This window comes from Hibiscus syriacus, unplaced genomic scaffold (genome assembly GCF_006381635.1).
Source record: "Hibiscus syriacus cultivar Baekdansim isolate YM2019G1 unplaced genomic scaffold, ASM638163v2 tig00009840_pilon, whole genome shotgun sequence".
In the NCBI taxonomy this organism is placed as follows: domain Eukaryota; kingdom Viridiplantae; phylum Streptophyta; class Magnoliopsida; order Malvales; family Malvaceae; genus Hibiscus; species Hibiscus syriacus.
This window is the reverse complement of record NW_024062202.1, coordinates 284,162-356,250: the sequence shown is the minus strand read 5'-3', so window position 1 is coordinate 356,250 and position 72,089 is coordinate 284,162. Positions and strand designations below refer to the sequence as shown.

The following is a 72,089-nucleotide window of genomic DNA, read 5'->3' as shown; positions in this document are numbered from 1 at the left end:
CCTTAAATTACAATGACCAAATGTGATTATCCCATTGTCCAAAATTCAACTAAAATTGGCTGTCATTTGCACCACTTGCACCAAAATTAAGTGCTGCCAAAATCCCACCGAAAAGTGATTGGCCACTTGTTTAATTTTCAACAATTTCCCACTTAAAGATTTGATTGAAACAATCATATTTTCACATCATTCTTCTACCTTGTACCATCATGTTGCTTAAGTTTCTGACAGGCCACAAGAGGATCGACACCAAGTAAATTTATCAGTGTTTATCGCATTCGTCATGAAATCTGCTATGTTGTCTTTGGTATGGATCTTTTGCATATCTACCGTTCCTTCTTCCACCTTTTCACGAATGAAGTGGTACCGAACTCGTATATGTTTTGTTCTTGAATGAAATGTTGGATTCCTTGCTAAATGCAAGGTGCTTTGACTGACACAAAATAGAGAGACATACTCTTGATTGTGCCCAAGCTCCTCCAATAGCATCTTCAACCAAATTGCTTCTTTACTGGCTTGTGCAGCTGCTACATATTCTACCTCTGTTGTGGATGTAGCCACAACTGACTAAAATTTTGAAACCCAACTTACAGCTCCACCAACAATTTTGAACACATATCCTTTAGTAGATTGCTTTTATCCAAATCCCCTGCATAGTCAAAATCTACATACTCATTGATTAGTAAGTTTGATCCTACGTAACATAATGAAACATTTGAGGTCCCTTTGATGTATCTCAGGGTCCTCTTTACTGTATTCCAATGCTCTTTTCCTGGATTCGCCATGTATCGACTAACCACTCCCACTGCTTGTGCAATGTTTGGTCTTGTGCATATCATAGCGAACATTAAACTTCCCACTGCTGATGTATACGGTACTCGAGACATCTCCATCCTCTCTTCTTCACTGCTAGGACTCATACTGGAGGATAATTTGAAGTTAATAAGAAGAAGGGTAGAAATTGGCTCACAATCTTGCATGTTAAATCATGACAAGATCTTCTTCAAGTAATTCTTTTGTGAAAGCCAAATCTTCTTATTACTTCTGTCTTGGTGAATTTGCATCCCTAGAATCTTGTTTGCTGATCCCAAGTCCTTTATTTCAAATTCCCTAGCCAATTGTTCCTTCAATTCTACAATATGATCTTTGTTGGGTCCTGCAACCAACATGTCATCCACATACAACAGCAATATAACAAAATCGTTATCACTAGACCTCTTAAAATAAGCACAAGGGTCTGCATTAAGTCTGTTGTATCCAAGGTATATAATGAAGGAATCAAATCTATTATACCAACATCTTGGCGCCTGCTTTAGACCATACAGAGATTTATTCAACCTGCAAACCAAGTTCTTCTTTTTGTCTTCTTCAAAACCTTTAGGTTGGAGCATATAAATCTCTTCTTCAAGATTTCCATGAAGAAAAGATATTTTAACATCTAGCTGCTCTAGATGTAAGTTCAATGTAGCACACATTGCCAAGACTACTCGAACTGTTGTTAATCGAACCACGGGAGAAAATATTTCATTGAAATCAATACCTTCTTTTTGAGCATATCCTTTGACCACCAGTCTTGCACGATACCTCTCCACTTGATTATCACCATTTCGCTTGATTTTGAAGACCCATTTGTTACCAATTGGCTTCCTTCCTTGTGGTAGTGGCACAAGGTTCCCTGTATTATTTTTATGAAGGGCTTCAATTTCTTCTTGCATTGCCATCATCCACAGTGAAGCATCTGAGTTGTTTATTGCCTCTTGGTATGTTGATGGCTTACCGTCCTCTGTTAAAAGGCAGTATGCAACATTTCCTTCTATAACATCATCTGAGTTCCAATTGGGACTTCTTCTCACACGATCTGATTGACGAGTTATTGGAGCTTCAGAACTCTCTGGTTCTTGTTCATCATGTGTTGGTTCTGCTTCAGAAGAATCTCCTTGTTCAAGCTCATTTTCCACATGTATCTGTGTAGTCTCTGACTTTTCAACGCTATCATCGTCTTCTTTACTTTGTAGTTTATTTTCTACAAAGATAACATCCCTGCTAATGATCACTTTATGGGCAGTGGGATCCTACAAGTGATACCTCTTTACACCATCAACATACCCCAAGAATTTGCATTTCCTGGATTTTGGATCCAACTTTGAAATTTCTTGGGAGTTGTACATCACGTACACTATACTTCCAAATACATAGAGGTTTGAATAATCAGCTGGTTTACCAGTCCATATCTCCATCGGTGTCTTCAGCTCTATTGCAGTTGATGGAGCTCGATTCACCAAATAACAGGAGATATTGACTGCTTCTACCCATAATGATTTTTCTAGGCCTGCATCCCTCAACATTTCTTTTGTTCTTTCTAACAAGGTTCTGTTCATCCGCTCTGTCACTCCATTTTGTTGAGGAGTGTTTACCACTGTGAACTGTCTTTTGATGCCTTCATTCATGCAGAAGTCATCAAATTTTTTGCTTGTGTATTCTCCTCCATTATCTGTTCTGAAACACTTGATCTTATTTCCAGAATCAAGTTCCACCCGCGCTTTGAAGTTTTTGAAAGTTGAAAACACGTCTGACTTCTTCTTAATAGGGTACACCCAACATCTCCTGGAGTAGTCATCAATAAATGAGACAAAGTATTTTGCTCCACCTAGGGATGTAAATGGTGCTTGCCATACGTCAGAGTGAACCAATTCTAGAACAATTTTGGCTCTAGAATTTGATGTGTTGAATTTCAACCGGTGCTGCTTACTTGTTATGCAATGCTCACACAAAGTAAGTGATACATTTGTTAAGTCTGGAAGTAGCTTTTGCTCCACAAGGACTTTCATTCTTTGTTCTGACATGTGTCAAAGTTTTTGATGTCATAGCATTGCCGAATCTTAACTACATGAGGCAACAGAGGCTTCTGCTTCTACCAAAGTCTCTCCCTTTAGCATGTACAAGTTTGCAGGTATCTTTTCGCCTTTCAGTACCACAAGCACTCCACAGAACACCTTCATGATTCCTTTATGTGTTTCAATATTGCTCGCATTATTATCCAACAATCCGTAGGATAATAAATTTTTCTTCAGGCCTTTCACGTGCCGCACATCTCAAACAACTTTAATTGTTCTATCATATCTTCAATTTGATGGTTCCCACACCAACGATCTCTAAGGCATGATCATTGTAACTATACACAGATCCTCCTCAGACAGGTTTATAATGATGGAACCATTCTTTTCTTGAGGTCATGTGATATGTTGCTCCTGAATCAATGAGCCATATATCTGTATATCTCTTTCTACCTTCCACGGTGGTTGACGCTTCACAGCATAGAGCATCTCCATATATGAAGTGTTTGTGATATTGCCTTGTGGATTGAAATTTTTATTTAGACTCCAACAATCATTCTTCAAGTGACCCTTCTTTCCACAGTTATAAAACTTTAAATTCTTCTTGCTTCTCGACTTCGATCTACCATGTTTGTGACTGTTGCTTTGGCCACGTTTCATTGATCTCCCTCTCATCGTTGTCAACGCTTCTTCTTGTTGCAGATTTACTTGCCTATCTTCCTTGTTCTTACACCAATTTTCTTCTTATAGAACAACAATTGTAATGTCATCGAAGACTAGACTGGTGACATTACTATTTATCAAGTTGCAGATCTTACTTGCCTATCTTCCTTCTTCTTATTGTACATCTTAAAGATGTAAGCTAAGAAAATAAAGTGTTCTGTGTGTTTAAGTGCTTCGTCACTGAAGTAGATTCTGGCATACGGAGAGTGTACAATTTCCTCTTAAGGAAAATTTTATTGTGCAGGCCTCGTACAGTTTGGTGAGATTATCTTATATCTCCTTAGCTATCTTCTTCTCTTCGATACTTGACAATACTTCATCTGCTAATGCTAGATGAAAGTTTGCCATAGCATTCCCATCCATTTGTTGTCATATGTGAAATCCACCAGCCTTTCACTGATAGCTGCTAGACAACCGTTTTTCCTCAGGATAGCCTTCATCTTCAATTTCCACAATGAGAAATTTCTCCCATTGAATTTTTCAATATCAAATTTCGTGCCATAGATTCTTTTACGGATAACTCCCACTATTTCACTATCGTGAATAGTTCTCTGGAACCTTCAAAGAATGGGTAATACCTTCTTACTTTCTTATGTTGGAGGATCCACCTTTTGGTGGTAACCCCAAAAATAATAAACAGATATTACACACTCAAATCTAGCTCGGATACCAATTGTTGCGGAAGACGGCTATCGGATAGAGTAAAATCACAACTGATAATTTGAGAAAATAAAAATGAAGTTAAAGAAGACACAACATTTACGTGGAAAACCCCTAAATAATATAAGGTAAAAACCACGAGCAACGGTAGAAGAATTTCACTATGAGAAAATAGGAATTAAAACTTCTCTCGATCTACCAAGGAGAAAACAATGATAATTCTCTCTTGATAAAAAGGAGAAAGCAACTATCAAGAAACTCTCTAAATTCTCTAGTATTTGAGGAAAGCTAGAAAGCTTTGGGATGGTTTTGAAGCTAAATGAGCTAGGGTATTTATAGTTGAATCTTGAGGACTAATTTGTAAATACCCTAAATTACAATGACCAAATGTGATTATCACATTATCCAAAATTCAACTAAAATTGGTTGTCATTTGCACCACTTGCATCGAAATTAAGTGCTGTCAAAATTCCACCGAAAAGTGGTTGGCCACTTGTTTAATTTTCAACAATCTCCCACTTGAAGATTTGATTGAAACAATCATATCTTCACATCATTCTTTCTACCTTGTACCATCATGTTGCTTACGTTTCTGACAGGCCACAAGAGGATCGACACCAAGTAAATTTATCAGTGTTGATCGTATTCGTCATGAAATCTGCTATGTTGTCTTTGGTATGGATATTCTGTATATCTACCGTTCCTTCTTCCACTTTTTCACGAATAAATGGGTACTCAACTCGTATATGTTTTGTTCTTGAATGAAATGTTGGATTCCTTACTAAATGCAAGGCGCTTTGACTATCACAAAACAGAGAGACATACTCTTGATTGTGCCCAAGCTCCTCCAATAGCATCTTCAACCAAATTGCTTCCTTACTGGCTTGTGTAGCAGCTACATATTCTGCCTCTGTTTTGGATGTATCCACAACTGACTGCAATTTTAAAACCCAACTTACAGCTCCACCAGCAATTTTGAACACATATCATGTGGTAGATTTGCTTTTATCCAAATCCCATGCATAGTCAGAATCTACATACTCATTGATTAGTAAGTTTGATCCTCCTTAACATAATGCAATATTTGAGGTCCCTTTGATGTATCTCAGGATCCTCTTTATTGTATTCCAATGCTATTTGCCTGGATTCGCCATGTATCGACTAACCACTCCCACAGCTTGTGCAATGTCTGGTCTTATGCATATTATAGCGAACATTAAACTTCCGCTGTCGATGCATACGGTACTCAAGACATCTCCATCCTCTCTTCTTCACTGCTAGGACTCATACTGGAGGATAATTTGAAGTTAATAGGAAGAGGGGTAGAAATTGGCTTACAATCTTGCATGTTGAATCGTGACAAGATCTTCTTCAAGTAATTCTTTTGTGAAAGCCAAATTATCTTATTACTTCTGTCTCGGTGAATTTGTATCCCTAGAACTGATCCCAAGTCCTTCATTTCAAATTCCCTAGCCAGTTGTGCCTTCAATTCTTCAATATGATATTTGTTGGGTCTTGCAACAAACATGTCATCCACATACAACAACAATATAACAAAATCGTTATCACTAGACCTCTTGAAATAAGCACAAGGGTCTGCATTAAGTCTGTTGTATCCAAGGTACATAATGAAGGAATCAAATCTCTTATACCAACATCTTGGCGCCTACTTTAGACCGTATAGATTTATTCAACCTGCAAACCAAGTTCTTCTTTTTGTCTTCTTCAAAACCTTCAGGCTGGAGTATATAAATCTCTTCTTCAAGATTTCCATGAAGAAAAGCTGTTTTAACATCTAGCTGCTCTAGATGTAAGTTCAATGTAGCACACTTTGCCAAGACTACTCGAACTGTTGTTAATCGAACCACAGGAGAAAATATTTCATTGAAATCAATACATTCTTTTTGAGCATATCCTTTGACCATCAGTCTTGCACGATACCTCTCCACTTGATCGTCACCATTTCGCTTGATTTTTAAGAGCCATTTGTAACCAATTGGCTTCTTTCTTGTGGTAGTAGCACAAGGTCCCATGTATTATTTTTATGAAGGGCTTCAATTTCTTCTTGAATCGCCATCATCCACAGTGAAGCATATGAACTGTTTATTACCTTCTGATATGTTGATGGCTCACCCTCCTCTGTTAAAAGGTAGTATACAACATTTCCTTCTATAACATCATCTGAGTGCCAATTGTGACGTCTTCTCACACGATCTGATTGACGGGTTATTGGAGCTTCAGAACTCTCTGGTTCTTGTTCATCATGTGTTGGTTCTGCTTCAGAAGAATCTCCTTGTTCAAACTCATTTTCCACATGTATCTGTGTAGTCTCTAACTTTTCAGCACCATCATCATCTTCTTTACTTTGTAGTTTATTTTCTACAAAGATAACATCCCTGCTAATGATCACTTTACGGGCAGTGGGATCCCACAAGCGATACCCCTTTACACCATCAACATACCCCAAGAATTTGCATTTCCTGGATTTTGGATCCAACTTTGAAATTTCTTGGGATTTGTACGTCACGTACACTATACTTCCAAATACATGGAGATTTAAATAATCAGCTGGTTTACCAGTCCAAATCTCCATCAGTGTCTTCAGCTCTATCCTAGTTAATGGAGCTCGATTCACCAAATAACAGGCGGTATTGACTGCTTCTACCCATAATGATTTTTCTAGGCCTGCATCCCTCAACATTGTTCTTGTTCTTTCTAACAAGGTTTTGTTCATCCGCTCTGCCACTCCATTTTGTTGAGGAGTGTTTGCCACTGTAAACTGTCTTTTGATGCCTTCCTTCCTGTAAAAGTCATCAAATTCTTCGCTTGTGTATTCTCCTCTATTATATGTTCTGAAACACTTGATCTTATTTCCATAATCAAGTTCCACCAGTGTTGCGTGTGTGTGAGTACTATAAAATATATGCAAATAATGTGCAAGTATACACAATCGCTCAAGTAATATAATGATGAGTGAGTATCGTCTCCACAGGGATTGGGTGAAATTACAAAAGTCTGGCCAAAGCTAAGTATTAATCTATCTATGTATAGTTAGTCTTTATATATACAAATGTCATGGAAAATGAAAATATTAGAAGGTGTATGCAAATGAATGGTTTGATGGTGTAGCAGATGGAAATGCAGTGGCAAGATAAGATGTTTAGTGTTAAAAATGGTGAAATGTCGAGGCAATGAAAAATGGTAAATAACAGTAAAGAAATAGCAAATAAAATGAAAAGAATATAATCCTCACGTGTCAAGCTTCCAATGGAATGAATGATAGGGATTGATTTAAGGATGCTAAACTTATCTCTCAGGCATATTTAAGCTATCTAATCTTTACTTGCTCGACAGGGCTTTCCTAAAATGTTCTCAAAGAACCTAACAGAATAGGATGCCAAGGCATCTGCTCTCACTCAACGATGTTAGCCAGCCTACCCTATTGATAAAGACACCCTTTTTAGTCGTTGAAATCCTATCCTAGTCTCTCCCGATATCTAAGGTATTAGATTATAATATTCCTAGGCCGGTTCAAAGCCCCTTGAAAATACTATAACCCATTGCTTATGAGGATCTTGTCTTGTAATTCTCTCGAATACTTACAAGTATTTTTAGCTTAGGTTTCTCCCGAATACCTAAACTTCATCTAAGAGACGGACATTTACATGCCTCTAAGAAGCCTAGATGGTGAAGCATTCATAAGCAAAGCAAATAAAGAACCAAAATAAACTTAAATATACCATTAAAATAAAGTCTAAACATCCATTAAACCAACCACCACCAAATAAGTTAGTTCATGGTGGGGTTCGAAATTTCCAAACACAAAGTCATGCAAATATTTATTCCAACAACCCACAAATAAATAGAAAAATAGTAGCAAAAAGGACAGTAAGAAGAAACCTTTGATGCACCACCGGAGGTCTCCTCGGCCACTACGAACCACCTTAGCTCGCTAGCTCCTCTCGGCACTAGCTCGCCACTCCTTGGAGCTTAATCAATGGAGGAACCCAAGGAAGAAGAAGGGAAAATAAAAATGGAATTTTTCTGCTCTATGCGTGCGCATCTTCACGTGTTCCTCCTCCTCTCCCTTGAGGTGTAATATATAATAAAAATATCTAGGGGTAATGATGAGGTTGTTGGGTGCAAAATACCCTCATACCCCTGGAATCACATGTAGTACGTGAATCTTATCCTCCAGGTGGCAGTGGTCCCATAGCAGCTCTGGAAGGCGGTTACAACAATCATTTCACGTGCAGAGCCAGTTGTCCTCGTACAACTATATTTTTTTGTCGTTTTCTGCGCCAGAAATGCCAAGGCATTTCAATTTGCTTCAGCAACGTGTGATGCCGCGACATTACTCCCATATAGTCCTTTTTGCTTGCTATTCCCTGCACACCACAGACAAACTGCACATTTCCTTCAAGCAGCATCATTAAGAAATAAAATAACACTACCACCACAAATGCAACTATATGCAACTACATGATCCTAAAATGCCTAAATGAGCTTTTAAACAAACAATAACTTAAGTGAAAAAGGCCTTAAAAGTAGGCTTTTTAGGAAGTTAACACACCCCAAACTTAAGCTATTACTTGTCCTCAAGCAATAGATAACAGTTACATAAGCAAAATGTCATGGAAATGTTCAATAATAAGACAGTATGACAAAATTGGATTTCAACCCTCAGAAAAATAGACTTCAACATGCTAGACTTATTAAGAATTCAAGTACTTTTCCCTAGGTTAAGATCCTTTTGTGGTAATGTGTGTGCGTCTTTATATCCAATCTATACTTAGCAAACTTAGACAATTTCTACTCAAGTCCCCTAGTTTTTCTCAAGGCATTTACTTATTCATTAAGCACATTTTCTTTACTCCCTTTTTTTAACTGTTGTTACGAAGGGAGTCAGCTCATCACACCTATTCTCCCACACTCTAGGTGAAAGGGAGCATACCTTCCACCCCCGAGCTAGTTAAGTAGTGTCATCCCGTGACTACTTTCATTCACTCATAAGCACATGGTTTTCATTTATTAAAGAGAGTTCCAAGCAATTCCATGGCACAGAGGAGTGTCCCTCTACAGCTACGCCTAAGCATTTATTCACAGTTTCATATATAAGGGAGTTGTTTTCTATTTTTCTTTTAAGCACAATACCATATTTCAATGCCAAAACTAACTAGAGTTTCTTCATAAGAATTTTCCAAATTTTCTAAGTATAGAGAACATACAAATCGTGTAAAAGTTTTTCACAAAGCATCGAGCCTTAGAGTAAGTTCTATCATTCTCAACAGTCATTTACATTCAGATTCTAGCCTAACAAGATCATCATCATCGGGTATCCTCAAAACATTCTATCTAACTATCCTACCATTTACTGATGTCATGGAATAATACTACGCTAATTCTATCATGCATATGCCCTAGCAAGAACACTACCTCCCCCAAACTTAAGGGAAGCATTGTCCTCAATGCTTAAAGAGAACTAAATATAAACTAAATGACATGCATTGAAATGCAAACTAAATAAAAATGAATGCAAGTGAGGTACCTCAATATTTACGTGGTGGTGTTGCCTTGGAGGTGCTAGCAGCTCCTCGCCTAGTGCACTTGCGAAGGGGTGTTGGACTGGATTCTGAGGAAGTAGAGTAATAATGCGCAATATTCTTACGTCCAGCCATGGTCTTGGTGCGTCGACCACTACGTGGTGTAGGAATGGGACTGGGTGTTTCTTCGACAGGGACAGTGGACGGATATTCAGGGGTGTCAGAATGGTGCTGATCAGGAGTTGGGTCATCAACTGGAGGATCTTCTTCATCTTGTTCGGGCTCTGGAGATGCCTCGGTATTGAATGTCGGCAGAATTTCTTCTGGGAAGCCAGGGAAATTCCGTTGACCGTGGGGAATAATTTCTTAAAACATCGATTCCACTACAGCATCTCTATGTTTCACATACCCAAAGAAATTGTGGATATCATTGTGTAAAGCATGTAGATGAGTCTGAGTCTGTATCACAGCTTCCTCGAGAGCAAGTAACTTTGCCTCGGTATTAGTTCCTGCAGATTGCTCATGAACAGGGTCTTTAGATTTGGGATTTTCAATTCCTAACATCAATGGTAGTCTGGCCCTAGTAATGCCCGATAATCCAGGTAAAATTTCATCAAAAGCATTTTCCTCGACTTTTTTCTTACGACACAAAGCAGTAATTAAGTTAGGAAACACCAAGCACTTGCCTTTTTACGCAAACAGTCGTTAACTTACTGAACAATAATGCGACCAACATCAATATGACGGGATACAATTATCGAAATAAGAGCAGTAAGCGTGAAAGTGATACCATCGTATTGTGAGAAGTAAACATGAGTTTGTGCTTAAGGAAGTGATTCCATAACTTAGCGCGCGGCTGAAGACGCTCTCTGTTGACCGAGTATCTACTTGTTTGGCGCCCATTCCACTCAGTGTTTTCGAAGCATAAGTCCTCAAGGATTTCATCGTAGGTGGTGCTATCGGCTTCATCCTCGAATTGGGCATGTCGGTCCACCACATCCTGCAAATGATAATATCGATTAATCGTAATGGGTGTAAAACGAATTTGTTTACCTCACACGAAAATGGCATGTAGGTTTGGCTTGGAAATATTTGCATAAAATTTCTTAACCAACGAGGCATTAATTGAACCCGGATGGTGTGCGAACTTCTTCCACTTGAGTGGCATAACAATGTCCATTACTTCGGGTCCCAAGCCACCATCGATCTCCTTGGTAAAAATAAAACCTAACTCAAAGAAGAGTTTTTAGTTCTTGAAGTTTTGGAACCGAGCCTTAGCCTCCTCGTTCTCAAACTGTTGGAACTTGGAACTTTCGGGTGCAGTCGGTCTTGTGCGTACCATTTTCAACAGTTGTAAAGTAAGAAAAATGGAAAAGGAAATAGCTTTCAAAAGCAATGTAGAGTTTCGGCTATGGAGAGAAGAGTGAAGAATATGAAGAATATGAGAGATAAAAAGTAAAAGTTAAAAATGAAATAGAAAAGTTAAGGAAGAAAGAGAAAAGAAAAAGTTAAAAGTTTAAGAGGGAAAAGGGGTGATAGGATGGTTAAGAGAGAAATTAGTGGGTGGGGGTTATGCGTGTATGGGGAAGGAAAAACTGCCGAAAGAAATGATGATGATGGGACAAAACTGTAGAGAGAGAAAAGAAATGTAAGAAATAAAATAAATTAAAAAGAAACAAAATCAAAGAATATCTCTCCTATTAATGCCTTGTCATTTCCTCCATTTGGGTAACCGCTCCCTGCACGTTTGTAGTAATGTGGTCCCTACGAATCATATCAAAAATTAATTACAAAATAAAATAAAATAAAATGAAAGAAAAGCTTAAATTTTGAATTTTATTTATGCACAGACACAAATTCAATGTCGTGGCATCGAATTTTGGTTCTCCTCTTAGCACGCTTCAGCATCGTGTAGACATAACCCGTCCTTGTTGTGCGGTAGTGGAACACCATTGTAGGCTTTCAGATGCTGGACGTTGACCTTGAAGATTGTCCCATTGTCTATTCTCTTGATGTCAACAGCTCTATGAGGGTAAACATAATGCACCTCAAATGGCCCTGACCATCGAGATTTGAGCTTCCCAGGAAAGAGTTTAAGTCTAGAGTTATAGAATAAGACTTGTTGCCCAACATGAAAATGTCGTGGCATCAGTTTCTGGTCATGCCACTTCTTGGATTTCTCCTTGTAGATCCGATCATTCTCATATGCTTGTGCTATAAACTCTTCCATTTCATTAAGTTCTAGTAATCTTTGTTCCCCAGCTAGTTGAGCATCAAAATTCAATCGCTTGATGGCCCAATATGCCTTATGCTCGAGTTCAACCGAGAGATGACAAGCTTTACCATACACTAGCTTGATTGGTGACATTCCCAAAGGAATTTTGAACATTTTTCTGTATGCCCAAAGTGCTTCATCCAACTTTGGCGCCAATCCTTACGCCTTGGGTTCACCACTTTCTCTAAAATCTACTTGATCTCTCGATTGGATAACTCTGATTGGCCATTTGTCTACGGATGATATGTCGTGGCAATCTTGTGTCGAACTCCATATCTCTTCAATGCCTTGGCAATCAACTTGTTATCAAATTGGGTTCCTTCGTCACTAATAATAGCACGAGGTACTCCAAACCGAGTGAAGATACTTGTGAAAAAACTTGAGTACGGTCTTAGAGTTATTCTTGATGTCGCTATTGCTTCCACCCACTTTGACACATAATCCACAGCAAGCAAGATATATAATTTTCCTTCAGAAGATGGGAATGGTTCCATAAAATCGATGCCCCACACATCAAACAACTCTATCTCCAAGATATTTTGTAGCGGCATCTCATGTCATCTGGAGATGTTTCCAGTCGTTGGCATCGATTACAAGCTTTGTAAAATGATTGGGCATCTTTAAACAGAGTTGGCCAGTAAAAGCCTGATTGCAGGACCTTAGCAGCAATCCTTTCTCCACCAAAATGACCTCTACTTGGGGCCAAATGACAATGGTACAAAATGTTGCGCTGTTCCTCTTCAGGTACACATCGTCTAATGATCTGATCGACACAATGCTTGAACAAATATGGCTCATCCCAAAAATAGTGCCTTGCATCGTGCTTGAACTTCTTTTTAGCCTGACTATCTAAATCAAAATGCAGAATTCCACTAACAAGAAAATTAACAAGGTCAGCGTACCACGGAATTGCCGCGACATATAAAAGTTTCTCATCAGGAAATTCCTCTTGGATATCTATAGTGTCATGGCATTCAGAATTGTTCTCTAGCCTAGATAAGTGATCAGTAACTTTATTTTCAGTTGCTTTTCTATCTACCACCTCTAAGTCAAATTCTTGCAAAAGTAAGATCCACCTAATAAGTCTAGGCTTGGAATCCTTTTTGTTCACTAAGTATTTTATAGCAGAATGATCAGTGTGAACAATAACTCTTGTGCCTATTAGGTAAGGTCTAAATTTATCAAAAGCAAATACCACAACAAGTAATTCTTTCTCAGTGGTGGTGTAGTTCAATTATGCTTCATTTAAAGTGTGACTAGAGTAATAAATAACATGAAAAATTTTACCTCGGCGTTGCCCCAAAACAGCTCCTACGGCATAGTCGCTTGCATCACACATCAGCTCAAATGGTGATGTCCAATCGGGAGGAACTACAATGGGTGTCGAGATCAATTGTTGTTTCAGCTCAGTAAATGCGCCGAGGCATAACTCGTCAAACACAAAGGGTTGTTTTATTGAAGCAATGTGCACAAGGGCTTAGAAATCTTGGAGAAGTCTTTGATAAACCTTCTATAGAATCCAGCATGTCCAAGAAAACTTTTTATTCCCTTGACCGAAGTTGGTGGTGGCAACTTTTCAATCACTTTAATCTTTGCCTTGTCCACCTTAATACCCTTATATGAAATTTGGTGGCTAATACAATGCCTTCAGTCACCATGAAATGACATTTCTCCCAATTTAAGACAAACTCAGCCTCTTCGCATCTTTTGAGAACTTTTGCTAGATTGTCGAGGCATCGTTCAAAATCGTCCCTACAAACAGAAAAGTTGTCCATGAAGATCTCCAGAAAATCCTCAACCATGTCTAAAAATATAGCTTGCATACAGCGTTGAAATGTTACCGGGGCATTACAGAGCCCAAAAGGCATCCTCCTAAAGGAAAAAGTGCCATAGGGACAAGTGAATGTAGTCTTTTCTTGGTCCTCTGGTGCGATGGCAATTTGATTGTACCCGAGTACCCATCCAAAAAGCAATAGAATGCTTTGCCGGCCAACCGATCCAACATTTGGTCGATGAAAGGTAGAGGAAAATGGTCATTCTTTGTAGCTTTGTTGAGCTTTCTATAGTCCATGCATATCCTCCATCCGGTAACAGTGCGAGTGGGTAATAGCTCATTATTCTAATTAGTAACCACAGTCGTGCCTCCTTTCTTTGGAACATACTGGATAGGGCTCACCCATGAGCTATTAGAGATAGGGTAAATCACTCCAGCATCAAGCCATTTCAGAATTTCTTTCATCACCACTTGCTTCATAACAGGGTTGAGTCTTCGTTGTGGTTCAATTGAATTGTCGTGGCAATCTTCAAGCAGAATCTTATGTATGCAGATCGTGGGACTAATGCCTTTCAAGTCGGCCATAGTCCAACCAATTGCTTTTTTATGCTGCATCAAAACACTTAACAAACTTTGCTCTTGATTAGCAGTAAGGTTAGCGGAAATAATCATCGGTAAAGTCTCATCGCTCCTTAAGTAAACATATTTAAGATGCCCTAGCAAAGTCTTAAGCTCTAAAGTTGGTGCATGCAATAATGAAGGCTTAGAGGAATAAATTCATCAAAATTCAGAGGATCAAAATTCATACCTGATCTAACTTGTAGTAAGCTAGATTGCTCCTCCAAAATTGGAAAGTCGTCGGACTCCACTAAGCTTTCATTATCCACCAAATATTCCTTTTCTGCTAGCTGAATGAAATTGTTATGGCAAAGATGTTCAGTTTCTTCTTCAATCACTGAGTTCAATTCAGAAATGCCTTGGCATTATTCATTGTCATCAACATATTTGAGCATTCGAAACACATTGACAGTCACACACTGATCAGCCACTCTCATGGTGAGTTAACCTTTTTCACAGTCTATCAATATACGTCCAGTGGCTAGGAAAGGTCTTCCCAGAATAATCGGTGCCTTGGCATCAACTTCGCAGTCCAGAATTAAGAACTCGACTCTCCCTTCAGGTTTAACATGAGATCTATCGGCAAGTTGTAAAATAACCGAGGTGGGTCTTGTATCTCCTATGCCAAGCTTCAAGAATATCGATTTCGGCATTAAGTTGACACTTAAGCCAAGATCACATAGTGTCTTTCCAAAAAAATTAGCTCCAATAGAACAAGGAATTATGAAGCTGCCCGGATCATTTTGTTTTGGCGGCAACTTACTCAATGAAGAACAAAATTCTGTTATCGTGACAACAGTCTCTACTTTCCTCTTCTTGGTACAGATTTCCTTTAGAAATTTGGCATACATCGGCATCTGTTCAATAGCTTCCAAGAAAGGTGCATTGATATGGAGCTGATCAAGAATGTCCACGAGCTTCTTGAACTAAACTTCATCATTATGCTTCTTCAATCTTTGCGGGAAGGGTGGTGGAGGTCTCGCTTCCTTAACTGCAGTAGTAGGAATTGCTTTTGCCTTGGCATCAGAATCTGGTGCCTTAGTAAAATCCTCCTCCTTGTCATTCTCAGAAATACTATCATCATGTAATTCAGCTTCACCATTGTCATTAGTGGGATTAGATTCATCATGTTGTGCCCCACTAGCTTTAACTTGTTGATTGATTTGTGTTCCACTCCTAAGAGTTAACACATTGCAATGCTCCTTTCCATGCCATTTAGTAACTTCAGTATCACTTGGCAATCGTCCTTGCTGACGCTCTTACAATGCCGTAGCAATCTGACCAACTTGACCTTCCAAAGCTCTCAAAGACGAGCTATGGCTTTGAAGTAAGGCGTATTGACTATGAAGTAAAGCTCCTTGATTCTTAATTGAAGTAGAATGGTCTTGCAGTATTTTCTTCGTAGTAGATATGAATTCTTGAATTGTAGCTTCCAAGGAACTCATACTTGCTGACATTGAAGCTCCTTTGTTAGTATTATGCCATGGCATAGAATTCTGGTAACTTTGAGGCTTATTGTGATTCTGCTATCGAGTAGAGTGATTAGCATTGTGGGCTCCTTGATTTCCCCATGAGAAATTGGGGTACTGACGCCATCCAGCATTATAAGTGTTAGAGTAAGGATTGTTGCTGCCTCGATTGTAATTGCCTACAAAGTTGATGGACTCGTGAATGCTCGGGCATTCACTCTCATGATGATTGCCTTGGCATAACAGACATGCCAAGCTAGTTTCTTTCACTTCCTTTACCTCAGTAGAGCGTTGTAAGTTTTTCAGCATATTGGTGATAGTTGAGAGTTGAGCAGACACCGAATCCTTGGTATCTAACTCAAATGCACCAGGTGCTCTCCTCTCACTCCCAAGTCTTGAGGAAGGAGACTGATAATCATTGTTATCAATTCTATCCAAGATAGCAAACGCCTCAGTAGGTGATTTATCCAGCAATTTCCCATTTGTCGAGTCATCATGTAACATCATCGTGGGTGCATTGACTCCATTATAAAACATGACTACTTGAGTCCAATCGTGAAAACCATGATTTGAACACTTTCGAAGCAAACTCTTGTAACGGTCCCAACACTCATACATGGATTCGTCGTCTCCCTGGCGAAAAGATGATATTTCATTCCTTAGCTGCGTATTCATGTTTGGTGGGTTATACCTCAATAAGAAGCTCTTGCAAAGATCAGTCCATGATTCCATCGAACCGGCCGGTACACCATTCAACCAAGCCCTTGCTCGGTTACGCAATGAATACATGAACAACTTTAACTTCAGAAAATCCTCATGTACTCCCTCTTGGCGAAAAGAATCACAAACTTCCAGAAAATTTCGAATGTGCTGCCTGGCATCTTCATTTGGCATACCCCCAAACTGCCCAATAGAATTCTACATGTTGAACATGGCTGGTTTCAGCTCGAAATGTGCAGCTTGAATTTTGGGTGCCACAATCCCAGGATTCAGATCATCCAGCATCAGATTTAAGTGATCACGAATAACACGCGGCCTAACAGTAGGATCAACATTGTCTAATGTCGCGACATTCTGTTTTCCGTCATCATGACCAATACCTTGGTTTCCAATCTGATACATGTTTCCTCTAGCGCGTTGTGCTCGTCTGTTTTGTCTAAAGAGTCTTTCAATTTCAGGTTCTATTGGTTCTAAAGGCTCTTCAGAATTTCTTCTAGGCATACACTAAATAAACCTGAAAAATAAAATAAAAATATAAAGTAAACAATACAAAAAAATACAAAACAAAATAAAATGCTCTGGCAAAACTAAATAACTTCAGGCTGCCAATCCCCGGCAACGGCGCCAAAAACTTGTTGCATGTGTGTGAGTACTATAAAATATACGCAAATAATGTGCAAGTATACACAATCGCTCAAGTAATATAATGATGAGTGAGTATCGTCTCCACAGGATTGGGTGAAATTACAAAAGTCTGACCAAAGTTAAGTATTAATCTATCTATGTATAGTTAGTCTTTATATATACAAATGTCACGGCAAATGAAAATATAAGAAGGTGAATGCAGATGAATGGTCTGATGGTGTAGCAGATGGAAATGCAGTGGCAAGATAAGATGTTTAGTGTTAAAAATGGTGAAATGTCGAGGCAATGAAAAATGGTAAATAACAGTAAACAAACAGCAAATAAAATGAAAAGAATATAATCCTCACGTGACAAGCTTCCAATGGAATGAATGATAGTGATTGATTTAAGGATGCTAAACTTATCTCTCAGACATATTTAAGCTATCTAATCTTTACTTGCTCGACAGGGCTTTCCTAAAATGTTCTCATAGGAACCTAACAGAATAAGATGCCAAGGCATCTGCTCTCACTCAACGATGTTAGCCAACCTACCCTATTGATAAATACACCCTTTTTAGTCGTTGAAATCCTATCCTAGTCTCTCCCGAGATCTAAGGGATTAGATTATAATATTCCTAGGCCGGTTCAAAGCCCCTTGAAAATACTATAACCCATTACTTATGAGGATCTTGTCTTGCGATTCTCTCGAATACTTACAAGTATTTTTAGCTTAGGTTTCTCCCGAATACCTAAACTTCATCTAAGAGACGGACATTTCCATGCCTCTTACAAGCCTAGATAGTGAAGCATTCATAAGAAAAGCAAATAAAGAACCAAAATAAACTTAAATATACCATTAAAATAAAGTCTAAATATCCATTAAACCAACCACCACCAAATAAGTTAGTTTATGGTGGGGTTCGAAATTTCCAAACACAAAGTCATGCAAATATTTATTCTAACAACCCACAAATAAATAGAAAAATAGTAGCAAAAGGGTAGTAAGAAGAAACCTTCACGCGTCACCGGAGGTCTCCTCGGCCACCACGAACCACCTTAGCTCGCTAGCTCCTCTCGGCACCTAGCTCGCCACTCCTTGAAGCTTAATCAATGGAGGAAAACCCAAGGAAGAAGAAGGGAAAATAAAAATGGAATTTTTCTACTCTATGCGTGTTCCTCTTCACGTGTTCCTCCTCCTCTCCCTTGAACTGTAATATATATAATAAAAATATCTAGGGGTAATGATGAGGTTGTTGGGTGCAAAAAACCCCTCATACCTCTAGAATCACATGTAGTGCGTGAATCTTATCCTCCAGGTGGTAGTGGTCCCATAGCAGCTCTGGAAGGCGGTTACAATAATCATTTCACGTGCAGAGCCAGCTGTCCTCGTACAGCTGTATCTTTTTGTTGTTTTCTGTGCCAGAAATGCCAAGGTATTTCAATTTGCTTCAGCAACGTGTGATGATGCGGCATTACTTCCCATCTAGTCCTTTTTGCTTGCTATTCCCTGCACACCACAGACAAACACATTTCCTTCATGCAGCATCATTAAGAAATAAATAACACTACCACCATAAATGCAACTATATGCAACTACATAATCCTAAAATGCCTAAAATGAGCTTTTAAACAAACAATAACTTAAGTGAAAAAGGCCTTAAAAGTAGTATTTTTAGGAAGTTAACAACCAGCGCTTTGAAGTTTTTGAAAGTTGAAAACACGTCTGACTTCTTCTTAATAGGGTACACCCAACATCTCCTGGAGTAGTCATCAATAAATGAGACAAAGTATTTTGCTCCACCTAGGGATGTAAATGGTGCTTGCCATACGTCAGAGTGAACCAATTCTAGAACACTTTTGGCTCTAAAATTTGATGTGTTGAATTTCAACCGGTGCTGCTTACTTGTTATGCAATGCTCACACAAAGTAAGTGATACATTTGTTAAGCCTGGAAGTAGCTTTTGCTCCACAAGGACTTTCATTTCTTTTTCTGACATGTGTCAAAGTTTCTGATGCCATAGCATTGTCGAATATGAACTACATGATGCAACAGAGGCTTCTGCTTCTACCAAAGTCTCTCCCTTCAGCATGTACAAGTTTGCAGGTATCTTTTCGCCTTTCAGCACCACAAGCGCTCCACGAAACACCTTCATGATTCCATTATGTGTTTCAATCTTGCTCGCATTATTATCCAATAATCCATAGGATAATAAATTTTTCTTCAAGCCTTTCACGTGTTGCACATCTCGAATAAATTTAATTGTTCCATCATACATCTTCAATTTGATGGTTCCCACACCAACGATCTCTGACGCATGATCATTGCAACTATACACAGATCCTCCTAAGACAAGTTCATAATGATGGAACCATTCTCTTCTTGAGGTCATGTGATATGTTGCTCCCGAATCAATGAGCCATATATTTGCATATCTCTTTCTACCTTCCACGGTGGTTGACGCTTCACAGCATAGAGCATCTCCATCATCTGAAGAGTTTGCGGTATTGCCTTGTTGATTGGAATTTTTATTTAGACTCTAACAATCCTTCTACAAGTGACCCTTCTTTCCACAGTTGTAACACTTTAAATTCTTCTTGCTTCTTGACTTCGATCTACCATGTTTGTGACTGCTGCTTTGGCCACGTTCCGTTGATCTCCCTCTCATCGTTGTCAACGCTTCTGTTTGTTGCATATTTACTTGTCTGTCTTCCTTGCTTTTACGCCGATTTTCTTCTGGTAGAACAGCAGCTGTAACGTCATCAAAGACTAGACTAGTGACATTTATGTTTGTCAAGTTGATGATGAGTTGATCAGATGAATCCAGTAGACTTTGAAGTAGAAGTTCAACACATTATTGTTCTCCTATTGTACATCTTAAAGATGTAAGCTGAGAAAATAAAGTGTTCAGTGTGTTTAAGAGCTTCGACACTGAAGTAGATTCTGGCATACGGAGAGTGTACAATTTCCTCTTAATGAAAATTTTATTGTGCAGCGATGTAGCCTCGTACAATTTGATGAGATGATCCCATATCTCCTTAGCTGTCTTCTTCTCCTCGATGCTTGACAATATTTCATCTGCTAATGCTAGATGAAAGTTTTTCATAGCATTCCCATCCATTTCGATCCATTTGTTGTCATCTGTGAAATCCATTGGCCTTTCACTAATAGCTGCTAGACAACCGTCTTTCCTCATGATAGCCTTCATCTTCAATTTCCACAATGAGAAATTTCTCCCATTGAATTTTTTAATATCAAATTTCATTGCCATAGCTTTTTTTTACGGATAGATCCCACTATTTCACTATCGTGAATAGTTCTCTGGAACCTTCAAAGAATTGATAATACCTTCTTATTTTCTTATGTTGGAGGATCCACCTTTTGGTGGCAACCACAAAGACAATAAACATATATTACACCCTCAAATCTGGCTCAGAAACCAATTGTTCTGGAAGACGGCTATCGGATAGAGTAAAATCACAACTGATAATTTGAGAAAATAAAAATGAAGATAAAGAAGACACAAAATTCACGTGTGAAACCCCTAAATAATATAGGGTAAAAACCACGGGCAACAATAGAAGAATTTCACTATGAGAAAATAGGGATTACAACTTCTCTCGATCTACCAAGGAGAAAACAATGATAATTCTCTCTTGATAAAAAGGAGAAAACAACTCTCAAGAAACTCTCTAAATTCTCTAGTATTGGAAGAAAGCTAGAATACTTTGGAATGGTTTTGAAGCTAAATGAGCTAGGGTATTTATAGTTGAAGCTTAAAGACTAATTTTTAAATATCCTAAATTACAATGACCAAATGTGATTATCCCATTATCCAAAATTCAACTAAAATTGTTGTCATTTGCACCACTTGCACCGAAATTAAGTGCTGCCAAAATCCCACCGAAAAGTGGTTGGCCACTTGTTTAATTTTCAACAATCTCTCACTTGAAGATTTGATTGAAACAATCATATCTTCACATCATTCTTTCTATCTTGTACCATCATGTTGCTTACGTTTCTGACAAGCCACAAGAGGATCGACACCAAGTAAATTTATCAGTGTTGATCGCATTCGTCATGAAATCTGCTATGTTGTCTTTGGTATGGATCTTCTGCATATCTATCGTTCCTTCTTCCACCTTTTCACGAATGAAGTGGTACTGAACTCGTATATGTTTGTTTTTTAATGAAATGTTAGATTCCTTGCTAAATGCAAGGCGCTTTGACTGTCACAAAACAGAGAGACATACTCTTGATTGTGCCCAAGCTCCTCCAATAGCATCTTCAACCAAATTGCTTCTTTACTGGCTTGTGTAGCTTCTACATATTTTGCCTCTGTTGTGGATGTAGCCACAATTGACTGTAATTTTGAAACCCAACTTACAGCTCCACTAGAAATTTTGAACACATATCCTGTAGTATATTTGCTTTTATCCAAATCCCCTGCATAGTCAGAATCTACATACTCATTGATTAGTATGTTTGATCCTCCGTAAGATAATGCAACATTTTAGGTCCCTTTGATGTATCTCAGGATCCTCTTTACTGTATTCCAATGCTCTTTGTCTGGATTCACCATGTATCGACTAACCACTCCCACTACTTGTGCAATGTCTGGTCTTGTGCATATCATAGCGAACATTAAACTTCCCACTGCCGATACATACGGTACTCGAGACATCTCCATCCTCTCTTCTTCACTGTTAGGAGTCATACTGGAGGATAATTTGAAGTTAATAGGAAGAGGGGTAGAAATTGGCTTACAATCTTGCATGTTGAATCGTGACAAGATCTTCTTCAAGTAATTATTTTGTGAAAGCCAAATCTTCTTATTACTTCTATCTCAGTGAATTTGCATCCCTAGAATCTTGTTTGCTGATCCCAAGTCCTTCATTTCAAATTCCCTAGCCAGTTGTGCCTTCAATTCTTCAATATGATCTTTGTTGGTTCCTGTAACCAACATGTCATCCACATACAACAGCAATATAACAAAATCGTTATCACCAGACCTCTTGAAATAAGCACAAGGTCTTTATTAAGTGTGTTGTATCCAAGGTACATAATGAAGGAATCAAATCTCTTATACCAACATATTTCCGCCTGCTTTAGACCGTACAGAGATTTATTCAACCTGCAAACCAAGTTCTTCTTTTTGCCTTCTTCAAAACCTTCAGGCTGGAGCATATAAATCTCTTCTTCAAGATTTTCATGAAGAAAAGCTGTTTTAATATCTAGCTTCTCTAGATGTAAGTTCAATGTAGCACACATTGCCAAGACTACTCGAATTGTTGTTAATCAAACCACAAGAAAAAAATATTTCATTAAAATCAATACCTTCTTTTTGAGCATATCCTTTGACCACCAGTCTTGCACGATACCTCTCCACTTGATCGTCACCATTTTGCTTGGTTTTGAAGACCCATTTGTTACGAATTGCCTTCCTTCCTTGTGGTAGTGGCACAAGGTCTCTTGTATTATTTTTATGAAGGGCTTCAATTTCTTCTTGCATCGCTATCATCCACAATGAAGCATCTGAGCTGTTTATTGCCTCCTGGTATATTGATGGCTCACCGTCCTTTGTTAAAAGGCAGTATGCAATATTTCCTTCTATAACATAATCTGAGTGCCAATTGGGACGTCTTCTCACACAATCTGATTGACGAGTTGTTGGAGCTTCATAACTCTCTGGTTCTTGTTCATCACGTGTTGGTTCTATTTCAGAAGAATCTCCTTGTTCAAGCTCATTTTCCACATGTTTCTGTGTAGTCTCAGACTTTTCAGCGCTATCATCATCTTCTTTTCTTTGTAGTTTATTTTCTACAAAGATAACATCCCTGCTAATGATCACTTTGCGGGCAGCGGGATCCCACAAGCGATACCCCTTTACACCATCAGCATACCCCAAGAATTTGATATGTTGAATTTCAACCGGTGCTGCTTACTTGTTATGCAATGCCCACACAAAGTAAGTGATACATTTGTTAAGCTTGTAAGTAGCTTTTGCTCCACAAGGACTTTCATTCCTTGTTCTGACATGTGTCAAAGTTTCTGATGCCATAACATTACCGACTCTGAACTACATGAGGCAACAAAGGCTTCTGCTTCTACCAAAGTCTCTCCCTTTAGCATATATAAGTTTGCAGGTATCTTTTTGCCTTCCAGCACCACAAGCGCTCCACGAAACACCTTCTTGATTACTTTCTGTGTTTCAATCTTGCTTGCATTATTATCCAACAATCCGTAGGATAATAAATTTTTCTTCAGGCCTTTCACGTGCAGCACAACTCGAACAACTTTAATTGTTCCATCATATATCTTCAATTTGATGGTTCCCACACCAACAATCTCTAAATCATGATCATTGCAACTATACACAGATCCTCCTGAGACAGGTTCATATTGATAAAACCATTCTCTTCTTGAGGTCATGTGATATGTTGCTCCTAAATCAATGAGCCATATATCTGCAAATCTCTTTCTACCTTCCACGGTGGTTTACGCTTCACAGCATAGAGCATCTCCATCATCTGAAGTGTTTGCGGTATTGCCTTGTGGATTGGAATTTTTATTTAGACTCCAACAATCCTTCTTCAAGTGACACTTCTTTCCATAGTTGTAACCCTTTAAATTCTTCTTGCATCTCGACTTCGATATACCATGTTTATGACTGTTGCTTTGGCCACGTTCCGTTGATCTCCCTCTCATCGTTGTCAACGCTTCTGCTTATTGCAGATTACTTGTCTATATTCCTTGTTCTTACGCCGATTTTCTTCTTGTAGAATAGCAGCTATAACGTCATCGAAGACTAGACTGGTGAAATTACTGTTTTCAAGTTGATGATGAGTTGATCAGATGAATATGGTAGACTTTGAAGTAGAAGTTCAGCACGTTATTGTTCTCCTATTGTACATCTTAAAGATGTAAGCTGAGAAAATAAAGTTTTCAGTATGTTTAAGTACTCCGTCACTGAAGTAGATTCTGGCATACAGAGAGTGTACAATTTCCTCTTAAGGAAAATTTTATTGTGCAGCGATGTGGCCTCGTAAAGTTTGGTGAGATGATCTCATAACTCCTTAGCTTTCTTCTTCTCCTCGATACTTGACAATACTTCATCTGCTAATGATAGATGAAAGTTTTCCATAGCATTCCCATCCATTTTGATCCATTTGTTGTCATATGTGAAATCCACTGGCCTTTCACTGATAGCTGCTAGACAACCGTCTTTCCTCATGATAGCCTTCATCTTCAATTTCCACAATGAGAAATTTCTCCCATTGAATTTTTCAATATCAAATTTCATTGCCATAGCTTCTTTTATAGATAACTCCCACTATTTCACTATCGTGAATAGTTCTCTGGAACCTTCAAAGAATGGGTAATACCTTCTTACTTTCTTATGTTGGAGGATCACCATTTGGTGGCAACCACAAAGACAATAAACAGATATTACACACTCAAATCTGGCTCGGATACCAATTGTTGCGGAAGACGGCTATCAGATGGAGAAAAATCACAACTGATAATTTGATAAAATAAAAATGAAGATAAAGAAGACACAAAATTCACGTGTGAAACCCCTAAATAATATAGGGTAAAAACCACGGGCAACAATAGAAGAATTTCACTATGAGAAAATAGGGATTACAACTTCTCTCGATCTACCAAGGAGAAAACAATGATAATTCTCTCTTGATAAAAAGGAGAAAACAACTCTCAAGAAACTCTCTAAATTCTCTAGTATTGGAAGAAAGCTAGAATACTTTGGAATGGTTTTGAAGCTAAATGAGCTAGGGTATTTATAGTTGAAGCTTAAAGACTAATTTTTAAATATCCTAAATTACAATGACCAAATGTGATTATCCCATTATCCAAAATTCAACTAAAATTGTTGTCATTTGCACCACTTGCACCGAAATTAAGTGCTGCCAAAATCCCACCGAAAAGTGGTTGGCCACTTGTTTAATTTTCAACAATCTCTCACTTGAAGATTTGATTGAAACAATCATATCTTCACATCATTCTTTCTATCTTGTACCATCATGTTGCTTACGTTTCTGACAAGCCACAAGAGGATCGACACCAAGTAAATTTATCAGTGTTGATCGCATTCGTCGTGAAATCTGCTATGTTGTCTTTGGTATGGATCTTTTGCATATCTATCGTTCCTTCTTCCACCTTTTCACGAATGAAGTGGTACTGAACTCGCATGTGTTTTGTTCTTGAATAAAATGTTGGATTCCTTGCTAAATGCAAGGCGCTTTGACTGTCACAAAACAGAGAAACATACTCTTGATTGTGCCCAAGCTCCTCCAATAGCATCTTCAACCAAATTGCTTCTTTATTGGCTTGTGTAGCTACTACATATTCTGCCTCTGTTGTCGGTGTAGCCACAACTGACTGCAATTTTAAAACCCAACTTATAACTCCACCAGCAATTTTGAACACATATCCTGTAGTAGATTTGCTTTTATCCAAATCTCCTGTATAGTCAGAATCTACATACTCATTGATTAGTAAGTTTGATCCTCCGTAACATAATGCAATATTTGAGGTCCCTTTGATGTATCTCAGGATCCTCTTTACTGTATTCCAATGCTCTTTGCCTAGATTCACCATGTATCGACTAACCACTCCTACTACTTGTGCAATGTCTGGTCTTGTGCATATCATAGTGAACATTAAACTTCCCATTGCCGATGCATACGGTACTCGAGATATCTCTATCCTCTCTTCTTCACTGTTAGGACTCATACTGGAGGATAATTTGAAGTTAATAGGAAGAAGGGTAGAAATTGGCTTACAATCTTGCATGTTGAATCGTGACAATATCTTCTTCAAGTAATTTTTTTGTGAAAGTCAAATCTTCTTATTACTTCTGTCTCGGTGAATTTGCATCCCTAGAATCTTGTTTGCTGATCCCATGTCCTTCATTTCAAATTCCCTAGCCAATTGTGCCTTCAATTCTTCAATATGATCTTTGTTGGGTCCTGCAACCAACTTGTCATCCACATACAACAACAATATAACAAAATCGTTATCCCTAGACCTCTTGAAATAAGCACAAGGGTATGTATTAAGTCTGTTGTATCCAAGGTACATAATGAAGGAATCAAATCTCTTATACCAACATCTTGGCGCCTGCTTTAGACCGTACAGAGATTTATTCAACCTGCAAACCAAGTTCTTCTTTTTGTCTTCTTCAAAACCTTTATGCTGGAGCATATAAATCTCTTCTTGAAGATTTCTATGAAGAAAAGTTGTTTTAACATCTAGCTGCTCTAAATGTAAGTTCAATGTAGCACACATTGCCAAGACTACTCGAACTGTTGTTAATCGAACCATTCGAGAAAATATTTCTTTGAAATCAATACATTCTTTTTGAGCATATCCTTTGACCACCAGTCTTGCACGATACCTCTCCACTTGATCGTCACCATTTCGCTTGATTTTGAAGACCCATTTCTTACCAATTTGCTTCCTTCCTTGTGGTAGTGGCACAAGGTCTCATGTATTATTTTTATGAAGGGCTTCAATTTCTTCTTGCATCACCATCATCCACAGTGAAGCATTTGAGTTGTTAATTTCCTCCTGGTATGTTGATTGCTCACCGTCCTCTGTTAAAAGGCAGTATGAAACATTTCCTTCTATAACATAATCTGAGTGCCAATTGGGACGTATTCTTACACGATTTGATTGACGAGTTGTTGGAGTTTCATAACTCTCTAGTTCTTGTTCATCGTGTGTTGGTTCTGCTTCAAAAGAATCTCCTTGTTCAAGCTTATTTTCCACATGTATCTATGTAGTCTCTAATTTTTCAGCGCTATCATCCTCTTCTTTTCTTTGTAGTTTATTTTCTACAAAGATAACATCCATGCTAATGATCACTTTGTGGGCAGTGGGATCCCACAAGCGATACCCCTTTATACTATCAGCATACCCCAAGAATTTGCATTTCCTGGATTTTGGATCCAACTTTGAAATTTCTTGGGAGCTGTACATCACGTACACTATACTTCCAAATATATGGAGGTTTGAATAATCAGCTGGTTTACCAGTCCGCATCTCCATCGGTGTCTTCAACTCTATTACAGTTGATGGAGCTCGATTCACCAAATAACAGGTTGTATTGACTGCTTTTGTCCAAAATGATTTTTCTCGGTCTGCATCCCTCAATATTGCTCTTTTTCTTTCTAACAAGGTTCTGTTCATCCCCTCTACCACTCCATTTTGTTGAGGAGTGTTTGCCACTGTGAACTGTGTTTTGATGCATTTCTTCCTGCAAAAGTCATCAAATTCTTCGCTTATTTATTCTCCTCCATTATCTATTCTGAAACACTTGATCTTATTTCCATAATTAAGTTCCACTCGCGCTTTGAAGTTTTTGAAAGTTGAAAACATGTCTGACTTCTTCTTAATAGGGTACACCCAACATCTCCTGGAGTAGTCATCAATAAATGAGACAAAGTATTTTGCTCCACCTAGGGATGTAAATGGTCCTTGCCATACGTCAGAGTGAACCAATTCTAGAACACTTTTGGCTCTAGAATTTGATGTGTTGAATTTCAACCGGTTTTGCTTACTTGTTATGCAATGCTCACACAAAGTAAGTGATACATTTGTTAAGCCTGGAAATAGCTTTTTCTCCACAAGGACTTTCATTCCTTGTTCTGACATGTGTCAAAGTTTCTGATGCCATAACATTGTCGAATATGAACTACATGAGGCAACAGAGGCTTCTTCTTCTACCAAAGTCTCTCCCTTCAGCATGTATAAGTTTGCAGGTATCTTTTCACCTTTCAGCACCACAAGCGCTCTACGGAACAACTTCATGATTCCTTTCTGTGTTTCAATCTTACTCTCATTATTATCCAATAATCCGTTGGATAATAAATTTTTCTTCAGGCCTTTCACCTGCCGCACATCTCAAACAACTTTAATTGTTCCATCATACATCTTCAATTTGATGGTTCCCACACCAACGATCTCTAAGGTATGATCATTGCAACTATACATAGATACTCTTGAGACAGGTTCATAATGATGGAACCATTCTCTTCTTGAGGTCATATGATATGTTGCTCCTGAATCAATAAGCCATATATCTGCATATCTCTTTCTACCTTCCATGGTGGTTGACGCTTCACAGCATAGAGCATCTCCATCATCTGAAGTGTTTACGGTATTGCCTTGTGGATTGGAATTTTTATTTAGACTCCAATAATCCTTCTTCAAGTGACCCTTATTTCCACAGTTGTAACACTTTAAATTCTTCTTACTTCTCGACTTCGATCTACCATATTTGTGAGTGATGCTTTAGCCACGTTCCGTTGATCTCCCTCTCATCGTTGTCAATGCTTCTACTTGTTGCAGATTTACTTGTCTGTCTTCCTTGTTCTTACGCTGATTTTCTTCTTGTAGAACAGCAGCTGCAATGTCATCGAAGACTAGACTAGTAACATTACTATTTATCAAGTTGATGATGAGTTGTTCAGACGAATCCGGTAGACTTTGAAGTAGAATTTCAGCACGTTATTGCTCTCCTATTGTACATCTTAAAGATGTAAGCTGAGAAAATAAAGTGTTCAGTGTGTTTAAGTGCTCCGTCACTGAAGTAGATTCTGGCATATGGAGAGTGTACAATTTCCTCTTAAGGAAAATTTTATTGTGCAGCGAAGTGGCCTCGTACAGTTTGGTGAGATGATCACATATCTCCTTAGCTGTCTTCTTCTACTCGATGCTTGACAATACTTCATCTGCTAATGCTAGATGAAAGTTTGCCATAGCGTTCCCATCCATTTGGATCCTTTTGTTGTCATCTGTGAAATCCACCGGCCTTTCACTGATAGTTGCTAGACAACCATCTTTCCTCAGGATAGCCTTCATCTTCAATTTCCACAATTAGAAATTTCTCCCATTGAATTTTTCAATATCAAATTTCGTTGTCATAGCTTCTTTTACGGATAGCTCCCACTATTTCACTATCGTGAATAGTTCTCTGGAACCTTCAAAGAATGAGTAATACCTTCTTACTTTCTTATGTTGGGGGATCCACCTTTTGGTGGCAACCACAAAGACAATAAACAAATATTACACACTCAAATCTGGCTCGGATACCAATTGTTGCAGAAGACGGCTATCGGATAGAGCAAAATCACAACTGATAATTTGAGAAAATAAAAATGAAGATAAAGAATACAAAAAATTTACGTGGAAAACCCCTAAATAATATAGGGTAAAAACCACGGGCAACGGTAGAAGAATTTCACTATGAGAAAATTTGAATTACAACTTTTGTCGATCTACCAAGGAGAAAACAGTGATAATTCTCTCTTGATAAAAATAAGAAAATAACTCTCAAGAAACTCTCTAAATTCTCTAGTATTGGAAGAAAGCTAGAATGTTTTGGGATGGTTTTGAAGCTAAATGAGCTAGGGTATCTATAGTTGAAGCTTAAGGACTAATTTGTAAATACCCTAAATTACAATGACCAAATGTGTTTATCTCATTGCCCAAAATTCAACTAAAATTGGTTGTTGTTTGAACCACTTACATCGAAATTAAGTGCTGCCAAAATCCCACCGAAAAGTGGTTGGCCACTTGTTTAATTTTCAACATTTTGTCCACCAACCAACTCCTAAAACCATGTCACTCCCCCTATTTGTAAAATGCTGAAACCATGTTCGAACAAATGACCTTGCATGCACCACTTCTAATTGTTAACTCATATTGTGCTTTGCAATCTCTTCCCATTAGCCACTGTAATCACCAAAGGGGTAGTTTGAACCACCTCGGCCCCATATTTTTCCCAATAAGGTAACATCTGGAGAATCCTCTGAATGTAACATATGGTCTCTGTCAAACTAGCCTCCAAAGAAGAAAAACGTTCTTCTTATTTAACTTGTTGAGCTTTCCATCAGCTTGGAATAGTCTCTTCAGTAGGTTCAACCCTCGGTTCTTGTGAGTCGCTTGATCTGGTTTCAACCATCTTTAGTGTTTTCTTTGGTTTATCCAGCTTAGAAAGAAAAAATTGTAATTTTGGGATCAATCAATCGAGCTCTAATTACCAATTGTTATGCTTATGATAGACAGGGGATTTAGAATAGAAGAAATGGTGAAAGGAATTCAGAAAATTTGCATTGATTTTTCATAGATAGTACATTCTTAGATTTCTGGCATTTTTCCTGAAAATCATCTTTTTAATTTAATATTCCCGATCAGGCACCAGTCAGCCTATATTTCCGGATCTAACACCCTTTGCAGTAAGGCGCGCCCCCTGCAGCGCACTATAAGCTGATTTGGTGCCACGTGGGGTAAGGCGTACCCCCTGCGGCATGCCTTATGCTGACATGGATACACGTGTGTTTGGCGCGGGGCAGGGGTTGCGCTATTCAATTATCTCAATTATCAAACATGCATAATGCAAGGCGCGGTGCAAGGACCGCGCCTTGCATTATTTTCCTAAACTTCTCAGCTTTAAGGAATCCTCTCTCGGCTATAGATAGTCGTCTCCCGTAAACTCTCTCACCAACAATCCTTTGAATCAGTAAATAACATCTGACAATCATCTTATATTTGATTCAGAAGTTTGCTAGATCTTTCGTTATAAGGTAATTTTGTTATAATATTTATTTTATAGTTATATATGATTATTTGAAAAAAAATATTATATTAATTGTTTTCAATTAATTTCTGTGTTTGTAGAATCAGAAAGTGGGAGCATACGTCGAAATATTTTTGCGGTGCAGGTAATAATATAAAATTATATTATTTAAATTATTTACGTTTATGTGTAAAAAATTTATTCTGTTATATTTTTGGTCATATATTATTTATTTAATCGAGTTTGTTTCAGTTGTTTTTTTTCATATATAATATTGTTGCACTTTTAAACTTTAAGAATAACGCGACTTTCAACTATTGTTTATTATGATGGAGAAATTTGAGAAGATGAAACCGGTGTTATTTTCGTATCAAATGAGCGTGTTAAAATATCATTCAAGAGAAACATAACTCTTGAGGAGCTGATAACGAAGATTTCGATGAAGGTTCATGTTGGAAGTAGTAGAAGAATGTCATCGTTGCAGTACAGATTTCCAACATCATTATTGCCATTAATTTATACAGCGTTCGAACTATCGAACAATGATGATGTTGAAATGATGGTTGCTTCTCAAAGTAATTATTCATATGGCGATATTGAGATGTATGCAAAGTTTGTTTAAGTGCGTGTTGTTCGGGGTCAGCCATTAAGCTCACACTATGGGCTGGCTGAACAAGTTGATCAAGTTGACAGCCCGACTACAGTAATGTGTAATGATTTTAATGCCATAATGGAAAATCCATATCATGGTGCCGACACATCAACTTCAATGGGGAGAAATTCATCCGCAACTCCTTACGATATGTACCGAGGTGGGTCCACGAACAATCCGTAGGGCAACATCGCGTCCAGTTCGAGAGGAAGGCATTCATCTACAAATTTCTTTGACTTTAATATGGAGATACCATCGACGCAGCAATCTGTGTAGTTTCTATTTGACGCGGTGACTTCAAGCTCTAGGGGGAGGCATTCGACTGTGAGCTTTTTTGATCTCAATCTAAATATGCCTTATAGTTTAAGGGGAAGGTGTGCCAGTAGTAGGTTCTTCGACCTAAATGTGGAGAGCATAGAGGAACCATCATCTCCACCAGAAAAACCGCTTCATTCACCCAGAATCACCGCAATTCAACTCTGATGGTGATGATGATGTAGATGAAGTTCCAGCAAATGCGGCACAAACTTACCCTCCAGCACACATGTATGAAGCTAATTATGATGCAATGTACGGGCCAGAATTTACGGATATGTCTCATCTCAGTGACTATGGATATTACTCATCAATAAATAATGGTGAGTTATCTTTAGGAATGGAGTTTTCAAGCAAGGAAGAAGCGATGATGGCTATCAAAAATTACAATATCCTTAATTCTGTTCAGTCTAGAGTCGACCGCTCCACGACCGAAAATATGTATGCTATTGTGCCTGACGTAAAAACTGATGCAATTGGATGGTTCGCGTATTAAAGAGGAAGAGGAAAAACAACAGATGGGAACTAACAGTATACAATAGTCCTCACACATGTTGTGCTGGAGGGGTCAACCAAGGTCATCCCAACTTGGACTCTGAAGTGATATGCCAAGCCATCATGCCCATGGTAAAAGCAAGCTCTCATTTAGCTGTTGTAGTGTTGATTTCAGCTATACAATCGCAGTATGGGTACAATGTCTCATATAAAAAAGCTTGGTTGGCAAAACAAAATGCCATTGTCAAACTTCATGGCGAATGGGATGCATCTTACAACGAACTTCCAGGTAGGTTTAGGCTGGTGCAGACGTTGAATCCTGGGACAATTGTGGACTTCAAAACCTCTTATGCATACCATAATAATCGAGTTTTACACGATCGATGCCAATTCTACCGGGTTTTTTGGACTTACCCACAGTGCGTTAATGCTGTCAAATACTGCAAGCCTGTGGTCCAGATCGACGGGACTTTCTTGTATGGAAAATACAAGCAAGTTTTATTATTGGCAGTTGTCCAAGATGAAAATCACAACATTCTTCCAGTTGCTTTTGCTCTTATCGAAGGAGAATATACAGATTCTTGGGCTTTTTTCCTCCGAAACTTACGTGCACATGTTATCACAAGGGAGAAAATCTGTGTCATTTACCTGTAGTGGCTTTGGTAAAAACTACATATTTTTGTTTGGGGGCACTATTTATGAAGCTCGGGGGACAAGCTGAAACCTGGATACAAGGCGGTCATGTCTATCACCCTAGATTAGTTGCAGATATACAGAAAAAAATTGTTGCATCAAATGGAATATCTGTAACAAGCTTCTTTAGAAGGTAAGAAATGTTTCGTGTCACAAAGTTGCCGCAACCTCTTCAAGGGATTGAAGTTGTGTCGTTAAGAGTAAATCTAAGGGACAGAACGTGCGACAGCGGGTTTTTTCAAGCTCTGAAGTATCCATGCTCTCATATGATAACAGCTTGCTCGCATACATGTCAAGACTATAATTGTTTTATGGATCCCGCATACTTACTATCTGAAGTTTTTAAGGTATATGAATTTGAGTTTCCCCCTATAGGTAATGACAAAGACCCTGATGAGGTTCAAGATTGGCTTTCGATTATACCAAATCTGAGTTTATTGAGGGAGCATGGTTGCCCAAAATCCAATTGAATTCATTGCGATATGGATATTCGAGAAAGATCTAGACAAGATAGAAGATGTGGGCATTGTAGAAACCTAGGACACACTAGAAAAACATGTCCACTTCTGTTGTCATCAAGTAACAATTGATGAGGAAATGATGTAGTTGTTTATCAAATAATAATTCGTGTACTTTACTTTGCATTTACTTCAAGTTAATGTTATTCGATAACCGCTGATGAAGATTAAAAAACGATACAATTATACGAGATTAGACGTTGGCGTTATATTAACGAATAATTGATATTAATGATACAATAAGTATTAAATGATAACCAAATTACAATAACTTGTATTAAATGATAAATTAACAAAGTAAGTATTAAATGATAAATAATAAAAAATTACAATAAAAAAGTCCAATAAATAACTACAATAAAAAAGTACTAAATACAAGTATAAAAAAACAAAATATATCGATGCCTGTGACGCGAATGTGTTCCACAGAGCGGTGGCTGTCGATCTCGAGGAGGATTTCTTCATATCACTGGTTGTGACTCCTCGCTGTCATCACCATCATCGTCGTCATCGTCATCGTCCTGAGCAGTTACATTTTGTTGTGAGGATCTGATGACGATGAAGCACCTCCATAGAATAAAGACCCTCGAGGTGTATGACTGACTATCCGACCGGCCTGCGAAAACTGGGAAAACCCATAAAACCCAGACATCGTTGAGTGTGAAAACTGTACAGGAGGTGTTTGTGTTGCGGCCATGGGTGATGAGGTTGAACCCGCCAAAATGTGAGCATATGAACCCCAAGTCGGATATGCAAACATAGACCCATAATAGCCTCCAGGAGGGGTCATATAACTCTGTGACGGCGGCGGCGGCGGGGTCATAAAACTAGGTGATGGCGGCGGTGGCGGCATCTGGTAATGGAAAGGCGGTGGCAGCATCATATATGGTTATGGTATGTAAGTGGTGGATACGATGGCTGCTGTGAAGGTCCTGCTGGTGCAGCTGAGGATGAACCGGAAGCACCTGCTCTCCGTTGACGAGTCAAGGGACGATGGTGCTGTGTCGGTGAACGTCTCTGTCGATGTCGCGGAAAGGACTGCCCTCATGAATCCTCGGGAAGTATAAATAGTTTCCCGTTACTATTAAACCACTCGTAATAACCATCAGCAACCATTAAGAGGTCAAGTAAAATGGGCTCTCTACGGGGAAGACGCCGATATCGATCCTCCCACAACACGACCCACGTATGATGCCTCGCCAGCCAATCTGTATCTGTCTTACCACGTCTATCTGTGCTATGCAACTCGTCCATATTGCGAGGTGCTTCCGGAATTGGTTGAAAACAACCAAATTACTGGAGCACGCGATCAGTGGAGTGCCACTAGACGGTCGCATAACATATCAAAGGGACTATCGCCATCCAAACATCTGATGGGCCCCTCAACTCAGGTGGGATCACTGCCCTCACATCATCAGTAGAATATGACACCCGTTCAAACTAAAACAAATATATATAATTTTTATCAAAATAATAATCTAATTATATAACTATAATCTAAAATCTATTTTTAAACATTAAAATTCATACTTGTGTGCCAGCCTTCTGATCGATTAACACTCTATTTTTTTCTAAATCATCAGGTACCTCCTGATGATTTTTCCTATCAGTAAACCACCTATTCAAGAAAAATAATTTCTTATTCACTGTATAAAATTATTAATATACAAAATCAGTTTTATAATTACCTTAGGAGTAGCGGAAATACGAATGGGTTCTTGACAACGGGACATAAAAAGGGAAATCGATACCATGCCCAATACTGCATCAGCAGGAGACATCCGCCGATAGCATTACGCCTGTAGTCAATGGCTTGACACATCTCCCTGTCTACGGATACTACCTCATGCTTCAAGAAAAGCTTAAGCACACCTCTGTTTTAAAACAGAATCTGATATAGAAGTACCTGACAATTCAGATAATAGAAGATCCGATTTCTTCAAATTAAATTTCTTCAGCGCTTGATCTCTTCTTCTTTTTTCAGCTTTTGAAAGGACTTTACCTTAAATGTCCAGCATAGAACCAAATTTCTTCAACTTCAATTTTTGGTAAAAGACCGATATGACAATACCAACGTCTCCTCAGAATCACGCCCAACAGAGACTTAGATAAAGTCCCCTCATCCGCTTTTAGGATGACATTAACTCTACATTCGGGCTATCGACAAAACCCATGTTAAACGACCTAACCAAAGGCGAACAAGGGCCGTCAAAAACATTTTCCTCGTGCCCATTTTCCAATGCCCCAAACAAACCCTTATGCGGAATGTTAAGAACTTCCACTGCAGGAAAAACATTCACCTCATGCGTAACATCCAATGCCGCAAATTGATCCGCATACAAAATATTAGAATCCTCCACAAGGTTTGAATTTTGACCAGCTCCTGCATGCGTCACCTTTCTAGAGCACTCATCATTATGGGACAAAGTCATTTCTAAATTAAAAACATCAATTCCAGCTCTAGACTCCACTAAAGGGTCCACTTTCATCGATAAAATTGCCTCCACCTCATGAGCAAAACCAGCTGCCCCACGACAAACTGCCTCATGCGCAGTATTAAAATCCTCCACTGCATCGAATACATTCACCTCGTGCCCAACATTCAAAGTCGTAACTGAACCCTCATTCAAATTAATAAAATCATCCACTACGAATGAAAAGTCGCTCCTCTGATAAGAATCTGATAGTGCCACCTTGTTCGAGTATTCAACATTATGGGACAACGCTTTTTTAACCCTTTTTTAGAAGTATTTGTTATATTTAGGGTTCATGATGAAAAATATATAAACGAGGACAAAACTGTGTTTGCATGTTGGTTATATGGGTAATTCTTTATTGGGCTAAAGGTCGTGTGATTGTGATTGCGATGTAAGTTTAATGTTGTCTGAAGAATGGAGAGTAAGGCGAGAGGTTCTGTTGGGAAAGAATGTGTTACGATTATCATCTTCAACATCCTAGAATTCCTTCATCATCACAGCCTTAGGCTTTTTTTGATAAATATGGTGAGGTGGTTGATTCCTTCATCCATAATAAAAGAAGTAAGGGTGGAAGCAGGTTTGGTTTTGTTCTCTTTATCAGATTGGAGGATGATCGGAATGCTATCCTTTGTGTTGATAGATCTATGATTCAAGGCAACAAATTTAGAGTTTTTATGGCAAGATATCATCCTCGCGAAGCTTTCTGGAGGAAAAAATGTTCTGTTACAAATCCAGTTGTGGCCAAGAGTAGAGTGGAGGTTGCTAAAGTGGCTCCCATTGTTGGAGTTATTGATGAGGATAAGTTTTGTACTCTGAAAGATAGTTTGGTAGGATGGTGCAGGAATTTTTTTAAATTGAAGGAGTTGGCTGATAAAATGCATAAAGCAGACATTTTGTGTTCGAGAATTATGAGATTAAGTGGATTAGCTATTCTAATCATTTTTGAAGATGAAGATAGTATGAATTTTACGCTCAACAATCAGATCGAGGTGTTGCAAACCTGTTTTGTCAAAGTGAAAGTGCGGTCGGAAAATTTGAGGTGCTGCAGTAGACGGGCATGGTTATCGTGTAAAGGGATCCCACCGATTGTGTGGAGTCCTTAAACTTTCAGAAACATTGCTAGAAAATGGGGTGAGCTCATTTCCATATAGGAAGAAACTTTAAATCATGGCTCGTTTGATAGGCCTTTGTTTCAGGTCATTACGAATCGTCAAGTTCGAGTGGAGGAATCTGTTGATTTGTAAGTCGGAAATAGGATTTTTACAGTCTTTATTTCAGAGTTTGAACCCTCTTTCAACCCAGATTCCATCTGGGAAGATTTAATGTTGTTGGAAGAGGCAGTAGCTTACCCTGTTACTATGATAGGTGAGCTTGAGGATGCCTCGCCAGATAAATCTCCTGAGTTGGAGATATGTGCAGGAGTAAGTTCCCTTGTTAATCTTGACTCCACGCATTTTGAAGATGTTCATCAAGAGATCATAGAGCTCAAGGATAGTGTGTGTGCTGGTGTTGGTCTGTGGCTTTCAGTAGCTGAGATAGCAATGGTAGAGTCTCGTTTCACAGAGGTAGGGGCTGAGGACTCAGATCACCAGACAGCTCGTCATGGGGCAGTTGCGTACGTTACAATGTGCCAAGGAGTGTCATCTCTAATGCGGTGGAGGTTATTTTTTTGAAGAATATGGTTTCTTTAGTGGAGTCTAGAGCTGGAATAGAGGGTTTTAATTTAGAAATGACGGTGTCCCATAATGTTGAATACTCGAACAAGGTGGCGCTGTCAGATTCTTGTCAGAGGAGCGGCTTTTCATTTGTAGTGGATGATTTTATTAATTTAAATGAGGGTTCAGTTGCGACTTTGAATGTTGGGCACGAGGTGAATGTCTTCGATGCAGTGGAGGATTTTAATATTGTGCATGAGGCAGTTTGTCGTGGGGCAGCTGGTTTTGCTCATGAGGTGGAGGTAATTTTATCGATGAAAGTGGACCCTTTAGTGGAGTCTAGAGCTAGAATTGATGTTTTTAATTTAGAAACGGCTTTGTCCCATAATGATGAGTGCTCTAGCAAGGTGACGCATGCAGGAGCTGGTCAAAATTCAAACCTTGTGGAGGATTCTAATATTTTGTATGCGGATCCATTTACGGCATTGGATGTTACGCATGAGGTGAATGTTTTTGCTGCAGTGGAGGTTCTTAACATTCCGCATAAGGGTTTGTTTGGGGCATTGGAAGATGGGCATGAGGAAAATGTTTTTGACAGCCCTTGTTCGCCTTTGGTTAGGTCGTTTAACATGGGTTTTGTCGATAGCCTGAATATAGAGTTAATGTCATCCCGAAAAGCAGATGAGGGGACTTTATCTAAGTCTTCTGTTGGGTGTGATTCTGAGGAGACGTTGGTATTGTCGTATCGGTCTTTTACCAAAAATTTGAAGTTGAAGAAATTTGGTTCTATACTGGACATTCAAGGTAAAGTCCTTTCAAAAGCTGAAAAAAGAAGAAGAGGTCAAGCGCTGAAGAAATTTAATTTGAAGAAATCGGATCTTCTATTATCTAAATTGTCAGGTACTTCTATTTCAGATTCTGTTTTAAAACAGATGTGTGCTGAAGCTTTTCTTGAAGTGCAGGAGGTAGTATCCGTAGACAGGCAACTTGGATTTTTGGTTGGTAGTCCTGATTATGTGGTTCTATAGAAGCTTCTGATTGGACCTTGGTGTTGTATTTTTGGCTCAGAGGTGTTTTGGTGGTTTTATCTTTTAGAAGGGTAGGGTGTTTTTCTTGTGGACTTATGTGATTGTTGTTTTGTGGTCAGTTTTGTTTTGCTTGTGGTCATGAGGCTTCTGGGGTGAGCTGGCTGTTTTTTATATTTGAATTCTGGAATTGGAGCCTTGGTCGTTCTTGTTGTGGCCAGTGTAGCCCTCTTGTTGTCCATGAGTGCATGTGGATTGTTGTTTGCTACTTGTTGTTTTGTGTCCGCCAAGGCTGGTTTCTGTCTTCGTTTTGTAGCTGTTTTCTTAACAACTGGCTAGACGTATATTTGAGGTCTCCTGGTTCTCAGGCCGTGTTGTTTCTCAGGAGCTAGTTTTTGGCTTCATTTTCTTTCCGCCTCATGGTTTACTCTTTTTCCTCCAAATAGGTTAAGAGAGGTTTTTCAATAAGGTCCATGGGGTGGTGTACCTTGTATCCTAATCAATACAAAGTACACATCTTTCAAAAAAAAAGTTTAATGTTATCTCGACAATGGTGGCATATTTTATTTTATGGTGGTCATGTTTGGGGATTGAAACATTACAAGTAGTGTGGTGCGTCATGCGCGTGCGTCATTTGATGGTTAGTATTGTCCTTCAGTTTCCATTTGAAAAGGAAAGTATCAATCTTCATCAAGCCCAACCTTCTTCCTATGTTAAACCATTGTTTTAGTAACAAACTGGGGAAGCATAAAGCACGAGAGAATCATTACTTTACATCCATTTTTAATTGATACAATCCCATTGGAGGAATGAGAATACCTGCATTCAAATACGTATGAGACAACGATAATTGGATTGGGTGTAACCATGCTAACGTGTCTTTTTTTTTTTTGATCCAGTTGCTGCTAATGTATCTTGTTCAGTTTATCCAACCAAGTTGTTTATATGTATTGAAAGAGTGTACATGTATTTTAGAGAGAAGTGATATGAGAAACAGATAGATACTTTGATAAAAAAAATGACAAACCAAAACGTTACAGATACAAGGGCGGTGGAAAAGAGGAGCTTAGGTTGATAATGGAGGATCAACAGATTTATATCAATGCATAGAATGATAGAAACTCCATTTTTTTTTTTTTGAGATGAGAATGATAGGAACAACTTGGACGTAATGTGCGGGGGTATTCATGGAAAGGGGTTGAAGCCGCTTCGTACCATTTGATATAGCAGGCAGAACAAAGGTTGGGGCAGCTTATCCTTACACCACTCATACCAGTCCCACACATCACACTTGTTTGGCTCCAAGTTTAGTGGAACTTGATCGGGATCCGCTAACATTGTACGCAGAAAAATGGTGACGTAATGGGCAGGTTTGGGTTCGTCCAGGAACATGTTATTGGTCACTGGTATGTACTCTACTTTCCCCATTTCTAGACCCGTCTCCTCCTTCACCTCTCTGGCTCCTCACTCTTCGAAGCTCTCCCCTGCACCACTTAATTAGCTAATTAATGCAAGAGAAACAAAAGTAATTGATTTAACTAGTAAAGTTGAGAGAGAGAGAGAGAGAGAAAGACCAAACTCCAGGTGGCCGCCAGGGAGAGCGAAGGTAGAAGTACCGATTGAGGAGTGCCGCCGCCCCAACAGGACCGATTTCCCTTCAGCACGAAAACTACCACCCCTACTCGAGGCACCGGCTTTGCTTCCCTTCCATCTCCATCTCCATCTCCATCTCCATCTCCAATGCCGATTGTCCGCGACTTCAGAGTCCAGTCTAGCTAGCACATAAAGGGAAGCTTGGGGGCAACGCAATTGGGTATGATAAAATAAAGGTTAGGGTAAGGAAATTGGGCCGATGCTGGGTTGGTCTTAAACTTAATTTGACGTTCCTATATTAATTGAAAAAAAATTAAACGTGTAAAATAAGAAAGAGAATAAAGTTCAATGAGTAAACGTTTAATTTATCTTTTTAATCATGTCCTATGTGGCATGTTTTATTATTAAAATAAGCCACATGAGCTCCTCGTTACTGAGTAAATAATCGAGTGACTAAAAAAGTTCAATGTCTAAAATTCAATAAGCAATTGAAAAAATTGAGAGTACGGTGAGTGAAATAGAAGAAAATAAAGTTCAATGAGTAAGAGTTTAATTTACCCAAACTTTTTTTTAATTTAAACTTCATGTCTGCTACCCAAATCTGTGTAAAGGATTTCAAAGAGGACAACAGAATTGGAGGGGGAATAAAAGATGGATCGTCATCTATAAACATCCATTGTCACATTTTATGCCTTTCATAGCATCTGACAATGACAGATGATGAATTTTGAATGTCTAAAATGGGCTGACATTATGAGCCAATTTCAACATGAATTCGGGTACAAGGCGTCTTCTTGGAGGAGCCACGGCATCTTTTGCAAGGGCTTCTTCATCTCCACCATGTATGATGGCAACAACATCTTCAAACATCTCATCTCTGCCACCTCTCATGGGATCCTGATATTTTTAATTACATACGCACACGTTTTACAAATCAAACAGACACTTTAAAAGCATCGTCACTTCTTCCATTACCTGAAGAAATAAATCCGTGTGTGTCTTTCCATCATACAAAACGGATTCTGCTTTCCCTCCATTTCTTCCAAGTGTATCTGCAAAACTTGTACTGCAAGTAAGAAAAACATGTATAAGAAGAAGAAAAACACCTTGGGACATTTCAATCATCTATGGCCTACCCATGTAACAATTATTACAAACTAAAATTATCTTAAAGGCTATAATATATTAATATGCGGACTAAATACCCTATACGCAAATTAAGTTTACATATCCGCGTCACAACAATAATGGAAATTCAGTGCAAATGTACAATGGAATGCTGAAGAATATACAATGACTGTCAAGGGCCTTATCTATTGTATGCACATATAATTAAAATCGAAAAAGAATGAACCAACATTTAGAATTTTCAACTGACAAAACAGATTTATACCTGGCATCCGCAGGAATAGAAAAATCTGCAGTACCATGAAAAAGAATGATAGGAGGAAGAAGACAAACAGCAGGCTTAACGTCTGGGTCCTGTACCAATACTTCAGGAGAGAATTGATGCAAAGAATCCTCCCCTTCCATTATGCTGTATGAAAATGCAGACACAATTGTTCAACAGAGGAAAACAAACACATAATAGATCCAAACATGCTTTTCCTGGAAATTGAATACCTTAGAAAGATTGAACGATATAAACCTCGACTGTGAAAGTGATCGATAAGGTTAAAAAGATTGTACCTGGCGGGGAATGTTAGAGTAACTGAGCATTAACGAATAAGCACAAAAAGAGAATTGCTTTAGTATATAATAATTTACTAACCTGTTTTGCATATAATAAACATTAAAAACTTATCTCAGATGTTCCTTCCAAACAACTAATTGCACTAAATGAAGGGGAAATGGGAAGGAAAAAAAAACTTGAAGCAATTAACAAGGAACCCAAAGATAGACGTGAGCAACACCGAGTGCCACAAATTCATGCCAAGTGACCCTATTTTTCTGTAAAACATAAGCATCAAACCAAGTTAAGGTTCTTGAGCCAAGGACAGTGGCAAAGCAGAAACTTGGTTTGATGCTTATGTTTACATAAACACAATCAGTGTGCTTTACCTTGATTAAATTTGAAACCAAAAAATCGTTCCATTATTATTATTATTATGAAAGCTATATTCAAAATTAATTTAAAATTTCAGGACCAGATTAATGGTAACAAAAAATGGAAAAAATTAACTGTATTGTTTTAGTGTCCATGTCCACTTCATGCAGGCAATAAAGTTCCGCGATTATAAAATTTTAATACTTACCCTCCAGACAAACCAAAATAAGCTTTTATCTGGGACACACTCCAAGAAGTACTGCCTTCGCTAGCTTCTTTGATTGCCTGGTTTATAAGTGTGCAAGCAGCAATATGTGCACCAGCTGATTGTCCCATAAGATAAATCCTGAAAAGATAACCATGAATATAATATTAAATATAATGATCCAAATTAATAAAATAAAAAAAAGTTAACATTACTGATCATCTACCTGCTGGGATCACCTCCATATTCAGCAATATTATTGCAAACGAATGAGATGCCCTGAGAAGCATCTTCCACCATGGCACTTATTGTGCCCTGTGGAAAATTTCTGCATACAGATTCCAACTATGAGAAATAGGGAACTTGAAGCATAATTTTAAAACAGCGATCAATTGGGTTTTTGAATAACAAGGAACTGATCCTTATAAATATCAAGATTTACACCACGTAAAGTGGTTATGTTGTAACTAACCAAACAATAAGAATTTACACATTATTCCAAAATATTATTTATTGAGCGGTGCAAAATTTTGCACTTGGAACCATTAATCAAAATACAGCTTAGCGACTTTGTAGGGAAAAATATTGAGAATAAATTTAATATATATGAAAAACATGGCTGATCAAGAAAAATTACATTTGAAATTCGAGAATAGAAGAAATATAAAAAAGAGGATGAATGGCGACAGTAAAATTGATAAAACCAAAGGTAACACATTTTAAAGTTCGATGTGAGACCAACAGAAGGCAAGATAATATGTACTAAACATGAGTCTAGCTGATGATAAAAGATGAGAACATGTTAAATTTTGAGATCATCAAATCACGAAGGCTTCTATATGCAATTCTTAAGATGCTTGAATGGCCAGCTAATAACAACAATCAGTTTACAGTAACAAACATATGGTAAGAAGGATGATCAGAAGGAGAAAAAAAATCAAGAATATTGGTCATGTCTTGATCCAGAAAAATAGGGTCATCTCTTCAACAAAAAGTTTTTGCCTTCAAAGTAAATATTTTACCTGTAGTCTATGCATGCCACTATGATGTCTCTTTCTGATAACTGTTGACCTAAAAGAGAGCCCCATGCTTTATAACTGCATTAAAAAAAACAGAGAGATATATGAAACAATTAAAGGATATATTAGCAAGCATAAAGCAAATAAGGAGCCAAAGAGGTATAATGACAGAAAGAGTAGCCATGGGCCCATGACAGTGATCAGAACTTAATTTGGCAACTGTAAGAGAAAACGAGAAGTGATCACTATCTTTATCTTATAGATCATACTTCCCCTTCGGATTATATGGGTTACTTTTCATTCCACAACAAAACTGGGTCTTTTATCTTCCAAGTAACTTAAAGCAGATAAGAGTTTTGAATTAAGTGGCAATGATACTTTAATCGAAGGGAAGGAAGTGTGGTTTTCGTTCATTGAAGACATCTTATCGAAATGATTTTTTGGTGATTTTGAATCATGTTGGTATTTTGTGCAGTTCCCTCCACAGGCGGATGTTTTTGGTTTAATGGTTTCAGGTGTTGTTTTCTTGTATGTTATATCATTAACTGTTGGGATGTTTTCCTTTTGATGGAGGTTTTTTTAGGTATAGGGTGGTTGCCTCTAGATTTTGTGGTCGAGAAGGCGAGAATTTTAGGTGATTATGTTTCTTGTCAGGGCATTTATCCTCGTTTGAGGGTATTTCGTGGTATCGTATGTAATGGGTGTTTTATTCAATGAAATATGAGGTACTATTTTCTTCCTTCCAATGTTCGTTAACATACTTCTTAGTATGTGAACGAATACGAAGGGAGTTTTTAATGAGACCTCCAACTTCTATCAAAAAAAAAAGGAGAGCCATATGCCATTACAATTGAGAATTTCTACTACATGACCATGTACATGACGTCAACACAAAACAAATTGCTTACCCAATAATCCAAGCCCCACCAGTTATAAAAGCTACCACTGGTTTCGTACCATGGCTGCTTTTAGGCAAATAAAGATCAAGCCTGCAAACAAAATTTGACTTATACATGCCCGAAAGTTCCAGTACAATTGCAAGGATATACAAAGTAAATTACTTGGGAGCACAAAAGAAATAGACAGACTACCAACTTTACCTATTTCTAGGATTTTCACCATATATTATGCTCCTACGGACCTGTCTGGAGAAAAAGTAGTAATAAGCAACTGCAAAAGAAAAGTAAGTTCGTTATACTATTTCAGATCCATCAGGTTAAATATAAACTGATGACAGAGAGAAAGTGTCACAAATTAAAATTCTGTTTGGTTGTGTGACTTTAACTCTTTGCCTTTTGCTTCCAAGAAGATTGGTATAAAGAAAATCATAATTGAGCAAAATGACTACAATCTAACATGAGTCTTCTATACAAATCTAAATTAATGCACTTTTATTCAAATAAATCACGTTTTGGTTTAAATTCCTACTAGATGCAAATATCGAGTAGTAAAACCAACAACCAGAAACGAATTCAGTAATAAATAAATATATGGAAAATATTTGTATAACCTTGAATAAAACCTGGCATAAGTAACAATGCATAACAACCAAGAGCAAGAAATTTTGTGATCCATCTATAGCCTACCCTGAAAAACAGTAAAAGATTAGAACGCATCTCATAAAAAGGTTTAACATAAAAGTGATATTAGCATCTCAGCCGACAGTAGTTTTAAAAAAGAAAAAATCTCCAAGTCCTTGTGTGACATAAAAATGATAAAGGCACAATGATCTTGAAGTTCGAAGCCTTGTGTGCGGGCATTGATACTTCTACTCTCCTCTCTTGACCAACACCAAAAGTTGGGTTTGTTAAATAATTGTATCTCATTAAAAAATTCTTTTATATTCTTCTTGCATTCATCAAGAATTTTCTTGAATTACAATGCATGAAACTCTGTTCCTACATCTTCACTACTCTGCCAACTAATTCATTTTCTGATCATGCCGAAAAATTTACCTTCAATTTCAGCTTAACCATCTTACTTCACTTTTGTGCTACCTATAGGACAAAGATTCTTCTAGGTCTCCTTGAGATGTAAGTGCTACATATCTTCTTGAAAACTTTGAACGGGTCTTAATGATACTAGAAGTAAAGCTTACTCAATAATCGTTATCAGATTTTCAAATGTAATAGAATATGATACCTGGATTTGACCATTAGTGTCGAATATGGGCTTTTCTCTGAGAATATTTTTCATTTATTTGGAGTATCGTACTCCATATTCATGTCTGGAATGTGTTTGAACCTATACAAGTTCTTTAAGAAATGAAGAACTGGCGTGTAGGGAGCTTTACATAAATGGTCATCAATCAATATCATAAAATGAGCACCGGCAGGGGTTGAGAGTCTTTGAACAAATATTTACCTTGTATTCACCCATTTATCAAAATAAATAAATAAAAAGATATGCAGCACATTCCAACCCCAGTAATTCGGTAAAGGAAACCTATTCTGCTTTCTAATAAATAGAAAACATAGCAAGGAGCCACTAAAACCAAATATCTGGTCCTTCTTTTCCTGTTTCTATCATTCTACGCTAGTACAAAGATTTTGGCAGCATCCGATCAAAATAAAAGTTGTTATGAAACGCTGAATCTGGATCCCAGGAATAGTACTTAAGCATTTTACAAAGCAGAAAGAATCAGAACACCTCAAACAAAAGCTCATGACACTCAATCTATGAGAAAGATTTAACATATTAAAACAAGAATTTCAAAACCACTAGCAAAACAAATAAACATATAAAGCATCACAATTGGCAGGAAATGAATCATACCGGAGGTAGCCGAGAAGCTTCACACATAATCGAGAAAGGAGAAAGGTCTCGGAAGCATCATGGCCCACTTCCCGGCTTATAGATTGGCGGGGAGACTGATCGGATAACAAAGCGAGGGAACTATCGCTGGGAATTAGGCGAGATCTCTGCTGGTGGTTGTTAGCAAAAGAAACAATAGAGTCGTTGCTTGTTGAATTGTAACTGGAAGCTCTACGTAGGAGAGGAGTAATGGCCTTTTCAGGGTCGAATTGGGAGGAGATGAGGAGGGTTGTCGATGGGACATCATGGATCTTAGCTTTGACCACCGGTGCGGAGGAGGAAGGGTGGTTTGATATGGGCAGGATTGGAGATGGCATAGTTTTGGAAAAGCCAGAGATTAGGTTTTGGTAGTAAATGTTAGTTTATGTAAGGTGGATTGGGAAGCCGTAACTTGTGTTTTGAATTCAACAAGTACCCGGCCTGGGTTGTGGGCGGGGCGGAAGAAAAGTTACGACGGATAAATGAGAAAGGGAGACCGTTTAATGGAAATCAGAGCCAAATGCCCATTGGCTCCATACCACCACTTCCTGTTTGCCACATGGACACCTCTGCTTGGTGGTACAACCTAGAAACTATATCAGGTTTCTTTGTTTCTTTCTTTCCTTTTAATCTCATTTTCGTGGATATTTGGACGATTCATAGTAATAGATGATTTGCTCCTTTCTAACATAATCTATAAAAAAAATTATTTCTTTTACGTAAAAAATACAAAATAGTTAATATAATAGTGATTTTAAGTTCACATGTAAATTTTACCAAAAAATGGTAATTTTCTTGCTACCAGCATTCTTTATAAATAATTATTATAAAGATTAACTTAGTCAAAGATTTTATTATATAGATTAACTTTATTTTTAAGTATAGGTTAATTTGTACTACTATAGAGTGGCCCGAATATTTTAGGAACACCTGAAGTGATTAAGGAGTTTGTAGTGTTTTTCAATATTCCTGAATCTTGGCAAGTGTAGCCATTTTTTCTCGTCAATGTGCCTTGAACAAAATATAGCAACCTTCATGTCGTTACATCTTTTTTTTGATGAACGAACAAGTTTTCGATGAAGACCTCGAATTTACGATTTATTTGGAAAAATTAAAATTTTTTTGTTTATTTTGATTAAATTGATTTGGGAGTCGCTATCGACCTTTGGGCTAAGTAGTTCGAATACCTAAAACGTCATTTAAAACAATTTTAAGAAAAAAATCATTTTTAAGACAAAAAACTTATTTGCACTTGTCAAAGATTCCTTTTAGGTTTGTGAGTCGATTACGCGTGGGAAAATATAAGTATCCCACAGCGCACAAAATTGGTACCTAGTTGCATATACATTGTCGATGAAGTAAAATTAGGAAATCGAATATAAAGTTAGAATATGATCCATTTATCAAACATTGATTAATTTGCTTCGAATTATTATTAGGGAACATTTCTTAATTTGAGAAGAAATCACGAGATTTGCACATCCTCCAATGGAAAAGCTATCTCATCTATTTCTCCCTTATACGAGAAATGTTCCCCTTCTCAACGTTGTCAAAAGGTACAAATCGAATTTAAATTGAATATCGGTAATTTTATAAAATAACTTACTCTTTGAAAAAACATGCATTGCATCATTTGAATAAAAATGGATTAATTATCATTTTTATAAAAATAAACTCGACTTATTTCAAGTTCACTTTGCAATCGAATGTCGTATCGAATCACACTACTTCGATCAAGCAGTGTTTTTTTACATCCATTCTACGATAGAGTTTTCGTGAAAATAGTCGAGCAAGAGACGTTGAAAATGTTGGCAAATAAAAATGAATATTTTGTAAATTTTTCAAAAATACTAGTTCTAAAAAGGATAAAATATGCACATTAATATATAAGGGTCAAAATATATCAAATAAACATATGCAAAAATAGTAAGTCAAAATTAAACGAAAGAAAATTGTTAAACATGGATTAGATCGAATACAAATATAAATGCGCAATCGAACATCAAATAAATAGAATAATCAAATAAAAAATTATCTTAAGACTAAATCAACAGGAAATAAAAAACATGTTCAAATTGAAGAAGATAAATAAATATCTACAACTAACAAAGGACCAAAATATAAGTCAACCAAAAATTGAAGCATGAATCATAAATATTAATAAATACAATAATGAACTAATTAGGGCCAAAATTGAAAGAAATAAAATACTAAACTCAAAATAAGAAACTTGAAAATATACGAGTAAATGTTGTAAAGTACTATTAAATATAAAGACATTTTAAATAAATATATACATATGGTGCATACACATAAAATACATAAGAATATGAGACACACACATATATTAAAATACAAGACCAAAATGCAACAAAAAAAATAGTATCAAATCATAAATAAACAGTGACTAAAATGCATAAATTTAAAGTATCACATTAACTTAATAAATAAATAAAGATAACAGAATTAATTAGTGACTAAGATGAAATAAAAAAAAATAGTGACTAATTGCTAATAAATCATAACCCGAAATGATGATCAAATTAAACATAAAATGCAATAAGATGTCAAAATCATAATAACTAAACAACACAGGCACCTAATGACTAAAATATAAAAACACGGCAAAGTTCAGATGACCTAAATGGTGATTTGACCCTGAAAACTAGTGACCAAAATGGAAATATACGCTTAAATATGGGGGACCTATGGAGAATTAATCCAAAAACCTAAGTACTAACCTAATATATGTCATCTAAACCTAAACTAAAAAAAACCAAACTCCTCTGCTCCCTCACTCACATGCGGTCGCTCACCCAAAGAAGACCAATGGGTCTTCAACGGTCGGCCATCGGCCACCACATTTCGACAGTGGCTCACTCACGCTCTAACTGGTGACCCGGCTCCATCGAGGCCCTATTCGCTAAGGTAAATGTTCTCTTCCCTTCCCTCCTTTTATTTCAAAAAAAGAATCCTAAGAAAGAGAGAAAGTTGCCGAAAAATAGAAGATGAAGAGATACCTTTGAATTTTTTTTATTTGCTTTCCTTGTTGTTACCAAAATGTTCTCTTATTTTCCAAGAGAAGAAAAAAAATTGGGGGAAGGGCGAGAGAAAAATCAGGGACCCTTTTTTACACTGATTTTTTGGGTTTTTATAACCCAATTTTACATATCTCTCAATTAATAAAAAAAAGTTGTTCAATTGTTGTTGCGTGGAGTGTTGGATTTGGTGCTACAGTTGAGCTTGTGGTGGCAGGGGGAGCTCGGGATGGTGTTGCAGCAAGCATATATGTGGGGTAAAAAATTGGTGATTACAGTTGCCTCTCTTTGCTCATTGTTGTGAAACAGGAATAGAGCAAAGACATAAAACACCAATTTTTTTGGACTGTCAACAAGTCTCAAGCTCAAAATTCTTCTTATTATGAACTCTTCACTCCTATTTAAATGCAAATATTGAGGTTGAGCAAGCTCTTCTTTATGAACATCTTCTCACTCCTCAAACAAGTTTTTCTCTATCTTCGATTGGTCCCTCTTTCTTCGAATAGTCATTGTTTGTTGATGACATTCTTTTTGGAGGTAATTTTGATGTTGAAAATGACACTGCTCATTCACGTTGAAGATATTTGGCCGTTTTCAAGTAAATTGTTCGCTGAAGACGACTTTGTTCCTTCTCGTTGAGAAAGTCGGGTCAATCTGGAGATAATTTGGCATTGAAGACGACATTGTTCATCCATGTTGAAGAGTTTTGGCTGCTTTCAGGTGATGTTATTCCTTCTTATTGAGGAAGCCGAGTCAATCTGGAGATAATCTGGTGTTGAAGACGCCACTGCTCATCCACGTCGAAGAGTTCTGGCTGCTTTCAGATTATGTTGTTCCTTCTTGTTGAGAAAGTCGATTGAATCTGGAGATAATCTGGTGTTGAAGACGACACTGCTTATCTATGTTGAAGAGTGTTGAAACATTTTGATATTTCGATATAACAAATTAAGTTAAATGGATTTTAAGATTTTCCAAATGATTTTCTAAGTATATTCGATATAACTATTCGAATATCAAAACATTACTCCAAATATTTCAAAAATCATTTTTAATCCTTACTTAAGTGTAAAATTAAGTTTTAATCATAAAACAATTTCAAAATAATTTTACAAAGTATTTCGAACCAATTCAAAGCCAAAAATTTCAGATTGCTCAGAGGGAACCGATTCCCCCTCATAGGAGGAACTGATTCCCCCCTAAATGGTTTTGGCCCCGAGATTTCCAGAATGCTCGGAGGGAACCGATTCCCCCATAGGAGGAACCGATTCCCCCCTAAACAGTTTTGCTCCGAGAATTCCAGTATGCTCGGAGGGAACCGATCCCCCCCAAGGGGGTACCGATTCCCCCCTTGTACAACGGTCGAAATATTTGAATTTTACACTTAGGAACCGATTCCCTTCAAGAGGGAACCGATTCCCCCCACGCTCCAAGCTGTTTTATTAAATGTTTTCACACTAAAACGGCTATAATATCTTCTCTAATCATCCCCAACGTTCAGAAGTGATTCAAGGTGTATTTAAGCAAGCTTAGAAGCCATTGATCAAAAACAAGAAACATCAAGCAACTAGAATCAAGAGAGAATCAAAGAGAAAGCATCAAACCTCAAGTTTGAGCATTTCAAGCCTATTTTCATTCAATATTCATTTTGCTTTCAAGAACACTTATTGTACTCAATTGTATTTATTCTTGAGTGTTCTTTCTTTGTTCTAGAATTGTGCAAACATCTTACCTTGTGAGGTTTTCTTGTAAGTTTGCAAATTTGTAATCTTCTCTTTGAGAAAAGAGTGTTATCAATAATTGGGGTATATTCTTGAGGGAGTTGTAAGGTTATCTCTTTGGCCTCAAAAGAAAGAACAAATTAGTGAATTTGTTGGAAAATCCTTAGTGTGGATAGCTAAGGTAGTGGACGTAGACTTTGATTGAGAAAGTCGAACCACTCTAAATCGTTGTGCAAATCTTTTCAATTTTCTGCAAAAGCTTCCACTGAAATTTTTAATTGCCAATTCACCCCCTCTTGGCCGATTTCGTCAATCGATTAACTCAACAATTGGCATCAGAGCTTGACTCATTTGAAGGTTTAACCATCTCTTGAGTAGATCCGGGAAGAGTTATATCGATTATCAAAGTCATCAATGGCCTCCGCTTCAAACTTCGACTCCGGTCTCGATTCGATGCCCGTCAACAAGCCTCCTTTCTTCAATGGGGCTATCTATGCCTATTGGAAGAATAGAATGATGTACTTCATTCAAGCAAGTGACATGGGAGCATGGAATATAGTAGTAGAAGGATACATCAAGCCTATCACTCATCCAAGATTGTGGAGTGAAGGAGAGACAAAAATGTTCCAGCTCAACTCCAAAGCCATCCATATTATTTTTTGTGCTCTTGGACCAGATGAATACGGAAGAGTTTCATCGTGTACAACCGCCAAAGAAATATGGGACAAGATTCAAGTCACACATGAAGGTACCGATGAGGTAAAGAAATCAAAAATTAGTATTCTAACACATAGCTATAAAAATTTCAGGATGAAACCAAATGAAGACATCAAAGCTATGACGGATAGATTTTCAACGATTGTCAATGGTCTCAAATCATATAGAGAGATCATCTCAAATGAAAAGCTTGTGAGGAAGTTAGTCTACTCCCTCCCAAAATCATGGCAATCAAAGAAGACGGCAATCATCGAGTCTAAGGACCTATCGTCCTTAACTCTTGAAGAACTTATCGGTTCACTCCTCACTCATGAGATGATGCTTGAAGATGAGGTGGACCTTGATAAAGTTGAAGAGACACCAAAGGAGAAGGAGAAAAAGAAAAACATTGGAGTTGCTCTCAAATCCACAAAAGATGATAGTGATTCTAATGATGATGATGATGACGAGGAAATGGCATTGTTTGCCAAACGGTTCAGAAAAATGATGAGACCTTATCGAGGAAGAAAATTCAAACGAAATAAAGGCCTCAAAGATGAACCAAAAGAGAAGGACCCGATCATTTGCTATGAATGCAAAAAGCCAGGGCATGTCAAATATGATTGCCCACAATTGAAGAAGAAGGGTCAATCAAAGAATAAGCACAAGGCTCATGTGGCTACATGGAGCGATGAAGAAGGTTCCGATGAAGAAGAACAAGAAGTAGCAAACTTGTGCTTAATGACATTCGGGGAAGATTCTAAGGTAACCTCTAACTCATCTGATTTTGATGATTTATCTTATGATGAGCTATTAGAGGAATATAATGGGTTGGCTTCGGATTGTGAGAAATTATTTTTAAAATATAAAAATGATGTTTCAAAGTTGAAAAATGAAAATAAACTCATATCCAAAACCAACAATGATCTTGAAAGTAAAATCAAAGATTTGCAAATCAAACTAGAAGAGTTTGAAAAGAAAAATTTAGATTTGCAAAATTTACTTTCAAAGGTCAATGATGATCATCAAAAGAAAATTGATGATCTTAAAACTTCTTTTGATAAAGTTGGAACAAAACATTTTGAAAAAGGAGAAAATTCAAAATCCAACTTTGTTAGAAAAGATTTTAGAAACTACAATCATAGAAATCCTCAACGAACCTTAAATGGTAAAATCTTTAGAAGTATATGGGTTCCTAAAGGACTCATTACTACTAAAGATAAAGATATCCTACACAAATGGATACCTAAGGGGACTAGGATTTTGGAAACTAATGAATATGGACCCAAAAGAATTTGGGTACCAAAAATCAAAAATTAATCTATGTTTGTAGGGAAAGGAGCATTGCTACAAGGCACGGGAAACAAATTCAAATTCATGGTACCTTGATAGTGGATGCTCAAGACACATGACCGGAGACAAAAGCCGGTTCATAGAGCTTAACGTAAAAAATGGAGAAGAAGTGACTTTTGGTGATAATTCAAAAGGTCACATTGAAGGTATTGGTACAATAGGTAATACCTCTTCCATACAAATTAAAAATGTTTTATATGTGAATGGATTAAAGCATAATCTATTGAGTATTAGTCAATTATGCGATAAGGGATTCAATGTCTTGTTTGAAATTAATGGTTGTAAAGTTATTGACATTGCATCTAATCGGATTATGCTTGTTGGTCATAGAATAGGAAACATTTACATGGTGCATTTAGATTATATTGATATGACTAATTTGTGCCTAGTTGCTAAGGATGAACATGATAGTTGGTTATGGCATAGGAGACTAGGACATGCTAGTATGAGTGTTTTGCAACGGCTAATTCAAGGTGATTTAGTTCGAGGGTTGCCTAAGCTTAAATTTGATAATGATAAAATCTGTGATGCTTGTGCTAAAGGAAAACAAAAGCGCGTTTCTTTTAAATCCATTAATGACGTATCAACTAGTAGAGTATTACAATTGATCCATGTAGATCTTTTTGGGCCAACTAGGACTACTAGCTTGGGTGGAAAACAATATGCATTTGTCTTGGTAGATGACTATTCTAGATATACTTGGGTTCTATTTTTAAGTACTAAAGATGAAGCATCAGAACAGTTCATCACATTTTCAAAAATAATCCAAAATGAAAAAGGTTACTCTATAACTAGTGTTAGGAGTGATCATGGCACTGAATTTGAAAATCTTGGATTTATTGATTTTTGTAATTCTAATGGTATTAGCCACAATTTTTCAGCACCTAGAACCCCTCAACAAAATGGAGTTGTTGAGAGGAAAAATCGAACTTTAGAAGAAATGGCTAGAACCATGCTTTGTGAAAATAATTTGCCAAAATATTTTTGGGCGGAAGCCACAAATACCGCTTGTTATGTTATAAATCGAGTAATGATTAGGCCAATTTTAAAGAAAACTCCATATGAAATTCTCAAAAATAAAAAGCCTAACATTAGCTATTTTCATCCTTTTGGATGTAAATGTTTTGTTTTAAACAATGGTAAAGAAAACCTTGGCAAATTTGATGCTAAAAGTGATGAAGGAATTTTTCTGGGTTATTCCTTGAATTCTAAAGCTTATCGAGTATTTAATAAAAGAACTTTAGTTGTAGAAGAGTCTATACATGTTGTTTTCGATGATAATCCCCTTCCGAGGAAGGATTCTTGTGTGAATGATGATGTAGGTGTTATAAATTCAAATGACGTTAGACATAAAGTTGGAGAACCATCATCAAAGGAAGAAACAAAAAATGAGGAAACTCATGATCCTCTTGAGAATCCAACCATTGAAGAAAGGGAAGTATCTTATCCAAGAGAGTACAACTATGTCAAGGGTGGTGAGATTATAGGTGATCCATCCAAAGGGGTAACAACTCGATCTTCTCTTAGAAATATTTGTGATTATGTTGCATTTATTTCATGCATAGAGCCTAAGAATATTAAAGAAGCATTAAATGATGAACATTGGATTATGGATATGCAAGAAGAATTAAATCAATTTGAGAGAAGTAAAGTATGGACATTAGTTGAAAGGCCTTGTAATAAATCTACTGTATGTACTAGATGGGTGTTTAGGAATAAGCTTGATGAAAGTGGTAATATAGTGAGAAACAAGGCTAGACTTGTTGCTCAAGGGTATACTCAAGAAGAGGGCATAGACTACGATGAAACATACGCTCCCGTAGCTAGGATGGAAGCAATTAGAATGTTATTAGCATTTGCATGTTTTCATGAATTTAAATTATATCAAATGGATGTTAAAAGTGCATTTTTAAATGGTTTTATAAAAGAATAAGTGTATGTGGAACAACCTCCAGGTTTTGAAGATTCAATTTTTCCGGATTATGTTTTTAAATTGACAAAAGCTCTTTATGGTTTAAAACAAGCTCCTAGAGCTTGGTATGAAAGATTGTCAAACTTTTTAATTGAAAAAGGGTTTTCAAAAGGAAAGGTTGACACTGTATTATTTTTAAAGCATAAAGGTAAAGATTTATTAGTAGTACAAATTTATGTTGATGATATAATATTTGGTTCTACTAATGATATTCTTTGCCAAGAATTTTCTAAGCTGATGCAAAGTGAGTTTGAGATGAGCATGATGGGGGAGCTCTCATTTTTCTTGGGACTCCAAATCAAGCAAAGAAAAGATGGCATCTTCATCAATCAAGCTAAGTACGTCAAAGATATGCTCAAGAAGTTTGGACTGGAAAATGGGAAACCTCATAACACTCCAATGAGCTCTTCAACAAAGCTTGACTTAGATGAAGGAGGTAAATGTGTAGATGTTAAATTATATAGATCCATGATTGGCTCATTGCTTTATCTAACCACAAGTAGACCGGATATTATGTTTAGTGTTTGCTTGTGTGCTAGGTTTCAATCATGTCCCAAAGAATCACATTTACTACCCGTTAAGAGAATCTTTAGATACCTTAAGGACACTCCTAGTTTAGGACTTTGGTATCCTAGAGACTCTAGTTTTAGCTTGCATGCTTTTTCTGATGCGGATTATGGAGGATGCAAATTAGATAGGAAAAGCACCTCCGGTACTTGCCAATTCCTTGGAAATATATGCTGATTTCTTGGTTTTCAAATAAACAAAATTGTGTTGCATTATCTACCACTGAAGTGGAATACATTTCAGCCGGTAGTTGTTGTGCACAAGTTTTATGGATGAAACAACAACTTTTTGATTATGGAATTGAAGTAGGTACCATTCCTATCAAGTGTGACAATACTAGTGCTATTTGTCTCACTAAAAATCCCATCCAACACTCTAGAACTAAGCACATTGAAATAAGACATCACTTCATTAGAGACCATGTCACTAAGGAAGATGTAGTTCTAGAATTTGTTGATACTTTTCACCAATTAGCGGATATATTTACAAAACCCTTAGACAAGGAAAGATTTTGGACACTTAGGAGAGAATTAGGTTTGACCAACCTATCTTCACTTAGTGTTTAAAATTATTTAGCACTTTTAATAAATACTGAAAAATACTTACTATAATATTTTTTGATTGCATTCTTGCTATTAGTTAGGGGGAGTTTATGATTCTTGATGAAAAATTAATTTTATGTTCAAAAATCGATTAAAGATTAATTTAATTGTTTGAACATAATTATTTTTCAATATATGAGTTGCCAATACCACTAGAAAAGATTAATTTAGCATTTTGTGCTTAAAAATTGGATTTTAGCATTTTTGTGCAGAGGGAATCGATCCCCCCTGAGGGAACCGATCCCCCTTTGAAGGGGAACCGATTCCCCCCACAGGGGAATCGATACCCCCCTGGGGTTCTGTTAAAATCGGGCAAGAACACCCAAAACCTATTCCGCCATTTCTCTCCCTCAAACACTCAAATCTCCATTCTTGCCTCAAATCATTGATTTCAATCTGAAATCACTTCAAATATCATCTCCTAAACTTGCAATCATCATTAAAATCGTGCAAACAACATCTAAATCCCCTCAATCTTCATCTTTCAAGGTAATTTTTCTAAACTCTTTATTTCATTGTTTTTTAACATAGGATTAGTTTTAATTAGTTCTAGGTTGAAATAGTGATCGGGCATTGATTGTTTAGTGATTAGAAACTAGATGTTACAACTAATTTCATCAAAAACACAAGAATTTTCCAAAACTTTTAAATTTTCGAAATTAATAAAAAAAATTATTTTTCAAATTATTGTGTTTTGATTAAATTATGTTGTTGTTATAAAAACTATACATATATTGTTTCTTAAAACCATATTTTTCAAAAGTTTCTCAAAAACTTTGCCCATTAGGATTGATTTAGAGAACCTTGAAATATTGAGGACTCAATTGAGTTTTGGGATTAATTGAATTGCATACATTTGTTTTTAAAATTGCAGGTTATTCGATCTATTCCGATTTCCTTCACCATGTCCAATCCTAAACGTCCTAGGTCTTCATCTAGTCGATCTAGTCGTCAACAAAATCCACCTCCAAATCCTCCTCCTATCCCTCAAAATCCTATTCCAAATCGTGATCCCAACTTGACTATCCAAAATTCTTGTTTCAATCAACCGGGTCCTAAAGATTATCGTTTTTGGTTTTACCAATATTTTGACTCGTATAAGATTAGGGAAGAACGTATCCCATCTCTTCAAGCTATGCTTGATATTAACTTCAAATATCTCCCTATCTTGCATGATTGGAAATTTGATAAACTCTTCGAACTTGAACCAGTTGTCTATCATCAACTTGTTCGTATTTTCTATAGTAATGCCGTGTGTATCAAAAATCGTGACAAAACCAAAACCATAGGAGTACGTTCCTACCTCCTAGGTCAATATTTTCATCTTGATCCGGCTTATATAGCCAATGCCTTAGGCTTGGATAATGAAGGTTTATCAAACGAAAAACAAGTTTTAGGTTCTCGCTATAAACGAAATGATAGTGCAAGTGTTCTAGATCTCCATGAGCGTTTTCTTCATCTCATTATCACTTGGTGGTTTCGACCATCCGGGGGTCGATATTCAACTCTTAGAGCTTTAGATCTTTGGTGGTTGCACTGTTTTGAACACAATATAAAAATAAACCTCTCCGAGATTATCTTTGCTGAGATTGTTGAAACCGTTAACCTAGTGCCAAATAAGAAACTCTGTTCTTCACTAGTTTACGGTTGTATCCTTAGTAATCTCTTTTCTAAAGCCGAACTCCAAGTTGGTCTAGATGCCTCATTTCCTCTTAAGAAACAAATCAATATTCTTTCTTTAACAAGAGCGGGATTGGGTCAAAAATAAGGAAACCGGTGCATGGGTTTGATCTTCTGCAAATACTCCGGGAGCTAGTTCTTCACAAGCTCCACCCGAACCTGACGAAGATCCCGAGTTTGAACAATTAATGAGGGATATCGATGAAGCTGAAGATGAGCCTGAACAACCCGAGGAGCACGCACAACAGTCGACTCAAATGCCTCCATATTTTCAATCCTTTATGGAGACATTTGATTTTCGATATGCGTCCATGGACTCGCGTTTTACCTCTATAGAGTCTCATTTATCCACGATGGGAGCTCAATAATTAGAGATTCTGTTGAAACATTTTAATATTTCGATATAACAAATTAAGTTAAATGGATTTTAAGATTTTCCAAATGATTTTCTAAGTATATTCGATATAACTATTCGAATATCAAAACATTACTCCAAATATTTCAAAAATCATTTTTGATCCTTACTTAAGTGTAAAATTAAGTTTTAATCATAAAACAATTTCAAAATATTTTACAAAGTATTTCGAACCAATTCAAAGCCAAAAATTCCAGATTGCTCAGAGGGAACCGATTCCCCCCATAGGAGGAACCGATTCCCCCCTGAATGGTTTGGCTCCGAGATTTCCAGAATGCTCGGAGGGAACCGATTCCCCCCAAGGGGGTACCGATTCCCCCCTGTTCAACGGTCGAAATATTTGAATTTTACACTTAGGGAACCGATTCCCTATGAGAGGGAACCGATTCCCCCCACGCTCCAAGCTGTTTTTATTAAATGTTTTCACACTAAAACGGCTATAATATCTTCTCTAATTATCCCCAACGTTCAGAAGTGATCCAAGGTGTATTTAAGCAAGCTTAGAAGCCATTGATCAATAACAAGAAACATCAAGCAACTAGAATCAAGAGAGAATCAAAGAGAAAGCATCAAACCTCAAGTTTGAGCATTTCAAGCCCATTTTCATTCAATATTCATTTTGCTTTCAAGAAAACTTTTTGTGCTCAATTGTATTCATCTTTGAGTGTTCTTTTCTTGTTCTAGAATTGTGCAAACATCTTACCTTGTGAGGTTTCTTGTAAGTTTGCAAATTTGTAATCTTCTCTTTGAGAAAAGAGTGTTCTCAAGAGTTGGGGTATACTCTTGAGGGAATTGTAAGGTTATATCTTTGGCCTCAAAAGAAAGAACAAATTAGTGAATTTGTTGGAAAATCCTTAGTGTGGATAGCTAAGGTAGTGGACGTAGACTTTGTTTGAGAAAGTCGAACCACTGTAAATCGCTGTGCAATTGCTTTCAATTTTCTGCAAAAGCTTCCACAAAATTTTTATTGCCAATTCACCCCCCTCTTGGCCAATTTCGTCATTCGATTAACTCAACAATTGGCATCAGAGCCTAACTCATTTGAAGGTTTAATCGCCTCTTGAGTCGATCCGGGAAGAGTTACATCGATTACAAAGTCATCAATGGCCTCCACTTCAAACTTCGACTCCGGTCTCGATTCGATGCCCGTCAACAAGCCTCCTTTCTTCAATGGAGCTAACTATGCCTATTGGAAGAATAGAATGATGTACTTCATTCAAGCAAGTGACATGGGAGCATGGAATGCTGTAGAAGAAGGATACATCAAACCTCTCACTCATCCAAGGTTGTGGAGTGAAGGAGAGACAAGAATGTTCCAGCTCAACTCCAAAGCCATCCATATTATTTTTTGTGCTCTTGGACCAGATGAATACGGAAGAGTTTCATCGTGTACAACCGCCAAAGAAATATGGGACAACTTCAAGTCACATGAAGGTACAGATGAGGTAAAGAAATCAAAAATTAGTATTCTAACGCATAGCTATGAAAATTTCAGGATGAAACCAAATGAAGACATCAAAGCTATGACGGATAGATTTTCAATGATTGTCAATGGTCTCAAATCATATGGAGAGATCATCTCAAATGAAAAGCTTGTGAGGAAGTTAGTCTACTCCTTCCCGAAATCATGGCAATCAAAGAAGACGGCAATCATCGAGTCTAAGGACCTATCGTCCTTAACTCTTGAAGAACTTATCGGTTCACTCCTCACTCATGAGATGATGCTTGAAGATGAGGTGGACCTTGATAAAGTTGAAGAGACACCAAAGGAGAAGGAGAAGAAGAAAAACATTGGAGTTGCTCTCAAATCCACAAAAGATGAGAGTGATTCTAATGATGATGATGACGAGGAAATGGAATTGTTTGCCAAACGGTTCAGAAAAATGATGAGACCTTACCAAGGAAGAAAATTCAAATGAAACGAAGGCCTCAAAAATGAACCAAAAGAGAAGGACCCAATCATTTGCTATGAATGCAAAAAGCCGGGGCATGTCAAATATGATTGCCCACAATTGAAGAAAAAGGGTCAATCAAAGAATAAGCACAAGGCTCATGTGGCTACATGGAGCGATGAAGAAGGTTCCGATGAAGAGGAACAAGAAGTAGCAAACTTGTGCTTGATGGCATTCGGGGAAGATTCTAAGGTAACCTCTAACTCATCCGATTTTGATGATTTATCTTATGATGAGTTATTTGAGGAGTACAATGGGTTGGCTTCGGATTATGAGAAATTGTTTTTAAAATATAAAAATGATGTTTCAAAATTGAAAAATGAAAACAAACTCATATCCAAAACCAACAACGATCTTGAAAGTAAAATCAAAAATTTGCAAATCAAACTAGAAGAGTTTGAAAAGAAAAATTTAGATTTGCAAAATTTACTTTCAAAGATCAATGATGATCATCAAAAGAAAATTGATGATTTTAAAACTTCTTTGATAAAGTTGGAACAAAACATTTTGAAAAAGGTGAAAATTCAAAATCCAACTTTGTTAGAAAAAGTTTTAGAAACTACAATCATAGAGGTCCCCAAAGAACCTCTAATGGAAAAATCATTAGAAGTGTGTGGGTTCCTAAAGAACTCATTACTACTAAAGATAAAAATATCCTACACAAATGGATACCTAAAGGGACTAGGATTTTGGAAACTGATGGATATGGACCCAAAAGAATTTGGGTACCAAAAATCAAAAATTAATCTATGTTTGTAGGGAAAGGAGCATTGCTACAAGGCACGGGAAACAAATTCAAACTCATGGTACCTTGATAGTGGATGCTCAAGACATATGACCGGAGACAAAAGCCGGTTCATTGAGCTTAACGCCAAAAATGGAGGAGAAGTGACTTTTGGAGACAATTCAAAAGGTCACATTGAAGGTATTGGTACAATAGGTAATACCTCTTCCATACAAATTAAGAATGTTTTATATGTGAATGGATTAAAGCATAATCTATTGAGTATTAGTCAATTATGCGATAAAGGATTCAATGTCTTATTTGAAATTAATGGTTGTAAAGTCATTGACATTGCATCTAATCGGATTATGCTTGTTGGTCATAGAATAGGAAACATTTACATGGTGCATTTAGATTCTATTGATATGACTAATTTATGCCTAGTGCTAAGGATGAGCATGATAGTTGGTTATGGCATAGGAGACTAGGTCATGCTAGTATGAGTGTTTTGCAACGGCTAATTCAAGGTGATTTAGTTCGAGGGTTGCCTAAGCTTAAATTTGAAAATGATAAAATCTGTGATGCTTGTGCTAAAGGAAACAAAAACGAGTTTCTTTAAATCTATTAATGATGTATCAACTAGTAGAGTATTACAATTGATCCATTTAGATCTTTTGGGCCAACTAGAACTACTAGCTTGGGAGGAAAACAATATGCATTTGTCTTGGTAGATGACTATTCTAGATACACTTGGGTTCTATTCTTAAGTACTAAAGATGAAGCATTAGAAAATTTCATCACATTTTCAAAAATAATCCAAAATGAAAAAGGATACTCTATCATTAGTGTTAGAAGTGATCATGGAACTGAATTTGAAAATCTTGGATTTATTGAGTTTTGTAATTCTAATGGTATTAGCCACAATTTTTCAGCACCTAGAACCCCTCAACAAAATGGAGTTGTTGAAAGGAAAAATCGAACTTTAGAAGAAATGGCTAGAACCATGCTTTGCGAAATAATTTGCCAAAATATTTTTGGGCGGAAGCCACAAATACCGCTTGTTATGTTGTAAATCGAGTAATGATTAGGCCAATTTTAAAGAAAACTCCATATGAAATTCTCAAAAATAAAAAGCCTAACATTAGCTATTTTCATCCTTTTGGATGTAAATGTTTTGTTTTAAACAACGGTAACGAAATTCTTGGTAAATTTGATGCTAAAAGTGATGAAGGAATTTTTCTGGGTTATTCCTTAAATTCTAAAGCTTATCGTGTATTTAATAAAAGAACTTTAGTTGTAGAAGAGTCTATACATGTTGTTTTCGATGATAATCCCCTTCCGAGGAAGGATTCTTCTATTAATGATGATATAGGTATTGTACAAGCAAATGACGTTAGACATGACGTTGGAGAATCATCATCAAAGGAAGAAACAAAAGATGAGGAAACTCATGATCCCCTCGAGAATCCAACCATTGAAGAAAGGGAAGTATCTTTTCCAAGAGAGTACAACTATGTCAAGGATGGTGAAATTATAGGTGATCCATCAAAAGGGGTAACTACTCGATCTTCTCTTAGAAATATCTGTAATTATGTTGCATTTATTTCATGCATAGAGCCTAAGAACATCAAAGAAGCATTAAAAGATGAACATTGGATTATGGCTATGCAAGAAGAATTAAATCAATTTGAGAGAAGTAAAGTATGGACATTAGTTGAAAGGCCTAGTAATAAATCTACTGTAGGTACTAGATGGGTTTTTAGAAATAAACTTGATGAAAGTGGTAATATAGTGAGGAACAAGGCTAGACTTGTTGCTCAAGGCTATACTCAAGAAGAAGGCATAGACTATGATGAAACATACGCTCCCGTAGCTAGGATGGAAGCAATTAGAATGTTATTAGCATTTGCATGTTTCAATGAATTTAAATTATATCAAATGGATGTTAAAAGTGCATTTTTAAATGGTTTTATAAAAGAAGAAGTGTACGTGGAACAACCTCCAGGTTTTGAAGATTCAAATTTTCCGGATCATGTTTTAAAATTGACAAAAGCTCTTATGGTTTAAAACAAGCTCCTAGAGCTTGGTATGAAAGATTGTCAAATTTTTTAATTGAAAAAGGTTTTTTAAAAGGAAAGGTTGACACTACATTGTTTTTAAAGAAAAAAGGTAAAGATTTATTAGTAGTTCAAATTTATGTTGATGATATAATATTTGGTTCTACTAATGATGTTCTTTGTCAAGAATTTTCTAAGCTAATGCAAAGTGAGTTTGAGATGAGCATGATGGGGGAGCTCTCATTTTCTTGGGACTCCAAATCAAGCAAAGAAAAGATGGCATCTTCATTAATCAAGCTAAGTACGTCAAAGATATGCTCAAGAAGTTTGGACTGGAAAATGGGAAACCTCATAACACTCCAATGAGCTCTTCAACAAAGCTTGACTTAGATGAAGGAGGTAAATGTGTAGATGTTAAATTATATAGGTCAATGATTGGCTCTTTGTTTATCTAACTGCAAGTAGACGGACATTATGTTTAGTGTTTGCTTATGTGCTAGATTTCAATCATGTCCTAAGGAATCACATTTACTAGCTGTTAAGAGAATTTTTAGATACCTTAAGGACACTCCTAGTTTAGGACTTTGGTATCCTAGAGACTCTAGCTTTAGCTTGCATGCTTTTTCTGATGCGGATTATGGAGGATGCAAATTAGATAGGAAAAGCACCTCCGGTACTTGCCAATTCCTTGGAAATATGCTGATTTCTTGGTTTTCAAAGAAACAAAATTGTGTTGCATTATCTACCACTGAAGCCGAATACATTTCAGCTGGTAGTTGTTGTGCACAAGTTTATGGATGAAACAACAACTTTTTGATTATGGAATTGAAGTAGGTACTATTCCTATCAAGTGTGACAATACTAGTGCTATTTGTCTCACTAAAAATCCCATCCAACACTCTAGAACTAAGCACATTGAAATATGACATCACTTCATTAGAGACCATGTCACTAAGGAAGATGTAGTTCTAGAATTTGTTGATACTTTGCACCAATTAGCGGATATCTTTACAAAACCCTTAGACAAAGAAAGATTTTGGACACTTAGGAGAGAATTAGGTTTGACCAACCTATCTTCACTTAGTGTTTAAAATAATTTTAGCACTTTTAATAAATCTTGAAAAATGCTTATAATAATAATTTTTGATTGCATTCTTGCTATTAGTTAGGGGGAGTTTTTGATTCTTAATGAAAATTAATTTTATGTTCAAAAATCAATTAAAGATTAATTTAATTATTTGAACATAATTAATGTTTGATATATGAGTTGCCAATACCACTAGAAAAGATTAATTTAGCATTTTGTGCTTAAAAATTCAGATTTTAGCATTTTGGTGCAGAGGGAATCGATCCCCCCTGAGGGAACCGATTCCCCCTTTGAAGGGGAACCGATTCCCCCACAGGGGAATCGATACCCCCTGGGGTTCTGTTAAAATCGAACAGAACACCCCAAAATCCCAAACCCTCATTTTATTATATCTTCCGCCGTTCTCACCCTCTAAACCCCTCAAATCTCCATTTTGCCTCAAATCAACGATATTAATCGGAATTTGCTTCATAAATCATCTTCCAAACCTGTTGGAATCATTAAAATCGTGCAAACAACATCTAAATCCCCTCAATCTTCATATTTCAAGGTAAATTTTTCTAAACTCTTATTTCATTATTTTGAACATAGGATTAGTTTCAATTAGTTCTAGGTTGAAATAGTGATCGGGCATTGATTATTTAGTGATTAGAAACTAGATGTTACAACTAATTTCATCAAAAACACAAGAACTTTTCAAATTTTTAAAATTTTCGAAATAATAAAAAAAATGTTATTTTTCAAATTATTGTGTTTTGATCAAATTATATTGTTGTTATGAAAAACTATACATATATTGTTTCTCAAAACCATATTTTTCAAAAGTTTTTCAAAAACTTTGCCCATTAGGATTGATTTAGAGAATCTTGAAATATTGAGGACTCATTTGAGTTTTGGGATTAATTGAATTGCATACACTTGTTTTAAAATTGCAGGTTATTATATCTATTCCGATTTCCTTCACCATGTCAAATCCTAAACGTCCTAGGTCTTCATCTAGTCGTTCTAGTCATCAACCAAATCCACCTCCAAATCCTCCTTCTATTCCAATTTCTAATCCCAATCCCACTGATCCTAACTTGACTATCCAAAATTCGTGTTTCAATCATCCTGGGTCTAGAAATCACCGATATTGGTATTATCAATATTTCGATTCTTACAAAATCCAGGAAGAACGTATTCCTTCTCGTCAAGCTATGTTAGCTATCGATTTTAAATATCTTCCCATTTTACAAGAATGGAAATTTGATAAACTATTTGATCTTGAACCCATCGTTTACCATCAACTTGTTCGTATATTCTACTCTAATGCCGTATGTGTTAAAAACCAAGATGAAACCGAAACCATAGGAATTCGTTCCTACCTCCTAGGACAATTCTTATATTGACCCGGCATATATAGCCAATACATTTGGATTAGATAATGATGGTATCTCGAATGAAAAACAAATTTTAGGTTCTCGTTACAAAAGAAGAGATAGTGCGAGTGTCTTAGACCTACATGAGCGTTTTCTTCATCTAATGATTTCTTGGTGGTTTCGACCATCCGGAGGTCGTTATTCTACTCTTAGAGCTTTGGATCTTTGGTGGTTACATTGTTTCGAAAACCGTATTAAAATTAACCTACCTCAGATTATTTTTGCTGAAATTGTTGAAACCGTAAATCTTGTTCCTAACAAGAAACACTGTTCATCTCTAGTTTACGGTTGCTTTTTGAGTAATCTGTTTTCCAAAGCTGGGCTTAGAGTCGATCTAGATGCCGTTTTTCCTCTTAAGAAACAAATAAATCTTCTTTCCTTAACGAGAGCGGGATGGGTAAAGGACAAAGAAACCGGTGAATGGGTTCGTTCTTCTACTCCGGGAGCTAGTTCTTCACAAGCTCCACCCGAAGCTGACGAAGATCCCGAGTTTGAACAATTAATGAGGGATATTGATGAAGCTGAAGAAGAACCTGAACAACCCGAAGAGCAGTCCGAGGAACAAGCACAACAAACGCATCAAATGCCTCCATATTTTCAATCCTTTATGGAGACATTCGATTTCCGATACGCTACCATGGACTCGCGCTTTTCCTCTATAGAGTCCCATTTATCCACAATGGGAGCTCAACAATTAGAGATTCTTCAGGAGATGCGTGCAAACAATGAATCAACCAACGCTCGTATCAATGAACTAACTCATGAAATGGCTGCTATGCGAGCCCGTTTTCCTCCTACCGATCCGGATGCTTGATTTATGTTTAGCTTTAAGACTTTGAACAAAATGATATTGTTTCAACATTTTGATTGTTTGATTTGTGGATTGTTGGATTTTGGATTTATGAATGGTATGAACTTATATGTTTGGTGTATTTCATTCATTTTTGCATCATTTACATTATCATTAGCAACATGACCAATTTTGCCATATCACATTATTTATGAATATTGATTTATGAAACTAATGGCTAACCCCTCTTTTGATTGTGATCTTAGCAGCTTAAGCTTATAATTAATAAATCAATTGGCTAAATGATTTTCAAAACCTTGTTTTACAATGTCTTTTTGATTTAACAAAAAGGGGGAGAAGAATAAGTGTTAAATGTTTTACATGATAAATTGAAGAAGTGTTAAAGTAAGGGGGAGTAATTTTAAAAACTTGATTTCAAAAATCTTAAAATTACTAAAATGTTTTGTTATATCAAAAAGGGGGAGATGTTGAAACATTTTAATATTTCGATATAACAAATTAAGTTAAATGGATTTTAAGATTTTCCAAATGATTTTCTAAGTATATTCGATATAACTATTCGAATATCAAAACATTACTCCAAATATTTCAAAAATCATTTTTGATCCTTACTTAAGTGTAAAATTAAGTTTTAATCATAAAACAATTTCAAAATATTTTACAAAGTATTTCGAACCAATTCAAAGCCAAAAATTCCAGATTGCTCAGAGGGAACCGATTCCCCCATAGGAGGAACCGATTCCCCCCTGAATGGTTTGGCTCCGAGATTTCCAGAATGCTCGGAGGGAACCGATTCCCCCCAAGGGGGTACCGATTCCCCCCTGTTCAACGGTCGAAATATTTGAATTTTACACTTAGGGAACCGATTCCTATGAGAGGGAACCGATTCCCCCCACGCTCCAAGCTGTTTTATTAAAGTTTTCACACTAAAACGGCTATAATATCTTCTCTAATTATCCCAACGTTCAGAAGTGATCCAAGGTGTATTTAAGCAAGCTTAGAAGCCATTGATCAATAACAAGAAACATCAAGCAACTAGAATCAAGAGAGAATCAAAGAGAAAGCATCAAACCTCAAGTTTGAGCATTTCAAGCCCATTTTCATTCAATATTCATTTTGCTTTCAAGAACACTTTTTGTGCTCAATTGTATTCATCTTTGAGTGTTCTTTTCTTTATTCTAGAATTGTGCAAACATCTTACCTTGTGAGGTTTTCTTGTAAGTTTGCAAATTTGTAATCTTCTCTTTGAGAAAAGAGTGTTCTCAAGAGTTGGGGTATACTCTTGAGGGAATTGTAAGGTTATATCTTTTGGCCTCAAAAGAAAGAACAAATTAGTGAATTTGTTGGAAAATCCTTAGTGTGGATAGCTAAGGTAGTGGACGTAGACTTTGTTTGAGAAAGTCGAACCACTGTAAATCGCTGTGCAATTGCTTTCAATTTTCTGCAAAAGCTTCCACAAAATTTTTATTGCCAATTCACCCCCCTCTTGGCCAATTTCGTCATTCGATTAACTCAACAGATTCTTCGGGAGATGCGTGCAAACAATGAATCTACCAACGCTCGTATCAATGAACTCACACACGAAATGGCCGCTATGCGAGCCCGTTTTCCTCCTCCCGATCCGGTTGCTTGATTATGTGTTTAGTTTTAAAAACTTTGAACAAAAAGAATATTGTTTCAACTTTTTGAATATTTTGGATTGTTTGATTTTGTGGATTGTTGGATTTTGGATTTATGAATGGTGTGAACTTATATGTTTGGTGTTTTATTCATTTTTGCATCATTTACATCATCATTAGCAATATGACCAATTTTGCCATATCACATTATTTATGAATATTGATTTATGAAACTAATGGCTAACGTCTCTTTTGATTGTGATCTTAGCAGCTTAAGCTTATAATTAATAAATCAATTGGCTAAATGATTTCAAAACCTTGTTTTCCAATGTCTTTTTGATTTAACAAAAAAGGGGAGAAGAATAAGGTGTTAAATGTTTTACATGATAAATTGAAGAAGTGTTAAAGTAAGATGTTTTACATGATAAATTGAAGAAGTGTTAAAGTAAGGGGGAGTAATTTCAAAACTTGATTTCAAAAATCTTAAAATTACTAAAATGTTTTGTTATATCAAAAAGGGGGAGATTGTTGAAACATTTTGATATTTTCGATATAACAAATTAAGTTAAATGGATTTTAAGATTTTCCAAATGATTTTCTAAGTATATTCGATATAACTATTCAAATATCAAAACATTACTCCAAATATTTCAAAAATCATTTTTAATCCTTACTTAAGTGTAAAATTAAGTTTTAATCATAAAACAATTTCAAAATAATTTTACAAAGTATTTCGAACCAATTCAAAGCCAAAAATTTCAGATTGCTCAGAGGGAACCGATTCCCCCTCATAGGAGGAACTGATTCCCCCCTAAATGGTTTTGGCCCCGAGATTTCCAGAATGCTCGGAGGGAACCGATTCCCCCATAGGAGGAACCGATTCCCCCTAAACAGTTTTGCTCCGAGAATTCCAGTATGCTCGGAGGGAACCGATCTCCCCCAAGGGGGTACCGATTCCCCCCTTGTACAACGGTCGAAATATTTGAATTTTACACTTAGGAACCGATTCCCTTCAAGAGGGAACCGATTCCCCCCACGCTCCAAGCTGTTTTATTAAATGTTTTCACACTAAAACGGTTATAATATCTTCTCTAATCATCCCCAACGTTCATAAGTGATTCAAGGTGTATTTAAGCAAGCTTAGAAGCCATTGATCAAAAACAAGAAACATCAAGCAACTAGAATCAAGAGAGAATCAAAGAGAAAGCATCAAACCTCAAGTTTGAGCATTTCAAGTCTATTTTCATTCAATATTCATTTTGCTTTCAAGAACACTTATTGTGCTCAATTGTATTTATTCTTGAGTGTTCTTTCTTTGTTCTAGAATTGTGCAAACATCTTACCTTGTGAGGTTTTCTTGTAAGTTTGCAAATTTGTAATCTTCTCTTTGAGAAAAGAGTGTTCTCAAGAATTGGGGTATATTCTTGAGGGAGTTTTAAGGTTATCTCTTTGGCCTCAAAAGAAAGAACAAATTAGTGAATTTGTTGGAAAATCCTTAGTGTGGATAGCTAAGGTAGTGGACGTAGACTTTGATTGAGAAAGTCGAACCACTCTAAATCGATGTGCAAATCTTTTCAATTTTCTGCAAAAGCTTCCACCGAAATTTTTAATTGCCAATTCACCCCCCTCTTGGCCGATTTCGTCAATCGATTAACTCAACAAAGAGTTATAGCCGCTTTCATATGACGATGTTCCTTCTCATTGAGGAAATCGGGTCAATATGGATAATTTAAAGATAACATGATTTCTTCACGTTGAGGAAGTCTAATTGACTAAGTATGACACTGCTCCTTCACGTTGAGGAGATCTGGTCGGTGGATGACATTTTTCTTTCGTGTTGAGGACGTCTAATCGTACTTTGATAGTTTGATTTGACATGGCTCCTTCTTGGTGAGGAAAACTAGTCGTTCTTGAAGGATTGTGAATCTGAAGATAATGTTGTTCCTTCTTGCTGAGGAAGTCTAATTGTCTAAAGATAGTTTGACTTTGAAAACAACATTGCTCCTTCATATTGAATAGAGCTAATTGTTGCTTGGTGTCAACCCTAATGATGACATTGCTCGTTCTCGTTGAGAATATCTAGTCATAGTTTCCAATGATTGATTTGAAATGAAATATTCTTCTTTAACATGGAATTGCGAAGCGAAGTCTTTGCTGACTTTGAATTCCTGTCAAATATTCGACATTTGATTGAAAATAAATGAGTGGAAAGAAAATTTGTTTCAAGAGAAGCTATCTCATGTGAGATAAAATTTTATTTCGAGACAACAATTTTAAAATTTATGTTTCAAGGGAAAACTATCTCAAGCGAGACGAAATTTGTTTTTAGGTAAACAATCTCAAGTCAGCTCAATTTTGTTTCTAGTGAAACAACTTCGAAATTTGGGATTCAAGGGAAACTGTCTCAAGCAAGACAAAACTTTGTTTCGAGAGAAACAATCTCAAAGGTTTATGCTTCAAGAGAAATTGTCTCAAGCGAGACAAAATTCATTTTTAGGAAAATAATCTCAAGTGAGATCAATTTTGTTTCAAGTGAAACAACTCCAAAATTTGGGCTTCAAAGGAAAATGTCTCAAGCGAGACTAAATTTTGTTTCGAGAGAAATAATCTCCAAGGTGACAGACAATTTGCTCCTACATGTTGAGGAGATCTAGTTGCCTTTAGAAGATCTGATCGTTCACTTCAGGATGTCAAATATGTGAACAACACTGTTCTTTCATGTTGAGGATATCTAATCATCACCAAACTTTTCTTTCCTGAAAGATCTATAAAAAAATAATGCATTTATGAATGACAATCTTGGATGTTTTTATGAATGTCAACATGAAGTTTATTTCATGCATTTGATTTTTATTTTAATAAAAATGACTTTTTGAATTTTTCCTCATGAGAGGAGAAAATGATCTTGAGAAAAGAAAATTAGATGATGTCCTCGTGAGATGAGAAAAATGGCCTTTAAGAAAAATAAAATAAGGATTTCAGGGAAAACAACATTAAGAAAGACTAGATTGATGTTCTTAGAAGAACAATCTTGAGAAATATGAAATTAGTTTCTCAAAAGTGATTATAAAAGCATCCTTTCGAGAGGGGGAAAACTTTTTATTGCTTGTGATGGTGAATGTATGATGCAAATGTAAAAATTCATGAGACGTATATGTTTATGTTGATGCATGTTTTCTTGATCTATCATGGGAATGGCTTCATTCTATCCCTAATTTAGATGTCTTCACTCTTTGTTTGCACCAGCGTGCATCTTTGCAATTCTTGACTCGTGTCAATTTCTTCTTGCCCCAACAATTTTTTTTACCCCTGATAAATTTGGCTTCCCTTTCCTGAACTTGTGTAAAAATCCAATAAAGCTTTCATCCTACCACAAAAACTGACAAAACATTTGTGTTTTCTGACAAGTTCTACGATACATCCATACTAAGGATGGTAGTTGGAGCCATAGAGGCAATTGAAATCAAAATTGAATGTGTTTGCTCAATTTCTAACATCGAATTCAGCTCACCAAGCTTTGTGTTGATTTTTTTTCAAAGTTATGTCACCTATTTAGTGAAAAGAGAATTCTCGTTATCCACTTTTGATCTTGGCACAGATAAATCACAACCTCCCAATTGGGATTTAGAAACCCCTTATGAACTCAACATTGGCTCAACTTCCTAACTACTGGTACAAGAAGCATTCATCATTTTTTTGTGGCTTCAACATTACTGCATGACAAATCCTTTGTTGTGATGGTTGACAAAACAACCATATATAGTAAGCTCCACTGTATCTGCTTCACCATTTTCAGTCTTCACACATTTCTGTCTCATTGAAAATAAATGTATGCTCAATTCAATGATCTTATATTCCTGGATATATGGGCCTTCAATAATGCCCCAACATTTATCATTTCTTGCTCCAGTATTGATTCTAAGCATGAGCTTCTATGTTTGGGAGATATGTGTCAACTACCAAGATATACTCTAGAGAGATTTCCTTGTTTGAAAATGTTTTTCTTCTTCTTTTATTTTCAAAATTTGAAAAAGATCAATTAAAAGAGTT

General features: G+C 36.8%; 1 protein-coding gene and 1 long non-coding RNA gene across 3 annotated transcripts; one reads left to right on the top strand and one right to left on the bottom strand.

Annotated features, from left to right (window-relative positions):
• Positions 1 to 13,938: 13,938 nt before the first annotated feature.
• On the bottom strand, positions 13,939 to 46,775 carry LOC120203360 (probable isoprenylcysteine alpha-carbonyl methylesterase ICMEL1). Of its 2 annotated transcripts, XM_039203672.1 has the most exons (14): positions 46,313 to 46,775; positions 45,048 to 45,124; positions 44,638 to 44,707; positions 44,446 to 44,526; positions 43,541 to 43,615; positions 42,745 to 42,846; positions 42,522 to 42,659; positions 41,890 to 41,955; positions 41,660 to 41,803; positions 41,242 to 41,332; positions 40,982 to 41,163; positions 34,477 to 34,486; positions 17,914 to 17,923; positions 13,939 to 13,950 (listed from the first exon to the last, which is right to left on the bottom strand). In XM_039203672.1, the coding sequence occupies exons 1-11, from the start codon at positions 46,666 to 46,668 to the stop codon at positions 41,002 to 41,004; spliced, it is 1,362 nt and encodes a 453-aa protein (XP_039059603.1). In that variant the 5' UTR covers positions 46,669 to 46,775; the 3' UTR covers positions 13,939 to 13,950; positions 17,914 to 17,923; positions 34,477 to 34,486; positions 40,982 to 41,001. The 2 variants fall into 2 exon arrangements, with proteins under 2 accessions (XP_039059603.1, XP_039059604.1); XM_039203673.1 differs by lacking the exons at positions 13,939 to 13,950; positions 17,914 to 17,923 and adding an exon at positions 25,133 to 25,149 and having other exon boundaries at positions 34,476 to 34,486.
• LOC120203361 lies at positions 40,088 to 51,826 on the top strand. The gene is made up of 3 exons (XR_005523811.1): positions 40,088 to 40,214; positions 50,800 to 50,801; positions 51,816 to 51,826. It is a non-coding gene; the product is annotated as an uncharacterized LOC120203361 (long non-coding RNA).
• Positions 51,827 to 72,089: the final 20,263 nt, after the last annotated feature.

What these genes read in the sequence shown, in the direction of transcription:
- LOC120203360 (XM_039203672.1), bottom strand. Translation starts at nt 46,668, where the DNA reads ATGCCATCTCCAATCCTGCCCATATCAAACCACCCTTCCTCCTCCGCA. An exon ending in AAGCTTCTCGGCTACCTCCG is followed by an intron (nt 45,125 to 46,312) that starts GTATGATTCATT and finishes ACTGTTTTTCAG; the next exon opens with GGTAGGCTATAGATGGATCA. An exon ending in GGTGGGGCTTGGATTATTGG is followed by an intron (nt 43,616 to 44,445) that starts GTAAGCAATTTG and finishes TTTTTAATGCAG; the next exon opens with TTATAAAGCATGGGGCTCTC.